This window comes from Nicotiana tomentosiformis, chromosome 5 (genome assembly GCF_000390325.3).
Source record: "Nicotiana tomentosiformis chromosome 5, ASM39032v3, whole genome shotgun sequence".
Lineage (NCBI taxonomy): Eukaryota > Viridiplantae > Streptophyta > Magnoliopsida > Solanales > Solanaceae > Nicotiana > Nicotiana tomentosiformis.
The window spans coordinates 97,946,323-98,018,411 of record NC_090816.1 but is presented as its reverse complement, the minus strand read 5'-3'; the positions used below and the strand labels follow the sequence as shown (position 1 = coordinate 98,018,411).

The following is a 72,089-nucleotide window of genomic DNA, read 5'->3' as shown; positions in this document are numbered from 1 at the left end:
TGCCTATATTTGTTCTCATTGTTTACTTACCATGTTTCATATTTATATACTTTATTATATTTTATTTATTTGACCACTAGTAAGTGTCAATGTCGACCCCTCGTCACTACTTCTTTGGGGTTAGGCTAGATACTTACTGGGTACGCATTGATTTGCATACTCATGCTACACTTCTACACTTATTGTGCATGTATAGATTTTTGGTGGTCATTTGGGCATAAAAGTGTATCTATTGCGGGGATTTTACGATGAGCTGAATCCTATGTTTCAATCCGTAGCACACAGAGTTTCCTTCATATTCATTTATGTTATTATGTCTATTTTGGTTTGTCTTGATATTGTCATCTTTTATTTTATATCTTACTAATATTTTATGTATTCAGGATTTTAAAATGTATTAAGTTCTTTATTTAATAAAATTTATGAGTTCAAAGTAATAAAATGAATAATTATTTAGATGGTTCGCCGTTAATTTGTCTAACGATGACGTTGCGCGCCATCACACCCTATAGTGGGTTTTGGGTCGTGACAACTTGGTATCAGAGCTCTAGGTTCACTTGGGTCTCACAAGTCATGAGCAAGTCTAGTAGAGTCTTTTAGATCGGTACAAAGACATTTGTACTTATCTTCGAGAGGCTACATGGCTGTTAGGAGAACTTCACTTCTTGATTCCTTGTTGCGCGATTTTATTCCATTAAAGCTCATGCTTTCATTTCCTTCTTACTCATTCTTATACAATGTTGAGTGCTTGTTATCAATTGGTCACCGAGGAGTTGGAGTGGTGCTATAGATGTGGTGCAGGATGTTTTTCCTTGTGTATTCGGGCGGGCTATTATCGTCTCTTTATGGAGGGGTGTTCTATCGTTTCAGCCTAGTGTTAGTGTTGCTCATGGTTTCGAGGCCTTGCACTGTGAATTGTGATGTGCATGTGTTTTTATCAAGTAGTGGCGGTTTGAATGGTGTGCTGCTTTCTTATGTGTCACAACAGTGAATGACTCAAAATAAGGATTGTTCGGTTCATGGTTCCAAGATTATTCCTTTCTATCCCGGTGGAGAAGAGGTAATTGGACTATGGATTTCCAGGAGTTGGTTAACCGGGTTGTGAGATGGGGTATTTTTTAATTTGGTGGAATTCTTGGTTGTGATGTGGTGTCGATGTCCTTGTTTGAATGCATTAAGGCTCGTCAGTGTATTGGTCTTCATTTGTTTGCCTTCAGGGCAAGGTGTCATGAAATGGTACCTAAGAAGCAGTTACCAGAGATGACGGTGTATTGTGACTGTAGGGTCGGATCAGTGTCTCCAGAGTTGATAGCTCGAGGAAAATGATCTTGAGGAGGCTTATAGTTGGTGACAATATATTATTCGGGTGCTACAGAGATGGATTATGATTGAGGCAATGTTTTATTAGTAAAAGATAAGGAAGTGCATAGAGGGTTATGTCTCACAGTAGTTGAATTGTTAGCAGGTCAAGTACGAGCGGCAGAGATCAAGTAGTTTCTTAGGATATTGAATGTGACGAGAAGAGTTTGTTTGTAATGTAGAGGGATGTGAAAGCTTGATTATCGTTTTGGGATGCAACATGACTTCGAGTTTTGAACGAATTGTTGGATCTTATGTTGATGTTAATGGAATGAACTGATTCTTGCGGTTGGCATATGAGTGTGGACCAAGGAGAATTAACTAAATTCATAGTAAATGTAACTACGACAATGTCGTTGGAGGATGTCGATATGGAATTATACTGGTGGGCTATCTCATATGAGCAGGTTAGGGGTTGTGTGGTTTCTGGTGAAGTTCCTATAAGGAGTTCTACTTTTTATCCAACACGAGGTATGTACTACGATGTGGGATTGGATCGCTTGAAGAAGATGGGGTGGCAGTTAGGAGGTCGAGTGTGCATTTGGGGATGTTAATTTGGGAAATGTTATAAAACGTTTAACAAGAACCTACGAGAAATTTGGCCGAGTAACAATGTGAGATCATGGTAACTAAGAAGGAAGAGTCATTGCGGGTTCTGAATTTATGTGGTTGGCGCTTAAAGCTAAGTGGGAGAGAATACCATCTATGATTGGGTCATGTGGTTGTGTGCCCTTGCAATATCGGGTTATTGGTATGTTGGCGCATTAGTTATGGCTAAGGGAAGAAAACAACATGGGTAAGTCGAGCAAGGAATTTGATGAATGTGTGCTATATTTCGCCTTATCAATTCATGTGTAGATTTTGGGGTGACTCAAATTTCATACTTCTTATGGATGTGATGTACAAGGAAAAACATTCATCCAGTTGCTTCTTTGGAAGTGTTCAGGTGCTAACGGAGCACCAGTGTTTGGTTATATACTTGGGACCAGGTCAGAGTGGTTGACTCTTAACAATGGTTCTAGTGTGTTCAAGAAGTAAAGTGAGGTGCCTAAGGATTTTCGAGTTTGTCGTTTGGCTAAGGAATTGTAGCAAAGTGTGAAAGAGACTTAGAGTATTTCTATGAATGTCACCGAGTCTGCAGTGCGATGATAGAGAGATGGATGAAGAAACTTCGGATTTGCAAAAGATCTTTCAGAGTGAGTGTATCAGTTGGAGATGCTATTGTGTGCATGAGGGGAGTATAATTAAAAGGGTTTATGGGTATTGAGATGACGAGGTCTCATGATTTGGGTCACTTGGGATGCGTTTTGTTTGAGGTCCATTGTGTGTTTGAATAGAAGTGTTATTTCGAACGCAAGTCAAGAGTAAATTGGAAGAAGTTTAGTCAGTTAGTTGTGGTTTGAATTAGCATGGTTAAGGAAAAAGATGGTTCCTTCGGTGTGATAAAGTTATTCTGGTATTCGTGGCTACATTTGTGGGCTTGGCAGTATCCGTAATTTGATTGATTTGGAGGTATTTATTTCTGGTGGTTCTGTTATGTGTGAATGGGTCCCAAAATAGTTATGGCGGTTTAGACCACAGCTTGAGGTTAGCGTATTCTGCAGTTATGGGAACATGGATGCATGATGCAATTGTTCTTCTAAAATATGTTAAGTAAAAGGTTTCTAGACGATTAAGTCTTTATTCTACTGGTGGTTCAGGAGTTATTAAAGAAATTCTTGTACTCTAGCATAACAACATGATGGGTGCAATGAGTGGTATGTAATTGGGATTGAAAGGTCAAGGTTGCGGTTTAGTTTTGTCAAGGATGTCACGAGTTCAAAGAAGCGGCATAGATTTTAAACTTTTGGAGAATGCTGGCGTTATTTTATTGTCGCTTGAGAATGGTGTTATGTGGAAGAGGCACTGTGTGTTGAGTTGCGGGTTCATGATTTGCATTGCCTCTATTCCTTTGATTGTGGACTTGGAAGTTTGTTCCAGATTTGATGGACGATCGCATGTGTCATGGATAGGATCATTGTGGATCTTTGGGAGGTCATAGACTTATTTGAGGATGATCGGAATCGGCTTCAAGGACCGTGGGTAGGCCTAATATGAATGTACATTATATACCAAATCAGATATGCTTATTCAGCATAACATTTCCTATGGATGAGTCTTCGGCGTGGTGGATGATATTCCTAGCATCGTCTATTTCAAGTGCTACTCTTTTATACCATGTGAGTTATGAGAAGACTTGATTATTCACACATGTGTTGACCCTGCGTGGTTGTGGTATTATATGAGTGAGATGACTCTCGAGATGTCGGCTATTTGATGCACCTTAGTCGTGCTTGGCTTTTGTAATGCATGACGTTATCTGTCTCCCCAGGGTTGTGGTTATGCATTTCGCGCGCTTGTGGTCGATATTTGGGAATTTCGTGGTTATGAGAATTTTAGCTCGGTAGGTAGTTCCTTATTGATTGTTATGTGTGGATTGGGTGGCATGCCGCCACAAGTATAATGTTTAGATCGGGTTACACGTCACATCAATGAGATGTTGAGTATGGTTCCTTATACTTATTTCATGTGTGTTGCTTCTTACCCTTGGGATAGGTTCAAAGCGTTTGTCTGGTTGATTTGAGTGTTATACGGGCTGGGTAGTTCTTTACCCGAGTTTGTTTTCCTTATTGGTCATATTCGAGTTGTAGCTTGTTGGCGCATTGACGGCGTCGTATGAGATTTTAGATGGTGTTTGAGGTGGCTTATTGCCCGAGCAACTTGTACTGGGTGAGACGAGGTTGTTGGAAGTGAAATCAGTGCAATCGGATTTATATAATGTATATTAGAGAGAAAATATCACCAATTAGTTCATAATGGTTCTTGTCAAGCAAAGAGACTCTATAAATTATTGATTTGGCAGGTAGTTATGAGTTTCTAAATATCTCTTCATTGTTTCAGCATTGAGAGAGTTGGAACAAGGCTTGCAAGTGTTATGAGGTACACTACGGGCATGATCATGTTTTGGTACAACGTGTTGAGATTGATACGGTGTTCGTATCTTAGAATCAGGTCTTGTAGAGAATTTCAGATGTTGAAATTTGGTTCTAAGGCTTGTGGGCTAAGGTAGCAGGAAGGATCTTCAGTCAGGCTTGAGCTAATGTGCTCATATGGGTTGTGGTGGCACGAGTAGGTGTACAAGGTGTTAAATAGTACTTTTGGCCAACTCTGGAATGGTTCTTGGCATGTTCGAGAACGAACGTATGTTTAAGTGGGGGAGAATATAACAACCCGACCAGTCGTTTTGAGATCTAGCGCGTCATTCGGCGGTTTGAGTCCTTGATTATTATCACTTCAAGAATTATGACTTGTACTTGTAGTCGAATTTGAATTTCGGAAAGTTCAGAGTTGATTTAAAAGGAAAATTCTCAATTCAAAAGCTTTAAGTTGAAAGAGTTGACCAAGGATACTTTTGAGTAAATGATCTCGGAATATAGATTTTAAGGTTCCAATATGTTCGTATGATGGTTTTGAACTTGAGCGTATGTTCAGGTTAAGTATCAGAGGTCCTGGAGCATTTAGGCGCTTATTGTGGAAAGCTGGCATTTTAAAGGTTTTACAATTTCCTATGTTCGAGTTGAAGTGGGCTTTGGTGTTATTGATGTCCGTTTGGGATTCCGAGCCTTTAAATAGGTTCGTAATGTGATTTGTGACTTGAACGCAAAATTTGGCGTCATTCCAAAATATTTACATGTGATTCAGATGCATTCGACAAGGGATGAAGGTTTGAAAGTTAAGAGAATTTAAGAAATTGAGTTTGATCTTTACTTCTTGGTTTCAATGCTATAATTTTTGTTCCAAGCCTTCTGACAAGTTTACATATGGTATATAAACTTGTTAGAATGATTGGACGGGGTTCCTCGGACCTCGGGTGAGTTTTGGGATGATTTCGGACCACTTTTAGGCCCTTTTGAATTGCTGATATATGATGTCAGGGTTGTGAATCGTGATCTCGGGGGTCCGGGTTGCGATCGCGAAGAGCAAAGTGTATTTATGGCCTTGTGAATCGCAATCGCGTAGAAGGAATTTTTGTTGTCACTACTCTGACTTTGGGAGCTTATATCTTGTAATCTATAAGAAATTTGAGGATGATCCAAAAACAAAAGTTGTAGCCCTTTGAATCTAGTCATCAGAAAAATCAAAATGTTTGTCATTTATTATACAAATATATATGGCCATTATATCGAAGGATAATTGTGAAGAAGAAAACATAATTTGTACATCGCGATCATGGGAGATTATGGCCGCGATCGCGATGAGGGAAATGACACTGGAACTTTTGTTAACCGCGATCGCATGGCTAATGACCGCGAACGCGAAGGAGGAGGCCTGGCAGGTGTATTAAACATCTAATTTCGGGATTTTGAGCTCATTTCTTCACTTTTAAGTTCTTGGAGCACATGTGAGGAGATTTAGGGTGATTCTTGAAGATCATTTTTGCTATATATCATGAGATAAGGTATTCCCATGTGTTGTAAGATAAATACATAGATTATATATGGATTTAAATATGGAATTTTGTAGAAATTGTAGGTTTTTGATGAAAAACCTAGAATTTGTATATTTGGATTTTGACCACGAAATTTAGAATAAATCATATATTTGAGTTTGTGGTGTTATAGGTAGAAGTTATCTTCAAAAATATTTGGAATCCGGGCACGTGGGCCCAGGGGTTGACTTTGTTGACTTTTCGAACGGAGTTGGAAATTGTTATAAATTGTTAAATTATGTGTATTGGAGTATATTTTTATTAGTTTGCATGTTGTTTGGCAAGTTTTGGATCGTTTCACATCGATTTGAGGTGTTTGAGAGGCGTTGGAGCTAGTTATGGAACTTCAGAGTGAGGTAAGTCTCCTGTCTAACTTTGTGAAGGGGAATTTACCCGGTAGGTGTTATATTTGCTATGTGCTACATGTTATGGGGGCTACACACGTATGAGGTGACGAGTGTCTGTGCGTATTCATGATTAGGTTCGGGTAGACTTAGACTCACGCCATGTTTTAATTATAATATTTGAGTTATTCTTGTGTGTTTAATTGCTTTAATATACATTTTGCCTAAGATTAGATCCGCTTAAAGTATCAGACTTACGATTCATGATATATATGGTGAGCTAATTGATTAGTAATAGAGATTTCACTTCTTATTATGGATTCTCCCATGTTGTATGTATTTGTCCGAAATTTAGAATAAATCATATATTTGAGTTTGTGGTGTTATAGGTAGAAGTTATCTTCAAAAATATTTGGAATCCGGGCACGTGGGCCCCGGGGGTTGACTTTGTTGACTTTTCGAGCGGAGTTGGAAATTGTTATAAATTGTTAAATTATGTGTATTGGAGTATATTTTTATTATTTTGCATGTTGTTTGGCAAGTTTTGGATCGTTTCACATCGATTTGAGGTGTTTGAGAGGCGTTGGAGCTAGTTATGGAACTTCAGAGTGAGGTAAGTCTCCTGTCTAACCTTGTGAAGGGGAATTTACCCAGTAGGTGTTATATTTGCTATGTGCTACATGTTATGGGGGCTACACACGTATGAGGTGACGAGTGTCTGTGCGTATTCATGATTAGGTTCGGGTAGACTTAGACTCACGCCATGTTTTAATTATAATATTTGAGTTATTCTTGTGTGTTTAATTGCTTTAATATACATTTTGCCTAAGATTAGATCCGCTTAAAGTATCAGACTTACGATTCATGATATATGGTGAGCTAATTGATTAGTAATAGAGATTTCACTTCTTATTATGGATTCTCCCATGTTGTATGTATTTGTCCGAAAATTTTCTTAAATTTCACAACTCACACGTATATTCATGAGTGGGGCCACTGACCCGTCAAGTCTTCACTATTACTATGGTATCGGGCTGATCGCCTCAGCAATATCATTATGGGATCGGGTCGTTCAACTCGGCAGTATTATGAGATACATCTATGGTTCGTGTCGGTCGACCCTCGACAGTGTAAATGATTATGGGATCGGATTGAACAACTCAGCGGAACTATTATGGGATCAGGTTGTACACCACGACAGAAATTCGTGTCTTTACTCTTATGGGATCCGGCCGCTTGCCTCGGCGGAATTGTGCGTAATACATGATAAGGAGTTCGCGTACTCATGAGTTTTCAGGTCTTGGGATGTGACCGTTGATTTGGTGTTGACCATTACGTATTCCATTTGAGGAGGTATCATGTATTTGAGAACTTTGTGTTCACTATTCAGTCGTAGACCGTATTATTTGCCTATATTTGTTCTCACGGTTTACTTACCATGTTCCATACTTGTATACTTTATTATATTTGATTTATTTGACCACTAGTAAATATCAATGTCGACCTCTCGTCATTGCCTTTTCTGGATTAGGCTAGATACTTACTGGGTTCGCGTTGATTTATGTACTCATGCTACACTTCTGCACTTATTGTGCATATATATATTCTTGTTGGTCGTTTGGGCGCAAAGGCGCAGCTATTGCGGGGACTTTACAGTGATATGCATCCCATGTTACGATCTGCAGCACTAGAAGTTTCCTTCATATTCATTTATGTTATCTTCTCTATTTTACATTCAAGACAAATGTTGTGATGATATTGTATTTCTTAGTAATTGCTCATGCACTTGTGACGCCAGGGTTTGGGATACTCTAGTAGGTGTTTATGGTTTGGCTTGATATTGTCATCTTTTATTTTATATCTTACTAATATTGTGTATATTCATGAATTTTAAATGCATTAAATTCTTTATTTAATAAAACTTATGGTTTTAAAGTAATAAAATGAATAAGTATTTAGATGGTTCACCGTTGGCTTGTCTAACAGTGATGTTAAGCGTCATCAGGGTTTATAGTGGATTTTTGATCGTGACATCTAAGGTAAAAAAACAAATAATAAGGATATATCACGAAATGTAATTAACTTGAAATTGATGCATAGTTATTATTTTATAAAAAGTTAATAGGATCAAATAGTGTCGGGTAAATGACTTGAACTGCTTCCGGTTAGGACACTGCCAAAAAGTTAAGTCTTATTGGATGAAGAACTAAGTTGGATTCTCGAGACTCGTGAAAATTTGTTATACAATGAATCAATCTCGAATTGAGCTCATATTAAATGCGACGACAAGGTTGTTTCTATAAGAATCATAATATCTAACTGTTGTTTTTTTGCTAATGATAGGAGAGTCTATTATATAAAAAACATAGGAAATTTAGTTATTATATAACATAGGGATAGACCGCATTGCGGTTTTCCCGATTTGACTATAATAAAAAAAAATGGTAAAATAAAAGTTGGAGGTATTTTCCAATACATAATGTTATCTTCCTCTATTGATATATGTTGTCTGGTGCTTCCATACTTTGCCAGAGCGTCTGCTATAGTATTGCCTTCCCGGTATACATGTGTTATTTCTGCCACTCCAATAGCATCAAGAGGAAAACTACAGTCATGGAGAAGATGCAAGTAGCGAGGTTGTTTGTCTTTAAATAAGTTATATAATACCTGTGAATCTGTTTCCACTATAGTGAGAAAGAGATTTTTTGTTAAGGAGAGTTCTAGTCCAGCCATTAGTGATAGCAGTTCAGCATGGAGAGCGGATGTTGCAGCTGCCTTGTAAGTGCTACATTAGATAAGCTATTGCCTATTTTAAGATATAAGACAACCTTGATTTCAAACTTTATGCCTTGGGGTCGTTTGGCAGGGTGCATAAGGATAATACCGAATAAGGTATATGTCACGACCCAAAACCCAACTAGTCGTGATGATATTTTACCCAACCCACAAGGTAAGCCAATTAACAATAATCCAATTCAAATGAGGTTTACTGAGAAAATAAATGACGAAATAGCAGAACTTTAAATAAAATCCCAAGGATTGGTAGTACAAATCATAAGCTTCTCAGATTTAGAGTTTACAAAGCTAGTATGTAATAAATACATCATCAGTTCGAAATGTACATAAACAGATTTTTATAAATCTAAAGCTACTATGAAGAAAAGACAGGTATAATCACAACGCAGGTTCATCTTCAATGTCATCTCCCATCATACACAGCAACATCAGCTCCAAAATCTGCACACAATATGCAGAAGTGTAGTATGAGTACAACTGACTCCATGCACTCAATAAGTAACAAATCTAATATTAAGTTGAAAGCAGTGACGAGCTTGGACAACGGTCAACGGCCAACACCAATAGCCAAAAACAACTCATAACAATATAATAAAATAGTACAAGTAATAACTCAAAGATATGATACTCAACTCGTTCATAGTTACAGAAAATAGACATGCTTTTCAGGTATAACAGTAAAACCCAAATCTTTAACCGAAATCACCAAAATGTGAGCATATCAGAAAAACTATGATTTTTTTCAAAAGCTTTCAACAACAGATAAGACATTTCATTATCAGATAGCATGGGGAAAGTACATCTCTATGCATACATGTCAATGTGCATGAGAAGTCATGAATGCCACAATAATGTATATCATGAGGAAATGCATCTCTATGCCTACATCTCAAGTATGCATGTAAAATGTAATGCATCACAATGATAAACCCATGTACTCACCCTTTCAGAGTACTCAATCACATTGTCTCGCACTCCCACTATCATGCTTAATCGCTCGGCATTCTTGATCACGTCCAAATGTACGCCTCTAAAGAGGTATGACACGGTCGTTTGCAATAATAAAACCCAACAAAGAGTCGGGATCGAATCTACAGAGAGCTAAGATGGGAGTTAGTAGTATATATTCGGAATAAGTAAGTAAAGTATCTAGATTGCACTTTCACAAATAGGGTTTTGTTTCTAGTTCTAAAATTAAGCTAATGATTTCAAATCTAAAGATATAAAACTAGAGATGATTGTTTTTTGAGTGTTTTCCAAATATATAAAAGGTCTAGGGCTGTGACCATGACCTATGTGTTTGCCTAATGGGATAAAAATATTTATGCTCGTTTTATTGACTAGGGTGTATTATAGCTCACAACACTACGTTGTCCACTCAATACCTCTCGGTCAGATAGTGGTTTTGCCCAATCTGCCTTTCTCAAGACCAAATGGGTATCTACCTAAAACGGTTAATTAGAACTCAAGTCGAGTTGTTACTATCTCTAGGTTGAATCCTTTTAATTGAGTTAATCAACCTCTCAATTGACCCAATTCCCAATTCCTTGTTATCTAAGTTAACCTAGACTAGGTCCCTCTTTCTAAAGAAGAGACTAAGTCAAATAGGCACGAATCAATGTTTGAAAACATTAATTCTATAATTGAAGCATGAATTAAGTTAAATAATAAACACACATTCATAAACAAGCATAAAATTAATCACCCATAAGGTTTATACACTAGGGTTGGGTCACAACCCTAATAAAAATCTAGCTACTCATAATGGATATAGAAGAAAACAAAGAAGAAAAGATAATAAAATTCATATTGAAAGATTAAAATAGAGATATCCAATGTTAAATCACCAAAATAAGCTAAACTTTCCTAAAGAAACAAAGAGAAACGGCTACAGTACTTCAAATATTCAAAACTTGACCTAATTTCGTGAAACTCTTCTATTTATACAAAGCTGATAATTTCGGACAAAAATACCCCTCGGGAGGTTCTGCGGCTGCACAATTCCATGTGTGATCCGCAGGTTTCTTCAACTTGTCAGGAACTAGAGGTCTGCGGCCGCAAAAGTTTGAACTGCGGCCGCGAGGCACTCTTTCTGCGGCCCGCAGATTTAGCACTGCGGCCACAAGGCACTCTTTCGCGGTCCACAATAATATGATTGTGGCCGCATAAAACTTGTTGACCACAATTTGAGGAAGCTCTGGACTTGGCCTTTTTGTCATCTCTCTGATCTTTAATCCTAGCCCAGCTTTTGCGGCTGCACAATTCATGTGCGGTCCGCAATTTGCTCGAAACTCTGCTGAATTTTCCTTCCTTGATTGCGGCCGCAGATGGAATTCTACGGTCCGCACTTTGTAAGTTTCCGTGCAATTTATTTCCTTGGTTTAGATTACTCCTTTTTTAGTCGGATTTTATCTCGGGAACTCAATTTCCATCATTCCTACAAATTTACACAATTTGATCAGTTTTGGGGACACAATTCAATGCTTTTAGACTAAAACGAAAGCAAAAAAGGCGCTAATAAGCAGTCAAAATATCCACTTATCAAAAATGGGTAAAGGCCGCAGATGGAATTATTCTAGCCACGGGTGAACCATTCACACCTCAGTTGGGACCAACAATTACCTACACCACTCATGCATTATTGACAAGGCAACAAGTTAAACATATACGCACATATAGCTCTAATGTGACATTGAAGCATCAAGGATTGACTTTATTCATCAAGGACTTTCGCTCTATCTTGTAGGTCATAATAGATCTCAAACTCTCCCTCATCTACTTTCCATTTGCCAAGATCACTTAAGAATTTAGCACTCAAATCAAAAATTTATGAAAGGTCCACTCATCTCTCTCAAGAGAATATCACAAATACGGCTTCCAGTACCATAAGCTTGCCCCTCATGTAGATCATCACTAATGTAGCTCACTCTGCTCAAAATCAAGTAGGACTTCTTTCGGGATGGAATGAAGGGTTTTGGATTAGGGATTGATACAATAAGAATAAGTGGTTACACCTTCCTTAAGCACTCCATCTTTGAATTTTCGGCTCACACTTTGCCGATTCCTTGAGGCACTTTCTTTTTATTTGGGGGACTAGAGAGACTTAACATCACTCTTTATTGATCATTACATTTATATTTCTCCACGTTTGGGATCATTGCCTTTCTTTGAATCCCTTTAACTCTATCATTTATTCACTTTTTGCACTCTTTTTGTTCTTTTCTTTGCCTTTCCTTCTCATCATTTATTTTCTCTTTTTGTGCCTTGATACCTTTTTTTTCAATTTCCTCGTCTCTCCCCCAAACTTACGTTTTTAGCCAATTGTTTCACATGAGTGTAAAGGAAAGCTCTGGTGACAAGAGAAGGCCACGACAGAACGGGTAAAGGCTTGTAACATGGTTTCAAATGAGAAAGGCTAAAGGATCTAATGGGTTGGCTAGGGATGACATCATTGGTAGACAATAGAAAACTCAAACGGGCCAAGGAAAGCCTACAATCACTTCTCAAGCCAAGCAAAACTTATGATTTCACCTTAAAACATATTTGGGGCAAGTTCTAGACCTTTGGAAAAAGTTCTAGACCTTTCGCACGGGTACTTGTACTAGCAACAAAGCATCTCACTCCTCATGCAACTAGATTGTTAAAGAGGATAGAATTGAGAGCCCACAACGACCACATTCAAGATTGAAGATCACTATGATCTAATTAGACCACTCGATGGTATCAAAGTCAACACAAGAGTCACAAAGTCACTATCTAGAGCTATTTCCTTTTAAAAATCCTTGTCTATAACCATAAGCACGTTGTATTGGTGCCAAATGAAGCATGTTTAACTCTTTGAGTTTGACTTAATCAGGTCTTTTATTCATTATTACTACTATTATCACCTAAACACAAAACAGACTCATTCCCTTAAGAAGGTTGTCACGCCATCCATTGTTGGGAAGAGTCACTCGGTTCACACAAAAAATTACCTTTGGAAAGAACCGCGACATTAAGAAACCCAAATGCTTATTATCTACTGAAATGTAAAAAATGCTACTAAATCAAAAAGAAGCTACTAAATCAAACACTAACTAATAAGGAAATAAACATAAAGAAGCTACAAAATAAAAACTATTGAAAGCAAAACGAATGTACATAATGAGAGAAAAAGAGAAGATATATACATAATGAGAGAAAAGAGAGAATATATACATCATGAGAGAAAGAAAAAAGAAAATAGTATCAATTTAAGTACATGCCAAATGTCTTAGAATCGGCAAATAATATAAAAAAAACTCCACCCCGCCAAATAAAAATAAGCATTGTCCTCAATGCTTACAAAGTAAGAGTAAAGGAAGGGAAAGAGTGAAGAAGACTCCATATGGCTCCTTGGAGCCCTTAGTCTCCTCCAACTGGATCTCATAATTCTCAACTCTAGGAGTGACTTGGTTGTTAATATTTGGCACACTGCCTCGGCAGTGTCGGCATCCAGGTCTGGCTCCTCAGACTGGCCAGCTGGTGCCAATGGAACTGCTAGTGCTGTAAGAGCTGGATCAATCAGCATCTCAAATGGGAGATCTCCGGCTACTACAATCTTGGTAACCTGTCTCCCGAGCTTGTCAACTAATTTCTTGGAAGACTGGGACTTTCTCATTTTCTTTACTTCCTTCCTTAACTCCTCAATCACTGACCCATGTTATACCAAAGTGTTCATTATGGTAGTCTAGTTCTCCAGGAGCTTCCTCAATGTCTCTTCCACTGTCGGAGGAACATGAGGTACCGGAATTGATGAATGTGCTGCAACAGTACTGGATATGTCAGATAGCTTTGCAGTGGATGTCTGTATCCAGTTGTTGAGGCTCGCCAGTGTCTGGACACTCGCAGTACAAAAAGTGGATCAGTAGGCATGTGCACCGTGGAACTTGTGGCAGGAGATGCAGTGGGAACTGAAGATGGTGGTGGAGGCATCGCTGCAGCACTGGAGGATGGCTCGGCTGAAGTGGATGGACCCTCAACTGTATCCGCAACTACCACAGCTGGCTCATCAGACTGGCCCGCAATGGTAAGATGCTGAACCTTCTTCTTTGGTTCATAGTATCCATCAGAGAGTACCATAAGAACAGCTTCTTCGGCCATACCTTTGAATCATAATCCCTCGACTCTACCCCCACATACGTGAGATACTCTGTAATAGTGTTGGGATAAGGGTAAGACGAGTCATATTGCCTCGTAATCACAGAGATGTTGGCCAACATCACGACACCCATATTGATCGGGTACCCGGTCATGATAGAAGCGACTAGAACTACCTGCGAAATTGGAAGATAGGTCTCATTCTGGCACGGGTCTAGTCTACTACAGACAAAGGTCTGTCACCCCTTCGCCTCAAAGCTCAGAGTGTTCCTCTGAATATGAACCTCTGTTGTGATCTATGGTGGAGGTGGCCCAGGAGCTGATAGCATCTCTGCTAACCAAGGACGGGCTACCTTCCCAAGTGTGTATTTCTCTAAGTACTCTATGGGCTTGACATCATCAAACACCAAGTAAGTGTTCAATGTGTGTTGGTCAAATCGCACCTTGAGGTTTCTCACTTTTTTAACCTTTGTCACCTTCTTGTTGTGCGCCACATTAGCATAGAATTCCCGGACAATGTACTCCTTTGCATCCACCACGCTCTGGGTAAACCACATCCACCATTTGCGCTCTCTAAACTGTCTCAAAACTGCATGGTTGTACTTTTCTAGATATTTCAAATGGAACTGACGCTCAAGAGAGAAAGACCTCACTGGCCACCATTCTCGGAAGCTGGAGAAGGCTACTAAGCTAACAAACTATCCTTCCATACCTCTTTCTTTCTTGACCTTTCAAGGTCGGAAACTGTAGCATCCCCTCCCCCATGCCATCATTGGGGATGTCATCAATTGTAGTAGCTGATGCCTCAGGGATAAGTGTATAAGAGGGCTCGGAGGCCTGACTAGCACTTTTCGAACCCTCAGAAGTGCTCTTAGATGTGGACGAATCGTCCCTGAGTTAATTCCGTCCTAGTGGCTTTGATTGGATAGTCAGCTGCTCTTGAACCGAGTTGCCCTCCGATGCTTCCCTAGACGGGACATAAGAACTGGAGTCGGAGGGCTCTTCATTTCTCCCTCGTCCGGTTGTACCCTTATTTGTGATTATATTTTATAGGGCGAGGGGTAAAGCACTCTTGCCTAGACTCCTGGAAAGTTCCCCCCTCCCTCCTTTGAAGTATCACATCTGCCTCAAGATCTAACCATTTTCTATACCGAGAAAAAGCAGGTGTCAGTTGCAATTCAAGTGAAAACATACAAGAACACATCAGAGAGATAGTGAACAACACAGTTTAAAACATGCTTGCAGGGTAGGGATGTGCGGTCCGTAGAATTTTCATTGCGGTCGCAGAATAGGCATCGTGGACCAAACAATTTTCCATTGCGGCGGCAGAATCAAGCCTTACTAAAGTGCCCTAATTTCAACTTCTGCGGACCGCACAATTTCTTGTGCGGCCGCAGATTTCAAAATACTTACGAACAAAGTTCTAGGGCTTGCAATTTTTGTACAAATTTTGACATGGTAACAGTGTATATGCATGAAAACCTATTTACTCATTCCCCATATAGTAAGTACCAATTGACCCACTATATTTGTAACCCCACATGGTTGTATAATTGAATTCTACTAACAAATGGCTTAAAACTAACTAACAAGTTCTAAATTAAACTAAAAATTGAAAAATTCTACAAGTAATTGAGGCATACTAGATATGAAGTAGTGCAAATGAGTGATCACAGATGTTGAGTGTGTGGGCAGATGATTTCAATTTTCAGACTTGTGAATGAACAGAGAGGGGAAAAGGTAACAGTAGCCCTAAGCCTAATAATTACACTTGTCGACTTTTCCAAGAGAAGAAGGAAAGTGAGGCCGCAGAATTCCAATTGTGGACCGCACTCTGTAATTGTGCGGCCGCAGAGAACCTTTTTCTGTAGCAACCATAATTGTGCGGTCCGCACAATACAATTACAGTTCGCAATTCTTTCCACACTTAGCCAAATTTTTGGACACATTTCTTGTAAAACATACTCAACCCTGCAACACACTTCAAATCCAGTTAGCACAAAAATAACACTGAACTACAAAAGAAGAAGAAAAAAAAGAAAAAGAAACATGGGTTGTCTCCCAAGAAGCGCTTGATTTAATGTCGCGGCACAATGCAGATTACCATCATTTGGCCATCACCAACTTTTCCCAAATACTGCTTCACCCGGTGACCATTGACTCGGAATACCTCATCATTTTTGTTTTTCAAGTCTAATGCACCAAAGGGTGTCACACCGACCACTTCAAACGGGCCACTCCATTTAGACTTTAACTTCCCGGGAAACATCCTTAACCTTGAGTTTAACAACAATACAACATCTCCCTCTTTGAACTCTTTGTTCCAAATGTACTTGTCATGAAGATATTTCATCTTCTGTTTGTATAAGGACGAACTTGTGTATGCATGGTACCAAAACTCATCCAACTCATTCAAATATGCTACCCTCAAGTTAGCGGCGACATCCCAATCAAGATTCAACTTCTTTAGAGCCCACATGGCTTTGTGCTCAAGTTCCACCGGAGGATAACAAGCTTTTCCGAACACCAACCGGTATGGAGATATTCTGATAGGTATTTTGTAAGTCGTCCGATAAGCCCATAAAGCATCATTAAGTTTCTTGGACCAATTCGTCTAGTTAGCATTCACTAGTTTGGACAAAATACTCTTTATCTCCTGGTAGGAGACTTCCACTAGACCGCTTGCTTGTGGATGATAGGGAGTCGTGACTTTATGAGTGACACCATACTTGGTAAGTAAGGTGCCGAAAGCCTTGTTGCAAAAATGTGACCCCCTGTTGCTTATGATAGCCCGTGGAGTATCAAACCTTATGAAAATATTCTTCTTCAAGAACGCCACCACACTTCTCGCCTCATTGTTGGGTAGAGAAACGACCTCAACCCATTTGGACATATAATCAACTGCAACCAAGATGTAAGTGTTTCCACAAGAACTCACAAAAGGACCCATGAAGTCAATACCCCACACATCGAAAATATCAATCTCCAAAATGGTGGTGAGGGGCATTTCATTTTTATTTAAGATTCCACCGGCCCTTTGACATTCATCAAATCGTTTCACTAGATCACTTGCATCCTTGTAAAGAGTAGGCTAATAGAAACCGCAACTTAGCACTTTGGCTGTCGTTATTGCTCCACCATGGTGACCACCATATGGCGAAGAATGACAAGCCCCAAGAATTTCACATTTCTCCTCTTCTGGTACACATCTCCTAATCACCCCATCTGTACAAATTCAGAAAAAGGTACGGTTCATCCCAATAATAGTCTTGACAATCCCGTTTGAGCTTCTTCATTAGTTTGAAGAGAACTCATTCGGGATCATACCACTCACAAGGAAATTTGCTAGATCCGTAAACCATGGCACCTCTTTCATTGAAATAGCCAAAAGTTGCTCATCAGGGAAGTTGTCATTGATTTCAAGGCCATCATGCGGCCTCCCCTCCTCCTCCTCCTCCAAATGAGACAAGTGGTCTGCCACTTGGTTTTCACTTCCTATTCTATCTTGGACGTCAATGCCAAACTCTTGAAACAAAAGCACTCATCTCATTAAACGAGCTTTGGAATCTATCTTGCTCATAAGATAATGAAGTGTCGCATGATCCATGAGGACAATCACCTTAGCACCCATCAAGTACGGACGAAACTTCTCAATAGCAAACATAATGGTAAGGAGCTCTTTCTCCGTAATGGTATAGTTTACTTGGGCACTATTCATGGTTTTACTAGCATAGTAGACCGGATGAAAAATCTTGTTGATGTGTTGCCCCAAAACAGCCCCTAACGCTACGTCACTTGCATCGCACATGAGCTCAAAGGAACAATCCAATTTGGAGCGGTGATAATGGGAGTAGTTGCCAACTTGAACTTTAACAATTTAAAGGCTCTCATGCAGTCATCATTGAAGTGAAACTTAGCATATTTGTCTAAAAGATTTCACAACGGGTTCACTACTTTAGAAATATCCTTGATGAAACGCCGGTAGAACCCCGCGTGGCCTAAGAAACTCTGCACGTCCTACACCGAAGTTGGAGATGGAAGTTTAGAAATCACCTCAATCTTTGCCTTGTTGACATCAATGCCATTCTTTTGGATCTTGTGGCCAAGGAAAATGCCTTCCTCGACTATGAAATGGCATTTCTCCCAATTTAGCACCAAATTTATTTCCTCATATCTTGCCAACACTTTATCCAAGTTTGCGATACAATCATCAAAAGAAGTCCCGACCATCGATAAGTCATCCATGAAAACTTCAAGGTAATCCTCCACTATGTCCGTGAAGACAACCATCATACACCTTTTAAAAGTTGCTAGTGCATTGCACAAACCAAATGGCATTCGCTTGAAGGCGAAAGTACCATAGGGACATGTAAATGCTGTTTTCTCTTGATCCTACGGAGCAATAAGAATTTGGTTGTAGCCGAAATACCCATCAAGAAAATAATAGAAAGCACGACCGACCAATCTATCAAGCATTTGATCTAGGAAGGGAAGTGGAAAATGGTCCTTCCTTGTGACTTTGTTGAGTCTATACACAAGTTCCACCCAGTCACCATTCTTATAGGAGTCAACTCATTCTTGTTATTGGTGACCACCGTCATGCCCCATTTCTGTGGGACATATTAAATCGGAGAAGTCCACGAACTATCAGAATAGATAACCCTGGCATTCAACAACTTGATGATCTCATTTTTTACAACCTCTTGCATGGCTTCATTGAGTCTCATTTGATGTTCAATAGATAGTTTAGCACCTTCCTCCAAGTTAATCTTGTGCATGCAAAATGTGGGGCTTATCCCCCGAATATCCGCCAATGTCCATCCAATAACTTTCTTCCTCTTTTGTAGCACTGCCAATGTAGAGTCTACTTGTACATTAGTCAAACAAGAGGAAAGAATAACCGGTAAAGTAGAAGAAGGACCAAGAAATTCATACCGAAGATATGGAGGTAATGGCTTCAACTCCAAGATAAGAGGCTCTTCGATCGAAGGCTTTGTACGAGGAGTTGTCCTATTTTCAAGATCTAAGGACAATTTGCGGGGTTCATATGTGTATGACTCTATTCCTTGCAAAGAGTTCTCCCGTTCCACGAAGCCATCCATCTCATCATCATCAAAGTTAAGCAAGACGGCCTCCAACATATCACCAACAATTATCAAAACACTTGTTTTATCCACAATCACATCGGTCACCAAGTCCAAAAAAGAGCACACCTCATTGTTATTGGGTTGCCTCATGGACTTACACACATGTAAAATCACTTTTTCATTCACCAACCCGGGAAGTAAGTTCTCCGGCTTCAACATCACAAAGAGACTTCCCCATAGCAAGGAAAGGTCTACCAAGAATAATCGGCACTTCATAATCTAGAATGAAAAACATCCGTCGGGAGAATGAATTTATCAACACGAACCAAAACATCATAAATCACTCCCAAGGGTCTCTTCATAGTACGATCGTCCATTTGCAATCTCATAGAGGTGGGCCTTGGTTTCCCAGTTCCCAATGTCTTAAAAACTAAATAGGGCATCAAATTTATACTTTCCCCAAGATCACAAAGAGATTTTGCAAATTCGGCATTTCCAATCGTACAAGGAATCGTGAAAGCATCGAGATCCTCCAACTTGGGAGCCATTGAATGCACAATTGCATTCACTTAATGAGTGACTTTGATAGTTTCAAAATTCATCGACCGCTTCTTTGCCACAAGATCCTTCATGAACTTTGCATAACCGGGCATTTTCTCCAAGGCTTCAACTAATGGCACATTGAGTGAGAGACTCTTCATCATTTGGATAAACTTCTTTAATTGGTTTTCACCATTTTGCTTTGCAAGTGTTTGAGGGTATGGAGGTGGAGGCTTAGGTAATGGTGCCTTAGCCTTTTGCACTACCGGTTCCGGTATGTCAATAATGTGATCCCTAGATGGGTTCACCTTCTCTTGAATCTTTTCCACACTATCATCAATATCAATATGAACCTCATCATTAGATTGCTCAACATTGTTCGAGATCTCCTCTTCTTGCACTACTTGCTCTTCATCCACAAGTTGCCTTTGTCTTGAGGTGGGTGCATTTCCACCTTTTCCACTCCTTTTATAGTAACGGCCATGGCATGCCCTGTGTTGTTCCCACCCTTTGGGTTCACCACCGTGTCACTTTATAGAGTCCTTAGGATGAGTAATTAGAACTTGAAGATTTTCCCCATTTGAACTTCCAAGTTACGGATTGATGAATCGGAATCGGCATTCTTCTCTATCATTTGCTTGAACATATTCTCAATATGCCCCATTTCATTGTTGGAAGAACTTGGACCATGGGAAAGATAAGGAGGCGGGTTGCTCGGTTGTTGATACATCGGGGGCCTTTGAAAACCCGAACCCCAGTTTCCTTGATTATTTTTCTATCCCCCTTGATTATTACCTCCCTAATTTCCTTGATTGTTTCCACTCCAATTACCTTTATTATTTCCACCACTCCAGTTTTCTTGATTGTTGTTGTTATGCCAATTCTCTTGATTGTTGCCACCACTCCAATTACCTTGGTTGTTAGAGTTCCAATTACCTTGATTGCTTTGAGGTCGCCATTATTGTTGATTCGGGCCTTGAGAGTTATTTATTTACTCTTGGTAGTTGTTCACATATTGTACCTCCTCCTCTTGTTTATTGTAAGATTCATCTTGATCAAACCCACTATCTTCTTGTACATAATTCTCCACTCGGTTTTGCACGTACAAACCCTTGGTCCTTTTTTATTCACCATCATGTTTACTCCCTCCATGGAATTGACTTGCTAAGGACTTTTCACTTGTTGAAGTTGAGCCTTTGCTAATTGATTCATAGTGGTGGTCAATTCGGCAATGGCTTGCCAATGGTCATTCAACTCTTTATGGAGGTGAATCACATTCGGATCACCTTGTGAAACATTAGCCCGGGATTGCCATACCGATGATGTGTCCGCCATTTTATCCAAAATCTCCCAAGCTTCCGCATACAACGTTGTCATGAAATTTCCACCATTCACCATACATTGATTGGTCATATTAATCCCACGATAGAAAGTTTGTTGAATCATATTCTCCACCATGTCATTATTGGGATACTCTTTGACCATTGTTCTATACCGCTCCCATATCTCGTGTAGCGGCTCATTGGGATCTTTCTTGAATGTTAGAATCTCATCTCTAAGAGTAGCCATATGCCCTGGAGAAAAGAACTTGGCAATAAATTTCTTCGCCAATTCATCCCAAGTACGAATGGAATGGCTAGGCAATCTTTCCAACCAATCTAAGGCTTTCACCCGTAGAGAGAAGGTAAAAAGCCTTAACCTCAAAGCATTCTCACAGACGATTATTTGTTTACTCCCCAACAAGTGTCCACAAACCCTTTCAAGTGTTTGTATGCATTTTGACTTGGAGCCCTGGTAAAGAAACCTCGTTGCTCTAGAAAAGTGAGCATCACATTGGTGATTTGAAAGTTTCCCTCCCTAATACAGGGAGGGACTATTGCACTTACGTACTGTTCATTCGGCAACACCCCATGTGGAGCTTCTCTTGGTGGAGGTGGGGGTGGAACTTGGACGTTGTCATGAGGTGCCCGACCTCTTCTATTTGCTTTAGGTTAAAGAGGAACCTCTTTAACTTGGTCATCCTCAACGTCCACATCCCCCAAAGGCATGTTTCCGAGTTCATTGTTGTTCACCATTATTGTACCTATAATTGATTCACACAAATTAGTAACATGGAAGAAAAAGAAGATATTCCACACACAAACCCAAATATATACTTAACGCCATTTTAACTCCCCGGCAACGATGCCAAAAATTGATCACCTCCAAATGCACGCCTCTAAAGAGGTATGACATGGTCGTTTGCAATAATAAAACCCAACAAGGAGTCGGGATTGAATCCACAAGGAGCTAAGATTGGAGTTAGTAGCATATATTCGGAATAAGTAAGTGAAGTATCTTATTGCACTTCCACAAATAGGGTTTTGTTTCTACTTCTAAAATTAAGCTAATGATTGCAAATCTAAAGATATAAAACTAGAGATGATTGTTTTGAGTATTTTCCAAATATATAAAAGGCCTAGGGCTGTGACCATGACCTAGGTGTTTGCCTAATGGGATAAAGACTTTTATGCTCATTTTATTGAGTGTGGTGTGTTATAGCTCACAACACTATGTTGCCCACTTAATACCTCTCGGCCAGATAGTGGTTTTTCCAAATTTGGATTTCTCAAGACCAAATGGGTATCTACCCAAAACGGTTGATAAGAGCTCAAGTCGGGTTGTTACTATCTCTAGGTTGAACCTTTTAATTGGGTTAATCAATCTCTCCAATTCCTTGTTAGATAAGTTAACCTAGACTAGGTCCCTCTTTTTCAAGAAGAGACTAAGTCAAATAGGCATGAATCAATATTTACAACCATTAATTCTATAATTGAAGCATGAACTAAGCTAAATAATAAATACCCATTCATAAACAAGCATAAAATTAATTACCCATAAGGTTTATACACTAGGGTTGGGTCACAACCCTAGTAAAAATCTAGCTACTCATAGTGGGTGTAGAAAACAAAGAAAAAAAGATAATAAACTCATATTGAAAGATTAAAATAGAGAAATCCAATGTTAAAACACCAAAATAAGCTAAAGTTTCCTAAAAGAGCAAAGAGAAACGCGTACAGTACTTCAAATATTCAAAACATGACCTAATTTCGTGAAACTCTTCTATTTATACAAAGCTCATAATTTTGGACAAAAATGCCCCTCGGGAGGTTATGCTACCGCACAATTCCATGTGCGGTCCGCAGGTTTCTTCAACTTGTCAATAACTGGAAGTCTGCGGCCGCACAATTCTGAATTGCGTCCGCGAGGCACTCTTTCTGCGGTCTGCAGATTTAGCACTGCGACTGCAAGGTACTCTTTTGCGGTCCGCAATAATATGATTGCGGCAACAAGATACTCTTCTGCGGCCACACAAATTTTGCGCGGACCGCAATTTGAGAAAGTTCTGGACTTGGCCTTTTTGTCATCTCTATGATCTTTGATCCTAGCCCAACTTTTGCGGCCACACAATTCATGTGCGGTCCATAATTTGCTCCAAAGTCTGCTAAATTTTCCTTCCTTGATTACGGTCGCGGATGGAATTCTATGATCTGCACTTTATAAGTTTTTGTGCCTTTTATTACCTTGATTTAGATTACTCTTTGTTACTTGGATTTATCTCGGGAACTCAATTTCCACCATTCTTGCAATTTCACACAATTTGATCAGTTTCAGGGACATAATTCAATGCTTTTAGACTAAAACGAAAGCAAAAAGGCGCTAATAGGCAGTCAAAATCCCTACTTATCAATGCTTAGTCACTCAGCACTGTACGGTACCTACACTCACTGTTGGTAGCGGAGGGGCGGATCCTACCCAAGCGCTAATATAAGCCAACATGGCATGCTACGACGTGCAACCCGATTCCATCATGAATCAATAAAACCTGGTGCGACGTGCAACCCGATCCTATCATGAATCAATAAAATCTGTTGCGGTATGCAGCCCAATCCCATAAATATCCCTCACAATCTGACCCTCAGACCGCAACTCAGTCATTAATCCCCTCGGTCTCACGGGTTCACAAATCTCAAGCCAATCAGCCCAAACAATGATAACATGATGTAACAATGAATGATGAATAGAGTCTGAGATGTGATATACAAATGAAGAATCATGACTAAGTATATGATTACAGTTAAAGCAGATAACTTATAACAATAGAAATAGCCTCTTTAGGTCTCAACTGAATAAGCACATATCCTAAACATGATTTTTAACATGATTCATAGCTCATATAATCAAACAAGTAGGGAGAACATGGATGTGATAAGATATAATAGCAAAACAAGTCCGGCGCACGGCCACACGCTCGTCACCTATCATGTGCATCACCTCAATACACCTTTTATAACATATTTCCCAGGGTTAAATTGTCACGCCCCGAACCTGTGCCTGGACGTAACACGGCACCCGGTGCCTGACTACATGTGATCGAGCGAACCAACTCGCTGGCTAAATCAACATGTGATATTATAACGATTGAATACGAAAGATAAATTAGCACATGCTGATATACTTAAAGTCTGAATGATATAAATCAAAAAGCGAAAACACTAATATAATTATGAAATATATCTATAGCAAACATGAAAATCCCGCGACTTTGTCTAACTGTTATTCTAGTCGATAAAGACTCTAATGAAGTACTGAAAACACTGATTGTCTGGAAATACTGAAGACTATAAGGTAATGATAATGCCTAGAAAGAATTGGGATCACCAAACAGCTGATACGAGAGTCCTAGCACTCTGAATCAATAAAATCTGTTGCGGTATGCAGCCCAATCCCATAAATATCCCTCACAATCTGACCCTCAGACCGCAACTCAGTCATTAATCCCCTCGGTCTCACGGGTTCACAAATCTCAAGCCAATCAGCCCAAACAATGATAACATGATGTAACAATGAATGATGAATAGAGTCTGAGATGTGATATACAAATGAAGAATCATGACTAAGTATATGATTACAGTTAAAGCAGATAACTTATAACAATAGAAATAGCCTCTTTAGGTCTCAACTGAATAAGCACATATCCTAAACATGATTTTTACAATGATTCATAGCTCATATAATCAAACAAGTAGGGAGAACATGGATGTGATAAGATATAATAGCAAAACAAGTCCGGTGCACGGCCACACGCTCGTCACCTATCATGTGCATCACCTCAATACACCTTTTATAACATATTTCCCAGGGTTAAATTGTCATGCCCCGAACCTGTGCCTGGACGTAACACGACACTCGGTGCCTGACTACATGTGATCGAGCGAACCAACTCGCTGGCTAAATCAACATGTGATATTATAACGATTGAATACGAAAGATAAATTAGCACATGCTGATATACTTAAAGTCTGAATGATATAAATCAAAAAGCGAAAACACTAATATAATTATGAAATATATCTATAGCAAACATGAAAATCCCGCGACTTTGTCTAACTGTTATTCTAGTCGATAAAGACTCTAATGAAGTACTGAAAACACTGATTGTCTGGAAATACTGAAGACTATAAGGTAATGATAATGCCTAGAAAGAATTGGGATCACCAAATAGCTGATACGAGAGTCCTAGCACTCTGAATCAATAAAATCTGTTGCGGTATGCAGCCCAATCCCATAAATATCCCTCACAATCTGACCCTCAGACCGCAACTCAGTCATTAATCCCCTCGGTCTCACGGGTTCACAAATCTCAAGCCAATCAGCCCAAACAATGATAACATGATGTAACAATGAATGATGAATAGAGTCTGAGATGTGATATACAAATGAAGAATCATGACTAAGTATATGATTACAGTTAAAGCAGATAACTTATAACAATAGAAATAGCCTCTTTAGGTCTCAACTGAATAAGCACATATCCTAAACATGATTTTTACAATGATTCATAGCTCATATAATCAAACAAGTAGGGAGAACATGGATGTGATAAGATATAATAGCAAAACAAGTCCGGTGCACGGCCACACGCTCGTCACCTATCATGTGCATCACCTCAATACACCTTTTATAACATATTTCCCAGGGTTAAATTGTCATGCCCCGAACCTGTGCCTGGACGTAACACGACACTCGGTGCCTGACTACATGTGATCGAGCGAACCAACTCGCTGGCTAAATCAACATGTGATATTATAACGATTGAATACGAAAGATAAATTAGCACATGCTGATATACTTAAAGTCTGAATGATATAAATCAAAAAGCGAAAACACTAATATAATTATGAAATATATCTATAGCAAACATGAAAATCCCGCGACTTTGTCTAACTGTTATTCTAGTCGATAAAGACTCTTATGAAGTACTGAAAACACTGATTGTCTGGAAATACTGAAGACTATAAGGTAATGATAATGCCTAGAAAGAATTGGGGATCACCAAATAGCTGATACGAGAGTCCTAGCACTCTGAATCGTCAACCTGTAAATCATTACCTGCATCGTGAGATGCAGGCCCCGAGAAAAAGGGACGTCAGTACATTTGAATTGCACTGGTATGTAAAGCAACTGAAAAAAAGAACTATAAATGTTGAAACTGATACTAAGCTCATAACTGAGAATTGATAATTGATAACTGAAATAATAACTGTTGAAACTGAAACTGAAATGATAACTAATAACTAAAATGATAACTGATAACTGATAGCTGAAATGATAACTGATAACTGAAATGATAACTGATAACTGAATTGAACAAAGGAAGTAAGGATATGAATACTTCCTCTTCTGAATGATGAACAACCTGTTTATCTGAATAAATTATGGCCTCGGGCCGAATTTATATGTGCACAAGCTACGGGCTCAGGTCCAAGTATACGTATACATAACTACGGCTTCAGGCCCAAAAAACATAAAGTATAAACTACGGCCTCATGCCCAAACGTGCATAAATCATAAACTATGGCCTCATGCCCAAATATGCATAAAACATATAAACTACGGCCTCATGCCCAAATACAAGTGTTCAACATTCATGGATTTAAATTCAGGAATTGAGAATCATACTGCTATATGTGATGCTGAAATACTGGATCATATTGAGTTACATGATACTGGAATACTGAATAAGACTAGACTGAGACATGTATTCTTGAACTGATTATGAAAACTAAAACTTCAATTGTTTATGACATGCTTAGTAATCTAGATTGAGACTCATAGGCATCAAACCCAAGTCTATATTGATTACACACTGATCTCACAACGTTCAAAATGAAAGTCATGAACAAGTTATGAAGCTAGATAATAAAAGTTCTGCAACTATTCAAGGAACTAGGCTTAACTATATTTCTAAGGCAATTAGTAACGTCGTAAAATTAACGTAGTGTAGGGAGAATCATTAACATTCCCAAACATAGAGAGTTAGCCTCACATACCTTAACTTCATGTATTTGAGTGTAATACAACACCCGCTAATCCTTTCAACTTTAATCTATATCAATACAAGTCAAAGGAATTCCATATTAGCAATCATACTCATGTTTCGGTTACTTAAGCCATTTTATCAAACACCTTATGGGCGTAAAGCCTCATTCATGGCCCTTATTAGTGGTATTTCTACACCCAACAACCCGTTCTCTTGCTCCTAGATAATTCTAAAGTCTCAAATTGCTATAATCAATACCATTCTTCATCACCCATAAGATAAACAATACCTTTAATCAATAATCAACAATCAACAACCCAAACCTATAAACGTTTATGTTTTTCTATCAAATACATAACCTCATATCTCATGAACTTAGAGTCTATAATCATTAATCCAAAGCTATAATCGATTAGAGGGTGAAGATATTACCTTTTTGAAGTTCAATCCTCTTGAATTCGAGTTCTAGGATTTCTTTTCTCAACCATGATGTCCCAATCGAATATCTAATGATTTAGAGGGTTTACCCATGTTAATAAGGTATTGGGGAATTGAAATTAACTTAGAATCACCATTAGAACTTACCTTGGATGGTGGAGGGACCTTTGAGGAGTTAGGTTCTTGAGAGCTTCCCTTTATAGAGCAAGTTTTTGTGTTTTGGGGGTGTGGGGGACGAAGTAGGGAATTAAAAATGACCCCTCGGATGAACTTCCGCACACCTGAAGGACCAACCGTGCACCTGGACGTGCAGCAGGGCAGTAGCACTGCCACAAGTGCGCGGCCGTGCACGAGACCATCTGGGCGCGCATAGTGTATATTGTCCAGTAAAATATATATAACATTTTTCTCAAAATTCCGTTCGGGCTCCACAATATATTGTTGGAAAGGTATTTTAAAGGGATAGAACTTTAATGTTTTAGGTTTTCCCAAATTCTCAACAGATTTCCACGAAATCCTGATATAAGACAGACCTTCCATAAACTTAGTTGATTTTATCGAATCTTATGCACCTCATTCTCCGTCGTGATTCCAAAATAACTATTTTCACCCATACTCATCCATATAGGAATTCACATGTCTAAAATATTACATTAATACTCATTTAATATGTCCACACATTGTCCGAATTTACTAAGTGTTACATAAATACCCTCAAATCCAAGTTTATATATATTACTTACTTCGAACAAGCCGAATTCAATACTGAGTAAGCCAAACAATACACTAGAAATGCCATCCCACACGTAACAAGCTCCGAGCGACTCGAAAATAACCAAAAGTAACTCAAATACATAAAATAATGCCTAAGGAAATAATCCCAAATGATAAAGGTCGAATCTTTACACATTTACTCAAAGTCAACCAAAAAGCCAAATTCGGGCACACACCTCAAAACCCCCCAAAACTCACAAAATCTGATAACTGATTCAATTATGAATTCAACCATACTAATTTCATCCAATTCCGACTCGGAATCATTGTTCAAAACTCAATTATTCTCTTTAGAAAAGTTTTTGATAACCCGCCCAAATTCTCCAATTAAAAATGGATTAATTTACAAATGAAATACTGTAATCATGTTAAAATACAAAAAATGAGATTAGATACTTCCCCCATGAAAATACGAGAAGAACGCCGCGAAAATCACCTCAATCGAAGCTCTAGAACTCATAATTTGCTCAAAATACCAAAAGAACGCAACCTGTTTTTTGTCCACCGGCATTTCTGCTTTTGCGCCCAAAAAGTTGCACCTGCACGTTTCCAGCCGTCATTTCCACTTTTGTGGACTATTTTTCGCACCTGCGGGGTCGCAAATGAGGACCCAGCTTCGCATCTGCGAAGCACCGGCACCAGTTATATTCCCCGACACTAAAATGAGCATAACTCCCTCATACGATATCTAAATTCAACGATTTTTTTGCTATGGCTCCATAATTACGATATGGATCTAATGGTTAAATCAAAACAGAATTGGAGCTCATTTGCTTAATATGATACCATTTATACTTGAAGAAACGACGTCAAAAGATAAAAAAACAAGCGCAACACAATCCAAACCTATCTGAAACTCACCCGAGCCCCTCAGGACCTCGTCCGAACATACCAATAAGTCCCATAACATAACACAGACTTATTCGAGGCCTCAAATCATGCATAACAATATCAAACTATGAATCGTACCTCAAATCGAACTTAATAAACTTTTGAACTTTCAACTTTCAAAATTCGTGTCGAGCCATATCAAATTATTTCCGAATGAACTCAAATTTTGCACACAAGTCTCAAATGACATAACGAAACTATTTCAATTCCCGAAACTATAATCCGAACCCGATATCATCGAATTCAACTTCTGGACAAACTTATGAACATTCCAAGCCTTCAAATTGCCAACTTTCGCCAATTAGTGCTGAAACCTTCTAGTAACATCTAAATGCAAATATAGGCATACGCCCAAGTCCAAAATTATCACTCGGAACTAACAAAGCCATCAAAACTTCGATCCGGGATCAAATACATAAAAGTCAAACTTGGTTAACTCTTCCAACTTTAAGCTTCCTAGTTGAGAATCATTCTTCCAATTCAATCCTGAATCACCTGAAAACCAAAACCAATGATTCACACAAGTTATAATATATCATATGAAACTACTCAAGACTTTAAATAGCTGAACGGAATGCAAATGCTCAAAACGACCAGCTGGGTCGTTATAGTGTATTAGTAATGCTCGTATTAGTTATACTTGTATTAGTTATGCTGACATTAGTTATGTTGACATCTTTCTTATCCACTGTTTGATTTAATGTGTTAAAGCATTGCACAATTTTTAAAAGAATTGTTTGTTTATAAAATACCCTCATAACCAGTACTTCACTTTATCTTTTAAAAAGAAACATATGTTGATGAATGTTTTTATATGAAAAAGGTTCAAAAAATATTATTTGATTTATCTACCTATATTATAGTATAAACTGAATATTTATTTATAAAAAAAAAATATTAAGTATTTATTTATTTATTAGGGATATAATTTATTTTTCACTTTCTTCGATTATTTCAAACTTGCATTAATATAATACACGAATAAGGTATTATTAATACACAAAGCTAATGCATGCATTATTTTATCTAATGCATCCTACCAAACGACCCTTTGGAGAGTTGACTTTGCCTTTGACCTTTATTCAAAAAAATTCAAAATTTACCCTTGGATGCAATTTTCACTATCCTGTCTTAAACAAATTTTACAAATATAGAATTTCTAATCCAATTTGAATTTGTTATAAAAATTACTAGATATAATGCATTATATTTCACCTAAAATTTTTCTAGAAACTTCTTAATTTGTATAATGATGAAAAACAAAGTCAAGTTAAGCTTAATTGATTTGGTTGAGCTTTAGAAGAAAAAGAAGATACCGAAAGGTTTTTATGTGAACCTTTTTTTATTACCTGCCATCGAGATCTAGCACCCTACATAGAGTAGACAAAATGTATTTGAATGCCTACACACTTACATCAATCAAACAAATATATAACACATGTTTAAATATGAACTTTTATCTGTTAATCATAATCAATTAATGCACATTTTCTTCTTATTTTTATCACTAACCTTAATAAAATTCTAATGTAACTTGGTATAGATACTTGCTGGGTAGTTTTTTTTCCACATTAATTATGTAAAGGCCTTGCTCCCGTAAGAATTTGTGTTATATAAAATTAGTTAGCGAACATTTTGATTATAACAACACGTGATACCATATGACTTTTTTCAAAACTTGACAAGTGACATTATCCTGTTTCCTAGAGAAAAATTGGTTTAATTAGATGATTGACCAATTGTTGTTCCACAATTTCGATCAAGCACCACACATTTTTCATCAGAATGGTTTTTTATAAATAAGATTTGTATAAAAAAAATCATTTCATTTAAGATAGCTTCTTGCCTAAAACTTTACACTTTTCACTTACAACTTGTTTGGATGGTTGTTATGTATCCTTTAATAATATCTCATATACTATTATAATGTATTATATTGTATTGTATTATATCGTTTCGATGTATATAATATTTGGATATATTGTATTGTTTGCCGTCATTTCATGATGTCATGCACTAATAATATGAACAATAAATTTGTAATATTATAAAGAAAAATAAGGTATGAGCATTATATAAAAATGTAGGTAAATGATAAAATAAGATTATTTAATAATAAGAAAGGGCAAGAAAAAAAATAAGATAACAATAAATTTAAGTATACGATACAATGCGATAAAATTTAAGTAATAATCAAAATAAAAATATTATATTTAAAGTGAGATAAAATATAACATGTAACAAACGTCCAAACAAGTTATTAATCTTTTAATTACACTTGAATATTGCTTCGATAACTATATTTCTTTCAATCTTTAGAGTAACCATTATTCGTTTCTAAAAAGTCGAGATGAACTTGACCCGAAATAGTCGGGCTGTAACGTCATTTCCCTCCCATTGTTAAACCCCTTTCTCTCTTCACTCTTATAAAACCGCTAAAACCATCCCAAACCCAAAGCCTTATCCCCTCATTCTCTCTCTCCTTTCCCAAATGCACTTCCACTTTTCCTTAGTATAACATTTTTCAAATTTCACCTCCAAATGGCTGGCATTTCGATACACTACTTACCTTTCAATTCCAAATTCACTCTCCCAATTCCCCGTCCATCAATTTCTCGGTCAATTAAGGCGTCGGTATCGTCGCAACCGCGGAAAACCAGAAGAAGAAAACAGACACAGCAGCAGCAGCAGCTGAAGACGGCGGAAGATGACGGTTCTATGGCATCCGGAACTGAAAAAGTGTTACGGCTTGTTTTTATGGAGGAATTGATGGAACGCGCTCGAAATGCTGATTCTAAAGGTGTATCTCAAGTGATTTATGATATGATTGCTGCTGGTCTCTCCCCTGGACCTCGTTCTTTCCATGGATTCGTTGTTTCTCATGTCCTTAACCGCGACAATGATGGCGCTGTAACTCCTTTTTCTATAAGCTTTTCTTTTTCTTTTCTGTTTTCATTGCTTGACGATATGTTTTATTTGATTCATACTCCATCCATCCCATTTTATGTGTCGTTGTTTAGACATTGAGTTTAAGAAAGAAAAAAAGCCAAATACATAGACATCTCATTAAACTTGACCCAATTTTTCATTTTGTCACTCTAACTCAGTCTTGTTCCATTTTGGCCCTCCAACCCCATTTCTTATGTTTGACTTTAACACAAAAGCTGACTAGATTCAGAGTGTGAGTTGACTCACCTGTAGGCGCAAATTTCCTTCTCCAACCCATTGAACTTGGCTCCATTTTTCATTTTGGCACTCTATATCAACTTTGTTCCATTTTGGCCCTCCAACTCTATTTCTTATCTTTCATTTTAACACGAAAGCTGACTAGTCACGTAGTATGAATTGGCTCACATGGTAGGCGCATGAGGCAGATTGTTTATGGCGAAATTCCTTCTCCAACAGTAAGAAAATAACTGTTGGCCCCATTTTTAATCTCCCAACTTCCTTCCCCCATATTTCATCTTCATTATTTCCTTCCCCATTTACTGTTTATATGAAAACCGATCGATTTTAGTCGGTTTCTTAAAAGATAAATTTTGCGGGACACTAAAAGAGTTTCCTGCATTTTTGCGCCAAAAAAAAACGACAAAACGACGGAAGTTGGTCGGTTTCGTAAAAAAAATTAAAAAATAAAATATTTTGAAATAAATTTTATATTTTGTGAAACGTGTGTGCATGCATATCCTGAAATACCCACAAATTTTATAAACTTCCGAACCGCTAAATTTTCGAAACTACGAACTTTCGAACCCGTAATGGAACAAGGTTGAGATAGAGTGCCAAAATGAAACATAAGAAATAGAGTTGGAGGGCCAAAATGGAACAAGGTTGAGATAGAGTGCCAAAATGAAAAATGGAGCCAAGTTCAATGGGTTGTCTATGTATTTGGCCAAGCAAGTATGTATACGCGCTGCATTTTTACGTCGGATAAAAGTTTTTGTGTTAAAATGAAACATAAGAAATGGGGTTGGAGGGCCAAAATGGAACAAGATTGAGTTAGAGTGCCAAAATAAAAAATTGGGCCAAGTTTATTGGGCTATCTATGTATTTGGCCAAGAAAAAAAGATCACCATAAACATTTAATGGTAAGTTGGGAATTTAAAGTCAAAATGTTTCTTAATATGGAAGTGTTATTAGCCTCTTGTTAGTTTCAAGACAGATAAGCTCGCACTGGCATATGATCATGTTTTACTTGGTTTCCCTTTTCTTCTGCTTTTTCCAATTAGTCGGTATGTCTTCACCCCATGTCTGATTTATTATTTAAGCTTGATTGTTATCCTTGTCTAGGAATTAATCCCCCCTTTTTATGGTATGTCCTCTAACCGTGAGCTCTTCTGCAAGTAAATTAAGTGTCTGTTGCTTGTACGAGCTGCTTGTGTATTAACTATTTTATGCCAACTGTATTTCATGAAAGCCAATATTGCTGAATCTGGCCATACAAATTTTTGTGACATAAGAAAATGAATTTGGACACCCTAAATGATTGGATAAACCATGGGATTGAACTCATCTGATATCAAGCAATGACAGATGCATGCTCTTAGAAGGGAGTTGAGTGAAGGTCTTCGGCCTCTACATGAAACATTTTTGGCATTGGTTCGTTTGTTTGGTGCCAAGGGTCTTGCTACGAGAGGCTTAGAAATTCTTGCAGCAATGGAGAAACTGAAATATGACATTCGCCAAGCTTGGCTGGTTCTTGTTGGTATAGTGAAAACAAGCCCCTAGTTTGATTTGTGCTGTAATTTGATGTATATTCTCCATAAGACTATTCTCTTGTTGAGTTTTAAGTTTGTCTTTTCCTTGGAGCAGAGGAGCTTGTACGGAGTAATCATCTAGAAGATGCCAACAAAGTGTTTCTCAAGGGTGCTGAGGGTGGACTCAGAGCAACTGACGAGATCTATGATCTCCTAATAGAACAAGATTGTAAAGTAGGAGATCACTCAAATGCCTTAACTATTGCCTATGAAATGGAGGCTGCTGGTAGAATGGCCTCTACCTTCCATTTCAATTGTCTTTTGAGCGTACAGGTACTTCAGTATATCTATGATTTTTGTCGGATAAGAAGCTTAAATTTCAACATATTGAAAAAAGAAAATCCTACTAGAAATGTTATTGAGGAGAATTTTCATTAATTGCAAAAAAGGCTGAAGCATCTCTAAGATGACTTTTCTATTTCTTTTTTATGATGATAAAATCCTATAGCAACACATTCTGTACTGTTGCGATCTTTTATATAAATTTAAGTTGCAAAGCATACTCTGAGGTTAGTCGAGCTTGAAGCTTAAAGAAGAGTATGGATTCTGGAGATAGATGGTCATATATAATTTCTTTAGATTCTGTCATTACCAGAAAAATATATTATAGTGCACGTATTCATGTCATAGCAGCCATATCAAATGTAGTTTTGCCGGCATTCTCATGGCTGGTGAAACTTCAACTGGGTGGGATCTTTAAGAAGTTGCAGAATGTGTAGTATATGTGGAAATCTCTAGGTTTATATATTTGAGTTAAGCAAGTTAATGGGGGTGATTTGCATAAGTTAGCTGACAATTTTTTACGACCTATGTTCTCCTTCTTGTTTCAAGATTAGTGGAGCTTCTTTCTATTGTGTTGTTTCTATTTAGATGATCTTTAAATTTTTCATCGTTTTTACAACCTATTGAAAGAATTTTTAAACAAAAAAGAGATAAACCAGTCACATAGGAAGTCTTTGATTAATTTTAGTTACAGCAATAGTGGACTTGTTAAATTATTAGGTTTTTCTAATTCTTTTCTTGCCAGGCTACCTGTGGGATACCTGAAATTGCTTTTGCGACATTTGAGAACATGGAGTATGGTGAAGGTCTGTAGCTTCTTTCCCTTGTCAAGCTTGTGGTTGACCCACTTTGATTCCTCCATTTGTGGTTGAGCTAAATCCTCTCGGTATTTGCTTGGGTTGTGATATTGGCCAGAAAGTATGGTTAATTTGTCATATTTAGGATCAAGAAGTGCATAAATGTTCTTAGCATACATCTGAAGTTTCGTAACCTTAAATCATGCAAAGATTTTCATTCCACGTGACTAAAAGGAGGCCACTTTGAATTGGAGATTGAGTAATAGTACCTTTGTTCTTTCTGAGCGGAGTATATAGCAATGGACTGGTGGATTGGCTAGTTTTGGGTTGTAAACAAGAAACATGTAACTAGGGATAGAAGATTGGGTGTCGCTCCTAGAAAATCATATGTTTTTGTAAGGTTTTCTATTTTTTGGTATTCTTCTTGTATACAGGCCTTTTTTGCCCTTCATTAATAAATTTTTACTTTATCAAAAGTAAACATTGGCTAGGGTAGAGTCTTCTAGTTGTTAAAGTGGATATTTTGACTATTGAACTCCTTGACTTCTCTCTTGTTGGCTATAATAAGGTCTCGTTTGGTAGTACAATATAGTTCGGAAAAGTATTTCTTCGACTAGTGCTTCCATATAAGTACTTTTTAAAGTTTAAAATTAAGCACTTCATTCAATACTTGGTATGGTTATTTTATATATTACTTCTATTGTCTCGTATATGAAATTATAATCAAATAAAAATTCCACTCTTTGGATTTGGCGGCGCACAAACTGTCTTGTTGCCTATAATTTTAAGATTAAAAGTGACTTGAAAAGGTGCATTTTGACCAAAAAATCTACAAACTAGAAATGCTATTTAAACAATTGCAAAGCACAATAAAAATGCATTTCATGCTAAAACACTGATTAGCTTGAGAACAAATGCAACAAGTAGTGTTGACGTTTTATAGGTTAAATGAGATACAATATCAAGTTTTCTGCCATATGGATGAAGTATAGTCTAAATGATGCCAGATGAAGTTAGGGTACCAAAGGCATTTATGAAGGCTTTCACCACCACAAGCATGATAAATTTTTGAAGTAGCATTGTTCTGGACTTCTGGTTTTAAGATCCTGATAACTGAAGAATGGTGGGAAAGCTGAATTTAAAAAAATGGCAGGAAAGCTGATATGAAAAATATAGTGCTTCACCTAAAAGAAGCTATTTTTCATTCTCACATCTTAGATACTTGGTAGACAAAACATCCTTGCAGTTTTATTCCTTTGTTTATTGATGGATACCTGGTCAAAGTACTTCCGTTTAATTTCAAGAAACATCACATATTGAAGTAGGGTATCAAATTGTTGCAGTAGCTACTTGCTCTTGTCCATCCCTGATTATTGAATTTGATGTGATGTGTTGAATGGTAATGTTGCATCCCGACAGTGAAACAAAATGATATCAATCAATCAACTACCCCTCGATCCCAATTTAATTAGAGTCAACTATATGAATTCTATATATCTAGTTCGCTCTATTGAGGTTCATTTCTCTCAATACCAAGGGTGTGTTTGGTATGACGGAAAACATTTTTCGGAAAATATTTTCCAATTTTTTCATGTTTGGTTGGCTTAAATGTTTTGGAAAATATTTTCCTCGTGAACTCATTTTCCTCCAATTGGAAGAAAATGTTTTCCCTGTCAAGGGAAGGGAAAACATTATCCAAAACTCTTTTTCAACCTTCTCCATCTTATTCCACATCCCCACCAACCCACCCCCACTCTCACCCCACCCAACCCGCGCCCCACCCCACCCTAAATAAAAATATTATTAATAGTATTTTCTTTTTATGTTATAGATAGATTTTATTTTTTTTATTTCAACAAATGAGTATTTTCTTTTCATGATATAAAAAGTATTTTTTTTATTTTAATGAAAAAAGTACTTTCTTTTCATGATATAGAAAAAGTTTTTGTTTCATTTCAATAAAATGAGTATTTTCTTTTCATGATGTAGAAAAAATATTTTCTTTTATTTCAATAAAATGATTATTTTATTTTCATGTTGTAGAAAGAGTACTTTCTTTTTCAACAAAAAAGAGTATTTCTTTTTAGTTATGGAGCATAAATTTCAACGTTATTTTGCGTAAAAAGTAAAGCAACACATTAGTTCCTTTGGGTTTGTGTGAATTTTTAGAAGAATAATTAAATTGTTGAAGAAAATAGAGTTCTAAAATTATTGGGTATTTTGGGGGGGGGAAGCAAGGAAACATGGGGAAGGGGGTGAGGAGAGTAGCATAAAAAAATAGGGGGGGGAAGCAAGGAAACATGGGGAAGGGGGTGAGGAGAGTAGCATAAAAAAATATTTTCCAAAAAGAATATTTTTTACTCTCTAACCAAACACTAGAAAATATTTTTCGGAAAAAGTTTTCCACTCACCAACCAAACAAGGGAAAATAAGTGATAAAACCACTCATTTTCCATGAAAACATTTTCTAGGAAAATATTTTTCGTGGAAAACATTTTCCTTCGTACCAAACACACCCTAAATTAGACAAATTAGGGGTTCTCTAAATTTCAAACGATCGCACTTATAACTACATAGATAACTAGTTTAAGATTGTACGTCTTTCAATATTGTTTTCTTATATGTGATTTTAGGTCTACCTTGTTCCTTTTTAACATCTTATGGACCAGCATTGTTAGAAACTTTCAGACTACTTTCTCTCATTTTATTTTCTATATCTACTACTCATGCCCTCTGCCGGATTTGATCTCAATCTTTTATGATTGCACATCTTTTTAACATCTATATTTCTATGACATTCATCTTATGTATGTGGTGGACCTTCGAGGTCCAAAATTCCCTCTCATATAGCATTTAGCGGTCTCAAAGGGTCAACATACACTTCCATATAACATTTGTAGGTCTAACAGTCGTTCTATAGAACCTATTACTTTTATGTGTTACATCCTATATTACTTTTATGTGTTACATCTTCATTTGTCATTCCATTCTCCTATAAGACTGATCTTAAATATCTAAACTGTCTTCATGTTGGCACCACAATCCCGTCTACTCTTACTTTACTTTCATACATTCTATGGGGTTGAACTTACATTGCCTATATTTGGTCTGCTTATCCTAAAACCATTATGTACTTCTCCATAGTTTCACTTTTTGGTCCACTAAGTCACTAATTTCATCAATAACATAATATTATTTGCAAGTAGCATGCCCCATGAAATCTCATCATGTTTATTATTGGTTAGCTCATCTTTAAATAGGTATCCTCTGCATGTCTTCCTCTATACTATACTATTGTGATTATGCATGCAAGCTTTGAGCCGAGGGTCTATTGGAAACAACCTCTCTACCTGCACAAGGTAGGGGTAAGGTTGTGCTACACACTACCCTCCCCAGACCCCACTTGATTATACTAGGTATGTGTTGTTGTTGTTATCTTGAAATAGGTATCCAAGGCTGATGCCCAGTGTAAATCACAGTTTTTTTAAACAAAGAAAATCCTATATATCTCCAGCTGTTTTCACTCTTGTGACCACTCCTCAGAGATATATGGAAACAAAAGGATTAGTTTGGTGGTAATTCATATCTTTTCAGCAGATTACCCTAGATCACATGAAATATATCTCTTAACTCCCATTAGAATATGAAACCCACTCAAACCTTTAATTTCCTGGCCAAACTGAGCAATCAAAGTGGATAAAGGGAGCAAAGCAACATATGATTAAGTTAGTGTAGCTCTAATTCGTATGCGGTGGTGGATTGATTCATGTTACAAAATTACTTCTTTTATTTTTAAGCTCCTTGTCGCCTCTTTTTTTTTAGAGCCGAATTGTTACAGTTCTCACATGTCGTATACCTTACTCTAAATTATGTTCTAAATTCTTATTATGCTCCATTTATTTGTCATGCATCTGCTTTTGAAGAACTTAAATCCAGAATACTGTTTTAAAATTTCAAATGCTTTTCTTATTCATAAAAAAACTAGAAGCCAAGTTGCTATTGCATCAATTTTGTTATGCTGGAAAAATTTCTTTGTTGGTTTTGTTGTCTTCTTGGTAGTATTATTACTCGCGGAGTGATAACTGATAACAGCCAATATTTTGTTAAGTGAATAAGCTGATCATTAACTTTGTTTGGCAGATCATATGAAACCTGATACCGAGACATATAATTGGGTTATCCAAGCATATACAAGGGCTGAGTCCTATGATAGGTGAGTTCTGAATCATATGTAATTTTATCTTCCCAAACATGCTATCAAAGTTAGCTGAAACCTGAAGTGATTCAAGCTGTCGAATTAAGTATATACAGACCTCCTGATGATCTGGGTTTATGTTTCTATAGCTAAAGAGCTTGATTGATTTTTCAACTTCTGTCCAAACTTACTCATAAACATGTCGTTAACAGGCATATAGCAGTTACCATTTGTTTGAGTGCCTTGGAATCTGCTGATAACTGTCAGCTAAATTGACTATAATCTTGGAGTTATGGTTAGGGGTGTTAAATGAATCTGCCAATAACTGTCAGCTAAACTGACTATAATCTTGGAGTTATAATTAGGAGTGTCAAATGAATGGGTGGGATCAAGATTGGACAGGTTAAATAGAAGGCAATGGCATACTTTAAACCATTCGATGTTTGTTCATAGCAGTGTAAGTTGGGTCAAATCAATTTTGTGTAGTGGGTAATAACCCAACTTATCCAACTCAAGGCCACTTCTCAAATAATTTCTTGTTGCAGCTGGGACAAAAATTTTCTGTCCACTAATTTCATTTTTTTTTTAGTTTTTTAGTTAGAGAGTTGAGTAACTTATTGAGTTCTATTGGCTAAACCTTATATTCTTTTCCAATTTTAGCCCACAACTTTGATGACTCAATTCATGCTCAACCCATTATGATCCGTCCTTTATTTATTAATCACCAACCTGTCAAACTTCAGACGGGTTACATAAATTTTGGCTAATGACACTCTTAGTCATAGTTTGGAACTCTATTGCTCCCTTTGTTTTATTTTATGTGTCTTAGTTTGACTGGACATGCAGTTTAAGAATGCAAAGAAGACTTTTGAATCTTGTGTTCTTAAACTAAATGTGTATAACATACCAAAAATACCCTTTGACTCTTGTGGTCTCAAACATTGCCATGTCATTCCTATAAGGGAGTGTCATTAAGGGTATTATTGGAATGTTGGAATAAAGAACGTACTAAATATAGAAATGTGGCATGCTTTTTAAAATAAACTATAAGTAAAGTTAAGACACATAAATTGAAACGGAGAATAGCATGTCTCTTAAATTTGTGACTTTATCTGTGCATTGGCTTCAGTAGTCCACAGTTGATTGAAGTGTTGTGCACCTTTCTGATAAGTCTTTCATGTGAATTATGGTTGAGAAAGTTAAAAATTTATTATCTTCTTTGTACTAATCATACAATCTTTACCGAAGCTTTTTGTCTGACTGTTAGAGTGCAGGATGTTGCTGAGCTACTCGGGATGATGGTTGAGGACCATAAACGTGTGCAACCTAACGTGAAAACCTATGCGTACGAAACTTTCTTTTTATTCTATCTTCAATAAGTTTTCTATAGCATAGACATTTCTCTGTTTTTAGAAAGTAATATTTAGATTATTCACCTGGAAATGTCTCAATTTCCCTGCTGCGGCAAGGCTATGGTATGAGCCAATACGCCTGGGTCACATTTTGTATACGGTCAAAACCGATTAGTCCGTCGTACGGACTGGTCGGTATGATAATACTTTGATCGAAGGGCGGCTTCGTAATACCAGGTCGAGGTCCGAAGTCAGGTCATCAAGCTTCGAGTTTTAGGACCAATCAATGACAAGCTCGGTATCATTATTGAGCTCGTATCCAAATCGAACTACGGGGCGAGGCAAAATTATCGAGCCTAAGATGCATAGACCGACCGACACCGACCCCGACCCCGAATCAATACCAGACTCTGAGTCAGAATCGAGCTCGAGTCAAGATCGAGAGCTCGAGTCAATATCGAGCTCACAGACAAGAGCCGTTGCAACCATACTAGGAGAGAGAATCCTGACAGGAATTAGGGAAAAGCTAGTTCTTCATGGGTTTCCCACTATATATTTTTTATTATATCTAAAGTAGGATCCCTCCACTATAAAGGGGATGATTGTTGTTTCTGTGAGGGGACATTCAGACACTGTAACAAAAGATTATTCCTTATATTGAAAGATCAATCCTTTGAGCTCTCTTACTTCATCTTATCTGGTCCATTTATTTCCTCTTTTCAACAGTTTTTATCTTTCGTTCTTATAGTCAAGATTGGATATTTCTATTTCTGTTTACGATTTGTATCAAGCTATACCACATACCCTTAGAACTACGTACAAATTCAACTCTATCTGATTTTTCGGGTAAACACATTTCTTGAATCCTTTATTCTCCAGCTTGTCCCTCTTTCATGACAAGCCCAAAGTTTGATCCAGGGGAATCAGTTTTACTGATAACTTGGTGCAGCTTTTCTAATTAAGAAAATATACTTTCTTCTTGGAAACTCTCTTTAATTGGGTGGAAATTTATACTCTGAGCCTTCTTGTCAACAAAGTTTTATTCCTAAGGTATGATTCTGGAGAAATTGAAAATAAATAGCATGAGCCTTTTAAGTAAGGAGTAGTACTTTGTTCTTTCTCTGTACTCTGTTTAGTTGTTTCTAGAGTTTACAGCCAACCTTTTTGGTTAGCCAACTGCAGGGGTGGAAGCAAGGACGAGGCGTTGTATTAATTAGTACATTGTTATGCACCCACACACAGTCTTGTGTAAAAGTTGTCTTTTCTTTTTTCTCTCCAAAAAATGATTCATGTGATGACTCTTCATGTACCTTTTTCAGTTTGTTGGTTGAATGCTTTACCAAGTATTGTGTGGTACGTGAAGCTATCAGACATTTCCGTGGTCTAAAGAACTTTGAAGGTGGAATACAAGTGCTTTATAATGATGGAAAGTATGGGGACCCACTTTCATTGTATCTTCGTGCTCTATGTAGGGAAGGTATGCATATATAAATACCAAGGACATTTCGAACTTGCTATATTTAGGATATAGTGGCTGTTGCCTGCCCCCAAAAGAGAACAGTTCTCTCTGGTACTTCTTTGATTGATTAGTTATTCGCCTCATGTCACCTATTACATGGCTTTGTTTCGAAGGATGGGGGTTATAACTTATAATGCTACTAAAATATACTGATCCTTCTATATTGGAAACTGAAATGACTAGCTAACTTATACTATTGTGGAACAAAACCATTAGAGACAGTAGAGATAATGAAAATCAGCTAGAATTAACTTTCCCAAAGGAAAGAAAAACATGTTACGAATATGCATTTCCGATTTTCTTTTGGTTTCTTTTGGGGGGGGGGGATTCGTTCAAAAGCTCCGGTATTCACCACTGTTATTTTACAATCGAAGCAAAACGGGAAAATTGATACGGAATAGAGAAAATAAGAAAGAAAGATATATGCTTACTGATAATAGCTTTGTGATGTATATTTTGTTAGATGTAAGTTTAGTCCTTTCTTTTATGAGATGATTTGAGTTTATGCGAATTCTGAAAGTGAAGTTAACCTTTATGTGAATTCTGAAAGTGAAGTTAATATCTTATATTGAGGAAAAGGTGTTATATATATATATATATATTGTTCTAGAGTGGTGCTGGTTTTAACGGTGCTTTAGTGGTGGTTGGTTAACAAGAAAGATGATGAAGAATGACGGGGGCATTTGGGGTGAAATATTGGCAGATAAGGTTTAATAAAGAGTTTCACTATACTTTGAGTTGGAGAACACGTTGGCATAACCTTTAACACGCTCAATTGTGAAGATAACACACGCATGGTGCTAGGTCAGACTCGGGTGTGTCCAAGAGGCACCTCCGCCAAGTAGATGTTGGGATTTTAAGCTTGTGTAGCTTAAAGAAGGTAAATGAGAAATGGAGGGAAAATGAAATATTTGAGTTTCCCTTGGGAAAGGGACATTGTCCCATATCGGAGAAAGAAAAGGCTTTTGATGGGTATATGTATAATTGCTCTTCTTCTAGCTCTTAAAGAGTTAAGAAAAAGGCAAGCCTCGCGCCGTCGTCGTCGTCGCTCGCTCGGCTTCGGCTTCAGATCGATTGATTGATTAATCTTTTTGGACAAAATTCCTTTCAATTATTTAATTAATTAATTAAATAATTAACGAAAAATTCAATCCGGAATAACCCATGACCCGCGACTTGGAATAATTCAATCCGGAATAATTCGGTCAGGCCCGTTTTCTTTCCCGGATTATTTTAAATATATTTTTCCCGCAATATTTCAAACACCCCTTTTCCAACAGCCATTGCTGTTTCTGAAAGGTTGCAAACCTTTTCAGAAACAATGCCAGCAACTCTATAAATAGAGTTTGAATCCTAGAATCTTTCCTTACGAAATTTTCTGAGCTTCTTCTTCTTCTTCTTCTTCTGCACAATATTTTCCAGTGTGTTTTACGACCATTGAGTGGTTCGCAGTTCATCAGAGTTTTGGTACCAATACACTGGTGAGTTAAATCATTCTATCCTGGGAGGATATATTCCAGCACCTCGGGTACTTGAGGGGAATAATTTTCTTAAGGACACACTGTGTATTTAGTGGGCTCGATTTATTCCTATACTGTTTTTTTTGTTTTCCAGAATCTATTTCGTTAAACAAGTATTACTAATTTTCTGTTTTGTTTTTTCAGAAAGTTTAATTGTTTATTACAGCATTACAGAATAATAACAATCTTAAGGAAATTACTTTTTTTTTATATTCTGTATTTTGTTTGTGGAGATTAAAACCTGTATGGTTTTCTACTCCTTCTGAATTTTACTATTCTGATTTGAAGATATAAAAACTTCATCAGAGTATTGAAATTCGTAAAACGATTTGAAGAACATAAAAACTTCATCGTTTTTCTGTAAAACAGTATATAAAAACTTCGGTTTTATTTATTATACATACTGTTTTTTTGTTAATAACAGTATTGTGTACTGTTCTTATTTTGCCATTAATTGAACTCTTCTGTTGTTTACAGTGAGAAATGGCAATTGATAATGGAAATTCTTCTGCGACTATTGCGGCAACGACGATAGCTTCGTCAAGCCGGACTGCTGTTCCACCGACAGAGAAACCGGGGAAATTTTCCGGAGCCAACTTCAAAGGATGGCAACAAAGGGTGTTCTTGTGGCTTACCACACTTGGTATGCAGAAATTCACTAGTGAACCTCCGGTGCCTGCTGCGGACATGCCGGACAACGAGAAATTCATGATTGTTGAGGCGTGGAAGCAGGCAGATTTTCTTTGCAAAGGCTATATCTTAAGCGCTTTAGAGGATGACTTGTACAATGTGTACAATGCGATGAATACTTCGAAAGAATTATGGGACGCATTTGAGAAGAAGTACAAGACTGAAGATGCATGCTTGAAGAAGTTCGTGGTTGCCAAGTTTCTAGACTATAAAATGATAGACAGTAAAACTGTTGGAACCCAAGTTCAGGAGCTTCAACTTATTTTTCATGACCTTATTGCTGAAGGTATGGTCATGAATAAAGCATTTCAAGTGGCTACAATGATTGAAAAATTGCCTCATTCGTGGAGAGATTTCAAGAACTATCTTAAGCACAAGCGCAAAGAAATGAAGTTGGAAGATCTTGTGATTCGTCTCAAGATTCAGGAAGACAACAAAACAGCCGAGAAGAAGTCTCGTGGAAATCCAACGATCATGGGAGCTAATATTGTTGAGCAGACTGCTCCAAAAAGTAAGAAGAGAAAGAGGTCTTCTGGACAGACTAAGGAGCAGAACAAAAAGAAATTCAAGGGCAGCTGCTACAATTGTGGAAAAACCGGTCACAAAGCCCCTGATTGTCGTCTTCCGAAAAAGTATAAGAAGAAGGGACAGGCCAACATAGCGGAGAAGAATTATGACATTGATGATCTGTGTGCAATGCTTTCGGAATGCAACCTAGTTGGAAATCCGAAGGAGTGGTGGATTGACTCTGGAGCCACTCGACATGTTTGTGCTGTCAAGGAAGCATTTGCGACTTACTCTACTGCTGGTCCCGAAGAAGAGCTTTCCATGGAAAATACTGCAACAGCCAAGATTGAAGGCTATGGGAAGATATTCCTGAAGATGACTTCCGGCAAGGTGTTAACGCTCAACAACGTTCTTCATGTTCCTACGATTAGGAAGAATTTAGTTTCTACTTCTTTGCTTGTTAAGAACGGATTCAAATGTGTATTTGTTTCTGATAAAGTTGTTGTAAGCAAGAATGAAATGTATGTTGAAATGGCTACCTCACAGAGGGCCTCTTCAAACTAAATGTAATGGTTGTTGACAGTATGAATAAAATTGCAGCTTCTTCTTATTTATTGGAGTCAAATGATTTATGGCATATTCGTTTAGGACATGTCAATTACAAAACCTTGCGGAAGTTAATTAATTTAGAAGTGTTGCCTAAATTCGAGTGTAATAAATCAAAATGTCAAATATGTGTTGAGTCTAAGTTTGTAAAACATCCTTATAAGTCTATTGAAAGGAATTCAAATCCTTTAGACTTAATTCATACTGACATTTGTGATATGAAGTCGACACCATCTCGAGGTGGGAAAAAGTATTTTATTACTTTTATTGACGATTGCACTCGATATTGTTATGTTTATTTGCTTAATAGTAAGGATGAAGCAATTGAAGCATTTAAGCAATACAAGAATGAAGTGGAGAATCAATTGAATAAAAAGATCAAAATGATTAGAAGTGATATGGGTGGAGAATATGAATTTTCATTTGCAGAAATATGTTCGGAATATGGAATTATCCATCAAACTACTGCACCTTACACACCTCAATCCAATGGAATTGCGGAAAGGAAAAATCGGACATTAAAGAAAATGATGAATTCTTTATTAATAAGTTCCGGATTACCGCAGAGTTTGTGGGGCGAAGCTATCCTTACAGCTAACCGAATACTCAACAGAGTACCCCACAGCAAAACGCAATCTATTCCATATGAAAAATGGAAAGGAAGAAAATCCAACTTGAAATATTTCAAAGTGTGGGGGTGTCTAGCAAAGGTACAAGTTCCTTTACCTAAAATGGTTAAAATCGGACCAAAAACTGTTGATTGCGTTTTCATTGGATATGCTACAAACAGTAAAGCATGTCGGTTTTTGGTTCATAAATCTGATAATCCCGAAATTCCCATTAATACGGTAATGGAATCAGATAATGCTGAATTCTTTGAAAGCATCTATCCGTATAAAACTGAATGTGAGTCGTTAAGTGAAAGACCTAAATGACCTCGGGAAGAACCAAAGGAAAATACTCCAAGTATAGAAGATCCAAGGCGTAGCAAACGTCAAAGAACATCTACTTCCTTTGGACCAGATTTTGTGACATTCTTGCTTGAAAATGAGCCTCAAACTTTTAAAGCAGCTATGTCATCTTCTGATTCAGCGTTTTGGAAAGAGGCAGTCAATAGTGAGATTCAATCAATTTTGGATAACCATACATGGGAATTGGTAGATCTTCCTCCAGGAAATAAGCCTTTAGGTTCGAAATGGATCTTTAAACGGAAAGTGAAAGCTGATGGCACTATTGACAAATATAAGGCAAGACTTGTTGTCAAAGGTTATAGACAAAAGGAAGGCCTTGATTACTTTGACACTTACTCGCCAGTAACGAGGATAACATCTATTAGGGTGTTAGTGGCAATAGCGGCCGTGTATGGTCTTGAAATCCATCAAATGGATGTTAAAACAACTTTCTTAAATGGAGAATTAGAGGAAGAGATTTACATGGAACAACCTGAGGGTTTTGTGGTAATTGCTAAAGAAAAGAAAGTGTGCACACTTGTTAAGTCACTTTATGGACTTAAACAAGCACCCAAACAATGGCATGCCAAATTTGACCAAACAATGTTGGCAAGTGGGTTTAAAATCAACGAGTGCGACAAATGTGTTTACATTAAAAACACTCCAGGTCATGAAGTCATTGTTTGTTTATATGTTGATGACATGTTGATAATGAGCAAAAACATGGCAGATATAAATGCTACTAAGCGCATGTTGGCTAGCAAATTCGATATGAAAGACTTAGGAGTTGCTGATGTGTTCTTAGGAATCAGAATTCACAAGACTCCACAAGGTCTAGCATTATCACAGTCTCACTACATTGAAAAGGTACTTGACAAGTTCAAGTATTTGGATTTCAAAATTGCCAAGACTCCAATTGACGTGAGTTATGCACTTCAAAAGAATGAAGGTGAAAGTGACTCACAATTGGATTATGCAAGAGTATTGGGAAGTTTGATGTATATCATGAATTGTACACGACCAGATATAGCATGTGCTATTAGTAAACTGAGTCGGTTTACAAGTAATCCCAATCACATACATTGGATGGCAATGAAACGAGTTTTGGGGTATCTCAAACATACCCAAAATTACGCTTTGCATTATAACAAATATCCCTCCGTGATCGAGGGATATAGTGATGCAAATTGGATCACTGGATCATCTGAAGTTAAATCCACGAGTGGATATGTTTTCACAATTGGGGTGGAGCAGTGTCTTGGAAATCATCCAAACAAACGTGCATCGCCCGTTCTACAATGGAATCTGAATTCATAGCTTTAGATAAGGCGGTGAAGAAGCTGAATGGCTCCGGAATTTCTTGGAAGATATTCCATTTTGGCTCAAACCTTTGGCACCTATTTGTATACATTGTGATAGTCAAGCGGCAATAGGCAGCGCAGAGAGCGTTATGTATAACGGAAAATCTCGTCATATACGACGGAGACACAATACCGTTAGACAACTACTCTCTAGTGGTGTTATCACAATTGACTACATAAAGTCAAGAGATAACGTGTCGGATCCACTTATAAAAGGCCTATCTAGAGAGGCAGTTGAAAGATCATCAAAGGGAATGGGGTTAAGGTCTAGGACAAGTCATCATGACGGTAACTCTACCTAGCAGACTGGAGATCCCACGAGCTAGGTTCAAAGAGATCAAACAAAGTTATGAATGACGGTTCAACATTGTCAAATAACTCAACCCATTCTCGTGATGAAGACAATGTTCAGAAATCGAGGTAAAGCATTAAGGCTTTTTGATGAGTCAACAAAGCTTAAAGGTTTTTTAATGATTTGCTAAGTCTGGCAGGATATGACCAGATAGTGTGTCTATAGGATTACACGTTTAGAAATCACCTATGTGAGTGTGAAGTGTAAGCCGCTTCAAGAGAAATGAAAGTAAAGGCCCATTCTCTAAGCACTCATGAAACCAGACGGTGTTCATGGCTGAAACGAACACAACCGTGAGAACTATAGATGGTTAAGGATTGATTGTGTGACTTATGTTGTCTAGGTATACAATAAAGCTCGACGGTTCAAAGATATCAAATCTACCGATTGACCGAGTATATCCGATATAAGTTCACTACGGAAAGTTCAAAGGGAAACCTACGTATTCAGATGCAATTAATTCTTGCATGTAAAACACACACGCGTACGTGCATTCCTTTAAATTATAGCCATTCCCTATTCATGTGGGGGATTGTTGGGATTTTAAGCTTGTGTAGCTTAAAGAAGATGAATGAGAAATGGAGGGAAAATGAAATATTTGAGTTTCCCTTGGGAAAAGGACATTGTCCCATATCGGAGAAAGAAAAGGCTTTTGATGGGTATATATATAATTGCTCTTCTTCTAGCTCTTAAAGAGTTAAGAAAAAGGCAAGCCTTGCGCTGCCGCCGTCGTCGTCGCTCGCTCGGCTCGGCTTCGAATTCGGATTTGGTCAAAGATCGATTGATTGATTAATCTTTTTGGACAAAATTCCTTTCAATTATTTAATTAATTAAATAATTAACGAAAAATTCAACCCGGAATAACCCATGACCCGCGATCCGGTTCGGTCAGGCCCGTTTTCTTTCCCGTATTATTTTAAATATATTTTTCCCGCAATATTTCAAACACCCCTTTTCCAACAGCCATGGCTGTTTCTGAAAGGTTGCAAACCTTTTCAGAAACAATGCCAGCAACTCTATAAATAGAGTTTGAATCCCAGAATCTTTCCTTACGAAATTTTCTGAGCTTCTTCTTCTTCTTCTTCTGCACAATATTTTCCAGTGTGTTTTATGACCATTGAGTGGTTCGCAGTTCATCAGAGTTTTGGTACCAATACACTAGTGAGTTAAATCGTTCTATCCTGGGAGGATATATTCCAGCATCTCGTGTACTTGAGGGGAATAATTTCCTTAAGGACACACTGTGTATTCAGTGGGCTCGATTTATTCCTATACTGTTTTTTTTGTTTTCAAGAATCTATTTCGTTAAACAAGTACTACTAACTTTCTGTTTTGTTTTTTTAGAAAGTTTAATTGTTTATTACAGCAATACAGAATAATAACAGTAGAGGTGTCTAAATGGTCACTTGGAATTTTAAGGTGTATACCTGGCAGTTGGTACCATGTTTTAGGGGCTATCTATGAGTTTCGCCCTCATTTAATTGTCAAATAAGATATTATTCTTGTAATTTCTTTGAGGAGTCTTTTTATGAGTATAAAAAAAGTGATGTTTTACTCCAGGGAGGATTGTTGAGTTGTTAGAAGCACTTGAAGCTATGGCTAAAGATAACCAGCCAATCCCACCAAGAGCAATGCTCCTGAGCAGAAAATATCGTACATTAGTAAGCTCATGGATTGAACCTTTGCAGGAAGAAGCTGAACTTGGATATGAGATTGATTACATAGCCAGGTAAACATTTTTATTCACGTGGTAGATCATATATTGTTGCATACTTAATGATTTTGACACTATTTGCTCGCTTTCCTAATTGGTATTTGGGTAAAATGTTATGATGGAGGTATCAACTAATTATATGCCTAATACTCTATCTTTGCTTGCTCAACTGGGCAGTGATTTACTCGACAATCAGGAAAAAGAAAGTTGTTGTAGCACCCTGGTGTCTATGTATGTGCTCCGTTGACACCTAACACTTTAAATTCATTATTAGGCTTTTCCCCCCTTTATGACTCTTAGCCTGCATTCAGCTTGCTCTGTTTGCTTGGAATTTTATCTACTGATTGAGCTAAGATTGATGATGCAATATCGAAGTGTGATGCCGAGATAATTAAGCCCCTCTATTGTATGATGATTTATGCTGAAGCGAGAGTATTATCCCTTTGGAATTTGCTGGTACTAAAGATGCGCATGATGCCAATATTAATATACTGATAAAAATTTTAATAGTTGAGAGAACTAACCTCTTTTATCCATTTTAGTGCAAATTAGACTCTGCATAATATCCGGGTTGGTCGAATACTCAAGGGAAGATTAATGGCCTCCAGTCTAAGTCATAATTCTTTTTTCCCTCCAGGTGCTCCTAACTCCGTGACATCTATTCTTTTCTGTTTTTACTTAATAAGCTTCTTTTCACAGTTCCTTATATATATTTAAAAAAAGCTTCTTTTCACAGTTTTGAGCTGTCTGCCAGATTGTCGTCATGGTAATTGCACTGATAATATACTGCCTTGCCGTAATTTCCTGTTTGATGATGGGCTGTTTTCTCTAATTGTTTCTTTGTTTGATTATTCATTAGTGTTTTCCTAGGTTTATTGCGGTGATGTTCTGCTTCAATTTCCAGCTTATAATTTCCACTATAAGTTGTGATTTAGTTGGCCATAGCATTCAGGTATGTTGCTGAAGGTGGACTTACAGGTGACCGGAAACGATGGGTCCCAAGAAGGGGGAAAACTCCTTTAGATCCTGATGCCGAAGGATTTATATACTCCAATCCTAGGGAAACCTCTTTTAAACAAAGATGTCTCGGAGAGTGGAGGTTGCACCACAGGAAGCTTTTGAAAACCTTACACAATGAAGGACCTTCAATTCTGGGAAAGATTTCCGAGTCTGATTACATACGTCTTGTGGAGAGACTGAGGAAAATCATCAAAGGACCTGAACAGAATGCCTTGAAACCAAAAGCTGCTAGTAAAATGATTGTATCTGAATTAAAGGAAGAACTAGAAGCACAAGGTCTACCAACAGATGGAACCAGAAATGTGCTCTACCAACGAGTGCAGAAAGCGAGGAGAATAAATCGTTCTAGAGGCAGGCCACTTTGGGTTCCTCCAGTAGAGGAGGAAGAAGAAGAGGTAAATGTTATTCTAAGCGTGTGAACTGTAAATAGTTACATTAAGATACCACGCAAATTATTGTCGTTCCTCACGTCAGATATCTCTAAAAGCTATATCATATTGTGTTACTTTTCCAGGTTGATGAAGAGCTGGATGAGTTGATCTCACGTATAAAGTTGCATGAAGGAAATACAGAATTCTGGAAACGTCGCTTTCTTGGAGAGGGCTTAAATGAAAATCATGGCCAGCAGTCGGAAATAATAGACTTAGAACCTACTGATGTGGTAGATGATACTGATGATGCTGTCGATGATATTTCAAAAGAGGCTGAAGATGATGAGGCAGAAGATGAGGAGGCACAAGATGAGGAGGAAGAAGTGGAGCAAACTGAAAGCCAGCCGGAAGTAGGTGACAGGAAGGACAAGGAAGTTGAAGCTGCAAAACCTCTTCAAATGATTGGTGTTCAATTGCTAAAAGATTCTGATCAAACAGCTAGCTCTTCAAGAAAATCCAGGAGAAGGATTTCTCGAGTAGCTGCAGTGGTATGACATTTTACGGTGTTTATCAATTGCTAATGATTTCTTATAGCATGTCCATAGAAAGAAAGGTCTTAAGATACAAGTAAATCAGTTGGTTGTGATCTGCTCTCTCCATCTCATGTGGACTCAAACTGAATATCAACCATCATTTCTGTATCTTGCCATAGTATTTTAGTAAAACATTTGGAATGAAATGGGCTTGAATGGAGCGGGCTGGATTCAAAGGATTTATCTAGCTGACCAAACTAGCTTGGGATTGAGATATTGTTGGTTGATTGATTTAGTTGATGTGCGCTCTCTCAATCCCAGTGGACTCTTTTTCCTATTTTCATATGAATATCCACGTTGCTTCTGGTTCTTCCCTTAAGTTTCAATTCAGGACAAGGAAAGTTTAAAATGTCACTGAATTTCTGATGGGACCCATGTCACTCTGAATTTGCAATCTTTTACTTTTTTCCCTAATAGCTAAAAGGTGATTTTTGGTGCCTTCTTGTTTCTCATATATACTGTAGACAAGAGTGGGTTGCTCTAGTGGTGAGCACCCTCCACTTCCAACCAAGATGTTGTGAGTTCGAGTCGCCCCAAGAGCAAGGTGGAGAGTTCTTGGAGGGAGGGAGCCGAGGGTCTATCGGAAACAGCTTCTCTACCCTAGGGTAGGGGTAAGGTCTGCGTACAAACTACCCTCTCCAGGTCCCACTAGTGGGATTATACTGGGTTGTTGTTGTTGTACTGTAGCTATGTGCTTCATCAATAATTTGTTTTATAGTTATCATTCAAAAATAGAAAAAAAAATAATTTGATGAGGAGGGAATATCATCTTGTTACTACTTCTATAGCTGTTAAGGGATTGACAAATATATCATGTTCTCCTCTTTCCTCTCCAAGTTCTGACTTTGCCTTTACTTTATGTATTTCTGCATGTTTTACCTTCATAGTTCGTACTTCAATCACATCTCCAATTCACCATTTTACGATACGTACTGTTTTATCTAGAACACACAGATGGTGTGCTTTAGGGGAGTAAAACTTCTTGTTTGAATCTGTTAACAGGAATAAGTCATCGCATGTGAAGTATTAAGAAGCTTGATTGCTTATACGATTATTTGTATGCTTCACATTTCATATTCTATAATATTATGTTCTAAATCATTAGGTTTATCAGGTGTTTATCAGTAGTTGTAAACTTTAACATTTGTAACTGAATCGTCGGAAACGACCAATCAGATCAGGAGGAATTGGAACACTTAAGCCTGTTGACAATTTGGTCCACTTACTTATCTTCTACCCTTTCGGTTGCATTAGTACATCTATATTAGTTTCACCGGCAAGTGTTTAGCATACATGCATAAGTGAAAATAGTCATCCAGGTCACAACCTTAGTTCTTCCTACAAATGGAGTAGGCTTTTCAAAGTAGAATTGATCCTTAAATTGACAAATTTCCACATACTTGTGGAAACTGCTTAGATTTTTAATATTGCGGTCCAAGAGCACGGATATTTGATTGATATGTCATTTCATATTTTTACAGGATGATGACGATGATGACTGGTTTCCACTGGACATTCAAGAAGCATTTGTGGAGATGAGGAAACGGAACATATTTGACGTATCAGATATGTATACAATCACTGATGCTTGGGGTTGGACATGGGAAAAAGAAATCAAGAATAAACCTCCTCAAAGATGGTCACAGGAGTGGGAAGTTGAATTGGGGATCAAAGTGATGACAAAGGTATGTTGTGCCATCCTTTTTGATCTTCTCACCATTTTCAACACCATTATCTGAATGTTACATGCAGTCTTTCCTCAATCTACAAGTTATCAGTTGCTCAATAGTATGCTTGTAGGTTGAATTTCTATGTAAGAATATGCCATTACAGATTTTGGAGGGTTGGTGAAACTATGTATGTATATTTCATTTTTTATAACTGTGGTGTCACGGCTAGCTTACACACACCTCGACTAATTCCACATGATACCTGTTACCTCTCACCAGCAACAGGTACCAGGTAACTCTATCTACCAAGACTTGGATAGATTGGAAGAAATCACCTAGTGTTTTTGACTCCGCTGAGATTTGAACCTGAGACCTCATGGTTTTCACCCTACTTCATTGACTGCTAGGCCACACCCTTGGGTGCCAGTGAAACTATGTATATTGTTAGACAAGTATAGCTTAACTTTCCCTTGCTTCTTTTGAGACTTAGTAATTAATAGCTCTTTGCTTGGTGATTCTTCGTAACTCTACGCTAATTGGTAATATTGCATCTCTCTCTCTCTCTCTCTAGAGATAGATAGATAGAGAGAGAGAGAGAGAGAGAGAGTCTTTCGGGGCGGTAAATATGGATTAGAATTTGGTATGACCAGTGACCAACTTCTTGATGACTGGCTCTCATCCTTGGTTTAAGGAGGAGAAGAAATGAATCCGGCATTGAAGGTTTGGTTGAATAATGTTTCATTTTTGCCAAACATTTTTCCTTCATAATCCAACATTAGGCTATTATGGAGGAATCGCCAGCAGCTAAGAATGCTAAAAACTCATCTTCATGTTCTTTGTTTCCTGTATCATTTTCTACCTGCTGCTGCTGTTGCATGTAATGAAGTCACCAGTCCAAGCCTTCGTAAAATCATAACTGGATCTTAATGTTGTTACAACTTTCTTGTTCTTCCTTCAGGAACTCTTGATTCTTCTTTCTAGCATTCTCATGTAACACTTGAGTTACAAATCTACAGTTATGATTTTCTAGATTTCTTACTTTAACATATTAAGTCTATCTGGATTCTGGAATGAAGATTCTCAATAAATCAATAAATTTCTAATGAATGAAGCTTAGGGTTTTGACGACTTTGTTTTCTAATGTTATTGTTCTATTTTGATAGTGAATTATGGCATCCTAGCAGAACTGGCGCTAAGCGTTTTCTATCCTAGTAGCTATTGAATTTTGCTTCGTGTATGGATGCATCTGTTTTCTACTTGTGAACTAAAATTATTTCTATCTCAGGTAATAGAATTGGGCGGGACACCAACAATTGGGGATTGCGCTGTGATATTGCGGGCTGCAGTACGAGCTCCTATGCCTTCTGCTTTCTTGAATATTTTGCAGACAACACATAGTCTTGGTTATGTATTTGGAAGGTAAGTTTGGTTCTACACAATATAAATCCTTGTGTATGAACGATCTTTTTCTTGCTACTTGCATCAGACTTGCCACCAAACAAATAAACGATATAGCATCAGCAAAATGAAGGTTTACACAACATTGGCTAAACAAGTAGAGTTGTCTTTAGATATTCAAGCTGAGACTGTTTACTCTATATTGGTTCTCTTCCAGTAACTCTTTCTGCTTTGCTGTGTTTTTCCAAAATTTATCTTGTAGTTATCATGGTCTTATCTAGAAGTTTAGCACATTGATTATATTGATTGTTGATCTTTACCCATTCATTGCAGCCCTTTGTATGATGAAATTATCACATTATGCCTTGATCTTGGGGAGCTTGATGCTGCAATTGCCATAGTGGCAGATTTAGAGACTAGCGGAGTCAAGGTCCCGGATGAAACTCTTGATAGAGTTATTTCTGCCAGGCAGAGTAGTGATACTCCTGTTAACGGTTTGCAATAGAATCTGCATAGTGCAATTTTACTTGTAGGTTAGTAGGATTTAGAATAGCATAACATAAATGTTGTAGCATATAGAATCCAAAACAAACAAGCGCAGAATGGAGAGTTGTAAGCAGAAAAAGATCTGTTTTGTATACTTGAGTGTTGCTTCCAACCCCTGTCGTTGGTGTTTTAACAATCAGCAGGTTTACGTGGAGGTGTAAAAAGTTGAAGTTCAGATACTTGGTACTTGATTTGAAGTTGTTAATATGTACACAATTTTTCGAACGTTTTCAGCATAGTTGAAAATTTCGGGTAGTAGTTGGAGAGAAATTGATTAACTGGTTCGTTGTAAGAAGTGTATTTTATTCTTTAGCCCCATAAGATGCATGTTTAAGAAAAAGAAATCTTACAAGCGCACGGAAAAGGAAAAGTAAAGCATCATGCATGACGGAAACGTTTTGGTTATCTTTTTGATGAATTAGTGTACTTCAATCTCCAAGAGATAGATTGTTATGAATCAAAATGACCAAAAGCCTAAGGCTGAGGGCACATTTGGGAACTTAGCAAATTACATTTGGGACCCAGGTTAGATGGAGCATATACCTATATATACAATAGGAAACATTCTATTAGGAAAAGTTATGAACTTGGTTTATTTTATTTTACCCTCTTCTCCCTTTTTCATTTCTTCTTCCTATGGAAGATTTGGTTACTTGTTTTAAGCATTTGTAATTATTTGAAGATGAACTCTTATATTTGTGTATGTGGTTCCCATAATCCATTTCAATATAATATGGGTTCACTACATTGGTGTTCTCGTTTCTCGTACTCCATGCCTTTGGACTCTCATGCCATGATCTATACTTCCATCAATACCATATAGGATTTAGTGAAGGAGATGCAAGAGAACAACACTCATATGATTCTCTTCTATTTGCCGTATGCAGTCAGTGTTGCACGAAATGCAATTAGACTCCACGGAATTCGTTGATGCTCTAGAAATTTCAGATGCTACAGCTATCACCTCTGCACTAGACTCAGTTGATACAAACACCAAGGTGGCCAATATCGTGAAATCACATCTCGATTCACAACTTCCTGTTCTTGCTGTCGGAGATACAATACCCAAAACAATGGTTCCTGACGGTGTGTTCTATGCTTATATTTCTGTACCGCAGCTTCAATCTTCACCTCTATCATTCTCAGTTAAGCGACCGAGTCTTCCACTTAAAGCCTGCGGACAGGAGCTTGACATGGAGTTTGGCTGCAAGGTGTTTGACATATTGCCGAAGAGAAATATTTTTGTACATTTTCATGGTAATAATAGAACTATTAGTTCGCTTCCATATGATTTTGGCTTTCACGACTGCAAGTGGGTAGATATTGGGCAAGTAAGGGTTTCAGATGATGCAAAAACAGAGGAGACCACTCTGAAAGATACAACGGACAGTGCTGCGATAGACTGTACCAGCGACAATCGTTTTGATTTGATTGTCGAAAACTCACTCTTGTTGGACAATTCTGAGGCACTTTCTGAGATGTTACAAAATCCCATAGCAGATTCATTACCGGGATATTCTGCAATTCTTGGACACCAGCTGTTCGACACAATGTCCAATAGACACTGCTACTCCAAGTCTTGCGAAGTTGTTTGTGCTGCGCTTAGCATTGATTACTCTGACCGATACAATGGTGATTTGTCATTCCAGCTTAAGAAACTCACTATCTATTACAGCGACATTCGGGGTGTTGCGGAGGTACAAGATGAACTAAAGGAAATTGTTCACTATCTACATGACCCCAAGCGTTGCACTCGTCTTAATGGTCTGTTTGCAAATACAATATTGTTTACTTGTTTCCTTGAAACTGGTAACACTATATTGGCTAGAACACTAGCTGGAGTTGTGACTATGCGTATGCTACTTAATTTTCCATTTGATTTCGGTTCAGATGATGGACACTCACACAACATCACCAAAATGTTCGATAATAGTTTTCAATCGGATCTCCCATTAATTGGATGCCCGACGAGTGAAAGTAAATTGATTGGTTGGTTCTACCTTGCAAAGAGGTTGGCAGCTGGTGAGTGGATCACAGTTAGAGTTCCTGCTTGTGGACTCTTTCATATTGCTTACTCCAATGCCTCAGATATGTTGACGGTAGACCTCCTATCTACTTACAGTCAAATGTGTCAAGAGGACATGCCTGTGGTGCGAAGGTTGGTTGCGACACACTTGGGGAAGTTTGTTGCTACTGTTGCACCTACTTACCTCAAGATTGACATCATGTCAATGTTTGACTATCTTACACATGGTGCTAAGATTCTTGTAAGTGTAGTAGCCCTCGACATTCTATCTACCAGGCTGCTATTAGCCTTTGGAGCGAAACCTTATTCTGGAATTTATGAGAAGACTTCAAGCTCACTGAAAGACCAATTGGAAGCTATCACACCAGCACTTGAAAAAGTTTCAGATGCTCCGGGTTCCATTAAAAATCATGAGTTCTTGGAGTATTTAAAGAAGTTCCTGGACTGGAGTGTGCAAAGTGAAGCTGTTAGCAATACTGGTAGCTTGATTGGCTGTAGTGTAAATGATCTCGTACTAGCTTTATCAACATATGGCATTCAAGTCGGCAATGGCAAGCAACAAAAGAGGGGAGAGCCTTTTGTGGAGATTAGCGAAGAAGACTGTGGACAAGGTTAATGTGATTTTTGAGAATGGACAGCAATATACATGTGCTCTTTTGGTTGGCGCTGATGGTGTATGGTCTGAGGTGTCCGAAATGCATGCACGGATATGCTACAAAGATGGAAGTCCTTTCCAAACTGATTTACACAGGTAACCTGGTACCTGTATTGGTACCTGTATTACACATAACAGAGGCTTGAATGACACTGAATTCACAGACACTGGACAAAGACTCGAGTATGGTAAGTTATCTCTAGCTTTGTTTGTTGGCATTATGATTGATATACATATGTATGTCAAAAGTAGTTGGCTGGACAACGAGAGAGGTGTATTCGATGACATAATTGGCAGGAACTCGCTCGCCGCGCTTAGCAAAAATTCCACTCAAGTTCTGGCTGTTAAATTTGATCTCTTCAAGAATTGGCAATTGCTGGCCAAATCTCAGATTTCTCATTCTGTTGGGCCAGAGTGTCACATTGAGATATTGTCCTTTGTGGAAAAGGTACATTTGGAACCTCGTGCTACTTGGATACATACAAAGGTTCTATCTGTTGTTGGGCTTCGACAAGATGAAGTCGATGCCGTGGTGTCAGTCATGAAGGTTGAAAAATCTCCTTCAGTGTTATATGTTGATTTTGGTGGATCAGACGCGCAGAATCAGGAGATTAAAGAAGTCGTTGAGTGTCCTTTGCCTCACCGCAAGCTTTCTGAAGACATTGGTATCCAGCCTCTTACATGGATCGTTCTCTATAGAGAGCCTGAAGTTGGCAAAATAATATTTGCAAAGACAGTTGCTCAACCTTACAAATTAGTCCAGCTTCATGCCACAAAAGCTGCTAAGAATGCTAATGTGGTCTTGTCCATTGTTGCCAATTTGAAGCTATTGGCATCAGGTGCTAGAAAGCCTATCCTTAGCATATGTGAAAATGCTGATATAATTAAGATAAGTGAAGAGGAGAATTACTTTTTGGCACAAGGAGAAGATTCACATTATAACGTTGTTGTTCCTAAGTTGTGCCGTCCAAATCTGAGGTTACTTCTTGTCAAAAAGGCCGTGAAGTTTGTTTCCATTATACCAAGGAATTATGTGGACGAGTTAAGGTTTTAAAGCTGGATTCCGTGGACACCTTCAGTGTTGGAGATGCTTTTGTAGCTAGAAGATTGTTACAACTAGCATATGATATCTCTCTGCACCAGGATGACAATAAACTAAGAGAGGCCCTCAAGTTTAACTTTTCGTTTGATGTGCTTAAGAAATTTCATCATGTACTTTGTTTATTCAAGTGTCGTTTCTTGACTAAATTTCCATTGGATGTACCAGTAAAGATTCTGGAAGACTTTAGCAGCGTTGAGGAGGCAAATCAACTTATCATTGGCACATTTGATGTTACGCACAAATCAAGTGAAAAGAGAGTTCACAATGCTAATGTCGCTTTGGATTCCTTGTTGAATGTTATCATTGTCATGCAGATATTTCTATATTTCCTCTGTTGGATTGACCAGGAAGACAATGATGACATTTCTCTTGTTGCAACAACTCTCGACAAATGTTGAGTCTTGACAAATTCAGTTGTACTGTTTTGCAGCTTGACACTACTGAGATACTCACATTGATCCACTCGAACCTTGAGGACAATGTTCTTTTTGAGGGCGGAGGAATTGTTATGAATCAAAATGACCAAAAGACTAAGGCAGAGGGCACATTATGGAACTTAGCAAATTACATTTGGGACCCAGTTTAGATAGAGCATATACCTATATATACAATAGGAAATATTCTATTAGGAAAAGTTATGAACTTGGTTTATTTTATTTTACTTAGTTTCTTAGAGGATAGATGTGGAACCTCCCTCCCTTCTCCCTTTTTCATTTCTTCTTCCTATGGAAGATTTGGTTACTTGTTTTAAGCATTTGTAATTATTTGAAGATGAACTCTTATATTTGTGTATGTGGTTCCCATAATCCATTTCAATATAATATGGGTTCACTGCGTAGATAAACGATATATATATATTTCTCACAAAAAAATTGAACTCTTGATTTAGCTTGTACTCTGTTCAAGAGTCCGTAGACCCACGAGCTCTGGTTTTGGAAGGAGACAAGTAAAAACAATCGCAAACATTATCATTATTCGTCACTCTCATGCTTGTTGATATAGCTGTGATTCTTTGATTAAGGAAACTGCAATCTTAACCAACTTGGAAAGTAAATTACTGCTATACTTTAATTGGAATCTTGTCTCTTTCTGTTGATCAGCTTGTCAATAATGCTCACTTTTCTCGTCAATGTTCTCCTCAGCAGGCATTTTAACAGCGTCCCCTTTGGGAAGTACGCAACAAGCTCAGTCAAAGGGGCACAAAAGAGAACAAAAATAAAATGGCAAACGTAATAGTGAGTAACAAGGCAAGTGGAAAAGTGGGAAACAGAAAAAACCGAAAAAATCCCTATGCGTGGGGTGCTGAGAAGGGCCGGACCATAACCCTGCATTTTTGCAAGAGGGTGTTTTCACGGTTCGAACCCGTGGCCTCCTGGTCACATGGCAAAAATTTTGCCAGTTACGCCAAGACTCCCCTTTCTTATTTGAAAGCGAGAAACAAGAAAATAGCAATGTATTAACACAACTGACATATTGTTGAACAAAATTCTTTCATAAGCTCCAAAACATCAGGGTAAAAGAGAACATTTTGGCATGGGGAGGAGAGGATCTCCAAAAACTCTTCAAGAGCTTCTTCATCAATCTTTCTGGATAGTTGCATCTTGTGTAACAAAACTTGGGATAATTTTCTCCAGCACTTGTACATTCTCAAGCGAAAAATAGATTTTATGACAAAGTTGGTAGTAATTGTTTGAAAAAGAAAGATCTCAATAATCAACTAGAATGTAAAAATGATCATTCAGATATCTTCATCACTCTCTATAAAAGAAAACGAAATGGAGAAGAAGGAATCTTCATTTGTATCCTCAATTCAGAAATGAATCAAGCGATTTCTGCAATCAGTTAGTCAGTATTGTCGTTTAGAGTGTCTCTGCAAGATATTGAGACTACTAGTACTAGCTAAAAAGGACCAAGCAAGTATAGAGTAAGCTGCAATTAAAGAAACAAAAATTCGAATCTTCGTTCGGATATTGATTTTTCCCAAACTATTCCCACTCCTAAGATTTGCTGCAGCTGGCCGGATGTGGAGACACCTCTAATATATACAGATGTATGTAATAAACATAGCGAGCTTGCGACTAGGGGTGTCAATGGTTCGGTTCGGCCGGTTGTTTTATAAAATTAGTATCATACCAATTTTTCGGTTATTCTATTATGTATAACCAAAATTAAACTTTTTGAATCCGTCCCAATTATGTCGGTTTATCTTTGGTATCGGTAAGGTTCGGTTAATTTTCGGTATTTTTTTAAATATCATATAAAATTCACCAGTAGAAGTAGAATGCAATAACGTATGTTCTTTTATAGGACGTAACAAAACTCTCTAGACATTTTTACTGTTTAAAGGGTGATTAATTAAAAAAAATGAAAGATGGCTAGAGTATAGATCCATCAACTATTCTACAACAGCGTAAAAGAAACCAAGCAAAGACAGAAAATATAAATCACACGAGTGGAAAGATATTAACCAAGTTAGGACTCAAGAATAAAGTCTATAGAAGATTAAATATTCAAAAAGATAAATCTAAATTATATGAAAGGAAACATATTCAATACATTGTAGTTTGCTACTCATAGTCACTAGAATATTTTGTGACTTGCTAAGATACTTGAAATAACTTAGTTTAAGTAGAAGTAGCATAACAGGTTTTAGGAATTAGTATTTTGAATTTAATTACTTGTTGGCTTGTAACAGTTTTCATAATTCCAAGGCCCAAAGAAAAATTTAATGCATTATTATTTTTAAACTTACTATATAAATATATTTTCCACATATAAAATTTATTCGTTACGGTTCGGTATTTTTTGGTTTATTTTTATAACATAAAAACCTACCCTAATTATCGGTGCGGTTATAGATTTATATAAAAATCTACGTTTTTTTAAAAGAAACCTAAAAATCGGTTTGGTGCGGTACAATTATGTCGGTTTAGTCGGTTTTCGAATATTCATCGACACCCAAAGAGAAAGATGAACTTTTGGCCAATTGAGAGTGGTTGATAAATTGTTTAGAACTTGACCAATGGTTATAAAAAGAAGATTGTTGAAGTGACTCAACGGAATAAGGAAACTCAAGCTGGATTCAAGCACACCAAACTAGACAAAGTGAACAAGCCAAACAAGGGAAGAAAATTGGGAAAAGCAAAAACAGCGTGACGAAGAAGCCTAAGCCCAAATCTACAGTTCCTGAACATCTGGACAATCGTGTTAATTCAACATGAAAAGAGCTACTGTATACGCAAATGAAGGAACTTTACTATCGAATGGAAGAAATTCAAAACTACAACTTTTTTCTCAAAATGTGGTAGAAAAATTGAAGCCAGGATCCAAGGAACAATGATTTTTCTTGGGCAAAGGATTGGCCAATCTGGTAAATAAATGCAGAAAGAGCCACCTGATTGTGCACTCAAAATTGAAACTTTTCTTATCAGAGAACACAAAAAATCAGATAATTAACGGGCTTCGAGGAGAAACTCCATTGTTGTTGCTAATGGAATGAACCAAGCAGCTGCTTGGAATGAGAATCTGGATGCAGAGATGGAATTGCATCAAGAGGAGGAAGAAATTTCCAAGTATGATGATGATAATGCAAAAAGGACCAATACAAATTGCCTATGAGCCTTTGAAAGGCTAAAGTCACTCAAACAACCAACACAAATTGCCTCTTTTTCTGGTCAAAAGTAAGAAAAAATTATTTCAACAGAAGTGTTTCAATATACACAGCTAACTCTTAGTCAAGAGTTAGTCCTCAAAAACAAAACAAACTGTAACTATAGGTAAACGAAATTTGGCCGTCTAGGAAGGGTATGTACTAGGACCTCTTCATATAGACAGCACTAAACTGTATATCTATTTAAAGTATCTAGCTGAATCCTCCATTTACAGTCCAACAATATGAAATTGAATAGTAATCTCTTTAATCCTCTGCCTTTACTGCCCCTGGAACAGCAGCTGCGTCCAACAAAATGCCTTAAGTATATACAAAAAGGAGAAAGCTTAGCTCCAAGCTAGTGCCAGCTAAGGCATTACAAGAATCAGAAATCCTTCTGTACCGTAAACAAAAAAGAAGGATTGTTGCAGCAAAGATCCTACACTTGCAAGGATTTTATGAAGTCTAACATACCATCTTCATCATTTACGTCCTGTAGATTGCACCAAAAAGGCGGAAGCCATAGACATTTGTTTTTAAGCTTTTGTACACTAACTATACTATACTACTTACAAGTATAAAAGGGTCAATGAATATAGACAATTGAAGCATTTGGAGAGGACCTTGGAAAGCTTTCAAAATAAGCCTGAATCATATCAATCTCTTCAATTTTGGCAGCAAAAGTTAACTTCTCCAGCACTTACGCATACTTGAGCAAATACTTCACCAATGGCAGCACAAATTCATTTTCACTTAGCAGTCCATGAAAGTGAATGATTATGGTCTTCAAATGTAACAGCGAGCAATTAAAAACACTTGTCTCAAACTTCTTCTCATCATCATTATCATCCGTTATGAACTCTAAGTATAGAAACTGCAAGAAAAGAATAGCTTAAGACAATTATTCTCCTTAGACGGAAACAACAAAAATCAAAGCTTCATTGCAGCAGATCAAAAAGAGTTCACTGAAAAAACTAGCTTAATCATAGAATCAGTTTGATAATAACATGAAAATTACTGTCAAACCAACTAAACATGCAGAGGCCGTACAACATATCAATAAGCATCCCTGTTAACAGTGATGCTAATTAGTGAAAAAGTTCAAGGAACAGCAAAGCATTACGTACATAAGTTCCCAGGAAACATATTTATCTTTTGTTCTGATAAGGTACTTTATCGCAAACAACACCAAGCAGGTGCTAAGTTACAAATAACTTAAATTACAAATCCCTGTCCTCCAAAATCTTTAAGGACATGAAACCTAAAAGAGAGCCACACTCATCTACATTTTGCATTTTACACAAAGGTATTAAAACTGTAAGAATCCGTACTTCAAACATTGCATAGCCTCCTTTATCAAAAACAATACATTGTATAGCCTCATTTTTTCCCCTCAAAACATCTCTTATTCCTTTTGCACCAAATGGTTCACAGAATGTAAGAAGAGACAGTATTCCATAGTGCTTTTATTCCCTTTCTCATCTTTTGCCCTTGCATACACTCCAGAGCTTGTTTCATACTATTTGTAATTACCACCAAATAGATTTATAAACAAACCCAAATTCTGCAAGGTAGAAAAAAGATGGAGAAGTAAATTTGTTGCTAATTCCGCATCTCCATTGCTTAAATTGCAGCTGCTGCATAAGTTGAGTTCCCTTTTCCAGATAGTGTTCCATGGCCACAGTATGACCTCTCCCCCACTTTCATCAGCATGTCACGATGAATCTTGTCTGTTTCCCATCTTTCCTCGTCGCCTTATCAGCCTATCAAGTTCTGTAGTCACTAGTCAGATCTTCAACCCCTTCTATATTACTACAGAACTGGACTAATCTTTCAACTTTCTTGCTTTGAAGATTGCTTCTAAATCTGATGTTCTAAACACCCCAATTTATGTAGTCTGCAACATAGTTATGTTTATCCAATGCCAATCTATACAAATCCAGAAGTGTATTCTTCAGTAGGTCTACCTAGCTCCCAAACCTAGGGGTTTACAACATTCGTTTTTCATTCCATATTTTGCTCTAATGACACACTTCCAGAGTTTATATTCCTGTTTAAGCGTAAGTCATTTTTGTGATGCGGTCCAGATTCATCGCCCTAAGTCCACCATTTTTTTCTAGTTTCATTCACTATTGACCATTTCATTAAGTGAAACTTCTTCATTGGATTACTATCCAACAAAAAAGTCCCTTCTAATTTAATCGATCTAATTCTCCACTTGCTTGAACTTGAAGAAAAGAGACATTATATAGGTGGGTATACTATCAAGTAAACTGCTAATCCATGTTGCCCTTCCCCAAAACAGAGATCAGGGATTTTCTATGACGCCAACTTTCTGTCAAACTTCTCTATAAATCCCTGCCATACCTTCTATTTTATGCTTTGCACCCAAAGGAGATCCCTGATTGGTTGTAGGAACTCCGCCACTCTGCATCAGGAAACAAAGAGCTGTTGCTTCAGAACGTGATAGGCTGATAAGGCGACGAGGAAAGATGGGAAACATACAAGATTCGTCGTGACGTGCTGATGAAAATGGGGGAGAGGGCATATTGAGGCCATGGAACACTATCTGGAAAAGGGAACTCAACTTATGCAGCAGCTCTTAATGTCAAGATGTTGTTCCCCCATACTGATTCCCTTATCCAATTTTTTTCCCACAGTGGTTGTTAGCAATCTGCTTAGAAACTCCACTAGTGTCTTAATACGCTGGATCTATGAGAAAAAGCCTCTTGGTTCCCATTGATCAATACTGATGAACACAAAATACATCACTTTTGTGTGGTTGGTCATGAATGAAGTAACAGAAATAAAGGTGAAAGGAGACATACCCTTGGGTTGCAAGTTTTCCAGTCAATGACCAAATGCTCAAGATGTGCAGCACACTGTAACAAGCTGCACATTCCAGGGAAGTCGCGCTCTTATAACGAAGTGCTTAGCTTGACGAATTTCCATTTTACTGCTGGAGACGACCAACCATATTATCCACTAAAAAATGAGTTGGATAATGAACTTTTTAAAAATGGGTATATGGATAAGAACCATATTATCCACTTAGATAACCAATGCATAACTAATGGGTTTAACTTTTACATTTGTAAAGACTCAAATGGGGTTTCTTCAAGTTTGGGAGATTAGGAATTCTCCCAAAAGTAATCATATTCAAGAAACCATGGATAATGTGAATATCCGGTTAACCCATTTTCTATCCGTATTAAATATAGGTTGGGTCGGATAATTTATTCGTTTTTGCATTACCCGTTTTTTTTACCTATCCATATCTGGCCCGACCCGCTTGTTTGCCACTCCTAGTCGCGGTAATACAAATATCTAACAGGGTTTCGGCCTTCGAGTATAAATAGCCCCATTTCGTGGTTGGACTATATTTTCACCATTTTTGGATCACAGTTTTGGGGATGTTGCGCTAGATCTTCATCTTCAGGCAGTAGAATTGGTTAAGCAACAAGAGAAGAGTGTGAAAGCCAATAAAAAGAAACATAAGTGATAGGCCAAAGGTGGCGGGTTAGTCACAGACAAAGGAAGAGTTCATCCTCAACCAATCCTACAAGGAACCTGAAAGTAGTTTTAAGGGAGGAAACCAGCAGGACTTCAAGAAGATCCCTGATGCCTGCTGGACATGTGGGGAGAGATACCACTCAGGCCATATATGCTAGTCCAAACAGCTAAATGCTATCACAGGGGAGGAAGCGCTTGAGGAGGATGATAAATCAGAGGAAGGCGAAATAGTTGAGGAACAAGAAGATGAGGCCATCTGCCTTAATGCCCTGACTGGAACTGAGGTAGCTCACACCATCAGGTTGCAGGGAATGGTAAAGAAGAGGCCTATACTCATTTTAGTGGACACAGGGAGCACTCGCAGCTTCCTAAATCCACAAACAGCTAAGGAAACAGGTTATGCCATCCAGGAGGATGTCCTAATGAGAGTGACAGTTGCAGATGGCAACTGTATAATGAGTCTGCAAAGCTGTAATGATTTCAAGTGGAAGGTAGGTGAAATAGAATTCACTGATAAGCTGAGGATTCTAAAATTAGGGGGTTCTGATGTGGTGCTTGGAGCAGATTAGCAAAGGGCACACAATCATGTTACCTTTGCTTATGAGCAGTATAGGGTCAAGGTTAAGCATCAGGGCAAAAGGGTGATACTGAAAGGGATACCTGCTGCAGGAGCACAAGCTATTTGCCAAAAGGTCTAAATGTCCTTTTGCCAAACCACAGGTGGAGTACCTAGACCATATTATTACCACTGATGGAGTACCAACTATCCCTTCTAAGGTGGAAGCCATGCAGAATTGGCCAAAACCTACAACTATTATGGGTCAAGCCCCAGCTTTAGCTATGCGAAACTACCAGATGACATTCACCACTAAAGTTGATGCATGCAACTCTGGGATTGCTGCAGTTCTCACCTAAGAAGGCATACCTATTGCATTCCTCAGTGAGGCTTTAGCCCTAAGGCCTTAAGCTAAGTCTATGTATGAAAAAGAATTAATTGCAGTCATAACTACAGTAGAAAGATAGAGGCACTATGTGGGGGGGCATTTCATTACCAAAATAGAGCATTGTAGTTGTGAAGTGATGACGTCCAAATCCACTACTAAAAAGTAAATGGACACGGTCGCATGCAATATAATTTACCCAACTATGAGTCGGGGTCGAATCCCACAGAGAACAATATGTAGGCGATTAGGAATATAAGTGAATTATCGCTTATTATGCAATGCCAAACACTTAGAATGATTGTTGAGAAAATATTATAGCTAAATGCGAAAACGTAAACTAACCTAGAAAGCAAGTAAAATGATCAATGGCTACAAGCATGGGTGCATCGGGATTTACACTCAAGTAACGATCTAATATATTTCACAATTTTATAAATATGAATGAGTTTATTATTTATTAGCCTCGGATAATAATTCTATATTAGCTTCTCTCGAAGACTAACAAGGCTTCCTAATTGAATTATCCCTAAAACAATTAAGAGATTAAGCACACCCGAATATGGCTACAAGTAGTTCATTCCTATCCCTAGGTAGAATCTATAAAGTGAGGGTTAACGCCTCAAGTTCTTGTTAATTAATCTTTCTCAACCCCGAACTATTTTTTCAAAAATTAATCCGAAGTAAATGGGCGAGTCCTAGGGTTAGCTAATCCCTTTGAAAACATTCAAGAACAAGAATAATTAAAGAAACAACAACTCGCTTCATAATAAATAAAAATCGTTCAATACATAAGCACAACAAGGTATTTAATCCACACTTTAAATATGAGTATTTCCATAAACAAGATTTAAGTGTTGGAAATAAATACTACACACTTATATATACAATACAAAGCAAGAAAATGAAGAAATGAGCATAAAGGAGTAAGAAATTCTCAACCAAAAGCTTAAAATCTTCAAGATCCAAGTGTGTGTGCAAGAACCCTAGCTCCCAAAACTTGTTCTCTCTAGTATATGGACTGAATAAATGAGCTAGGTCGTGTATTAAATTGTTTGGGGTCAAAATCGTGAAATTCCAGAACTGCCTAGTTTTTTCGCCCAGTTTCTTCTTCGCGTTCGCGAACAATACTTCGCGTTCGCGAAGGTTTGGTTTCTGCTTCTTTCGCATTCGCGATATCTCCTTCGCGTTCGCGAAGGTTTGTCTCCTGCTGCATCGCGTTCGCGATTATACTTTCACGTTCGCGAAGGTTGGCTTCCTCCTTCTTCGCGTTCGCGAAGGCTTGTTGTCCTGATGCTTCGCGTTCGCATCTAACCCTTCGCGAATTCACTGGGCAGATCTCCTTTGTCCATTTTAGCTTCTTTTTGACTCGTTTTTACTTGATTTTTTCACCATCACTTCTAAATCACTTGATACCTGAAATATGCCAATAAACCTCAATAAATGCCTTAGTTTCTCAACAAAATCATACAAAAGCCTAAGTATCAAGAAGAGATAAGTGGGTAAAATACCAACTTATCAAACCCCCAAACTTAAACTACTGCTTGTCCTCAAACAATTCAACAACTAAGAACATCCTTCAATAAAATTACCAATCAAGCTCAATGGCATACCAAACATCATTGCAAGTCAAAAGGGTTCACTTAAGCACAATCTAATGGCTTTGGTTGGTACCAACAATTAATCCAAAGCATATGAATCACCAACTACTCACAAATTTTATTTCAATTCAAGTGCTCATACACTATTAATCAAAGTAGCAACTAAGTCATGACACTAAAGCTTCAAAATTTGCCTCTCTATCACAATTGTCTTCCCTCTCTCATTCCTCCCAATTGAAAATGGAATTAAATTCACAACTCAAATCTCATGTGCCCTCACACTTTAAGAGAGAATCCCCAACTCATAAATTGCAATTCAACACATACATGGGATATCAAATGAAAATAATTAACTCTCTCTCTCACAAAGATATTCAAATGCACACAAGTAGTACCATAGGCTTGCCCTTCATGTATTTCTCCACTAATGTAGACAAACTTGGTTCAAAATCAATTAGGACTTAAAAGGGTTGTAGTTTAAGCTTTTGGTTAAGGTAGGGCACAATTTGGTAAGAGTGACTCAAAACCTCCCTAAGCACTACAATTTTTCAACAATCAAAGTACACTTCCTTCAAGAACTTTTTCACCTTTTCTTCAAAATTTTTTTATATCACCTAGTCTTCCATTTATTCACTTTTTTTTTATATCACCTTTCACCTTTTAAGCAACTTTCATATCACAACTTTTCCAACCTTCACCCCCAAACTTAGGCTTTTAGCCTATGTTCATACTTCAAAGTACTTAAAGAGGTAGGGTGCCAAAAGAAAATCAATAAAGAACGATAGTTTGTAACATGGTTGCCAAAGAAAAGGTTTAAAGTCTCAAAAGGGGTTGACTAAGTAAAATATGCAAGGGTAGGAAGATTAGGCACAATAGCGGTCCGAGGAAGGCCCAACTTCATTTTTCCAACCAAGTTAGTCTAGGATTTCGCCTTGAAGCACATTCCGGGCAAGTTCTAGACTACAAATGATGCAAAAGAACTTTACAATAAATCTCAAGACACATGGCACATGAAAACTCAAGTGAAATACAAATCCAAAATCCAATTGAAACCAATGAATCTCAAGGAAGTCACATATAGGCTAAGAAACTATTTAGTGAATCAAAGAGCCAAAAATTGAGTCTAAAAGTCATGACAATAATCTTTACTTCAATCATTTTCTTTTTCAAAACTCAAGAATTCATATGCCGAGGTTTAAATCATGTTGGCACCAAGCAAGCCACATGTTGGTTTATGGACACAAGATCACCCCCCAAAAAGAGTTAGTGAGACGTTGGAGCCGGTTATCGAATTTCAGAGTGAGGTAAGTCTCCTATCTAACCTTGTGTGGGGGAATTTACCCCTTAGGTGTTATTTAATATGTGATGCATGTTGTGGGAGATACACACGTATGAGGCGACGAGCGTTCATGCGTATGCTAGAATTCCTGATTATGTCCGGGTAGACTTAGACTCACGCCATGCTTTAATTGTACTATTTGAGTTATTATTGCCTGTTTAAATGCTTTAATTTATGTTTAGCTTGTACTATTTGAGTTATTATTGCCTGTTTAAATGCTTTAATTTTTGTTTAGCTTGAGACTATACTCGCGTAGAGTATCAGACTTGCTATTTTAGATACTTGACGAGCTACTTGATTAGTCGTGATTGTACTTTTCTTTTAAGATTTCTTGCGCGTTGTGCGTATTTGTCCGATAGTTTTTCTTGAATTTTATAGCTCACATGTATATTCATGAGTGGGGTCAGTGATTCGTCAAATTTTCATATTCTAATGGAATCGGGTTGAACGCCTCAGTAATACTCTTATGGGATCGGGTCGTAGGTTCTTTAATGTTTGGGCAAATCATGCATCATTTCAGTCGTTGGTAGCTGCAGGGCGAAGAAAGTACAGAGCATCAGACAAAATGAAGAACATCTGGTTCAAAATCAAAGATCTTAAAGTTCAGTTCAAGCACTTAAATGCAGCTGAATTCAAAGGAGTAACAGAAAGGATTGAGCAAGCTCGGATAGCACTCTCTCAAGTTTAAAGTCAAATGCAATCACATTATTCTGATGCATTACTAGACCAGGAAAAGGAGTGGCTACACAAATTAGATACATGGTCCCTTGTGGAAGAAAGTATCCTCCAACATAAAACTCGAGCAACTTGGATAAAATTGGGAGACTCCAATAATAAGTTATTCTCAGCAGTCATAAAAGAGAGGAAGCAAAGGAAGCATATCACTAAGATACAAGCTCTAACATGTTTTACACTCACAGAACCAACAGCTATTAAGGAAGAAATAGTACATTTCTATAAAAGTCTGATGGGATCTAGGGCTAACAATCTACCTGCTGTCAATCTGAAAATTTTGAAGAATGTACCAACTCTAACTCATCAGCAACAAATAGAGTTATGTACAAAAGTGACTGACTAGGAGATATATGAAGGTCTGAAAGATATTGGAAGTGACAAAGTCCCTGGAATAAATGGCTACAATGCAAAATTTTTCAAGAAAGCATGGCCTGTAATCAGAGAGGAAGTGTGTGGAACAGTGAAAGAGTTCTTTCACATAGTTGTTATGTACCCATCTATCAACTTCACCACTATCACCTTGTTGCCTAAGATCCATAATCATGCGGCAATCAAGGATTTTAGGCCCATTACTTGTTGCAATGTGTTGTACAAGCTTATTTCCAAGGTCATAGCATGTAGAATGCAAAAGAAAATGCCATCCATCATTTCTGAAGCCCAAGAAAGATTCATCCATGGGAGAAGAATCGCAGATAACATCATACTAGCACATGAACTTGTCAAAACCTACAATAGGAAGCATATATCTCTCAGTTGCATGCTAAAATTTGCCATGATGAAAGTTTATGATTCTGTGGAATGGGTGTACTTGGAGCAGGTTATGGAATACTTGGGCTTTCCTACAAAATTCCTCCAATGGGTGAAAACATGTGTATCAACAGTGAGCTACTCTATAATGATTAATAGTGAATTGACAAAACCTTTTAGAACCTGTTTGGATATAAGAGTTTTTTTCACTTTTTTCCGAAACTTTTTTACTCTTTTTCGAAATCAGTGTTTAGCCATAAAATTTTCAATTTTCACTTTAAGATAAATTTTGAAATTTTTCGAAAATTTAAAATATTCTAAAAAGTTGTTTTTCAAAATTTTT

General features: G+C 37.6%; 1 protein-coding gene and 1 long non-coding RNA gene across 2 annotated transcripts; one reads left to right on the top strand and one right to left on the bottom strand.

The window, feature by feature from the left end:
- The first annotated feature begins 31,665 nt into the window (after positions 1–31,665).
- On the top strand, positions 31,666–55,693 carry LOC104095686 (uncharacterized). The gene is made up of 13 exons (XM_070175137.1): positions 31,666–32,148; positions 33,772–33,943; positions 34,051–34,268; positions 35,023–35,083; positions 39,215–39,287; positions 40,537–40,614; positions 41,941–42,098; positions 49,687–49,855; positions 50,793–51,255; positions 51,375–51,779; positions 53,306–53,509; positions 54,780–54,913; positions 55,226–55,693. The coding sequence occupies exons 1-13, from the start codon at positions 31,780–31,782 to the stop codon at positions 55,395–55,397; spliced, it is 2,676 nt and encodes an 891-aa protein (XP_070031238.1). The 5' UTR covers positions 31,666–31,779; the 3' UTR covers positions 55,398–55,693.
- A 7,436-nt stretch (positions 55,694–63,129) lies between these two features.
- LOC117277003 (uncharacterized) lies at positions 63,130–65,925 on the bottom strand. The gene is made up of 2 exons (XR_004507271.2): positions 65,699–65,925; positions 63,130–63,744 (listed from the first exon to the last, which is right to left on the bottom strand). It is a non-coding gene; the product is annotated as an uncharacterized lncRNA (long non-coding RNA).
- Between the last annotated feature and the right edge of the window lie 6,164 nt (positions 65,926–72,089).

Excerpts from the sequence above, each read along its gene's own strand:
- LOC104095686 (XM_070175137.1), top strand. The coding sequence starts at position 31,780 with ATGGCTGGCATTTCGATACACTACTTACCTTTCAATTCCAAATTCACT. Across the intron at positions 33,944-34,050 it reads AGCTTGGCTGGTTCTTGTTG|AGGAGCTTGTACGGAGTAAT; the intron begins GTATAGTGAAAA and ends TCCTTGGAGCAG. Across the intron at positions 49,856-50,792 it reads GAGATTGATTACATAGCCAG|GTATGTTGCTGAAGGTGGAC; the intron begins GTAAACATTTTT and ends CATAGCATTCAG.